The sequence below is a fragment of the Pristiophorus japonicus genome, unplaced genomic scaffold (assembly GCF_044704955.1).
Source record: "Pristiophorus japonicus isolate sPriJap1 unplaced genomic scaffold, sPriJap1.hap1 HAP1_SCAFFOLD_331, whole genome shotgun sequence".
Taxonomy (NCBI): Eukaryota; Metazoa; Chordata; class Chondrichthyes; family Pristiophoridae; genus Pristiophorus; species Pristiophorus japonicus.
In genome coordinates, this window is record NW_027253117.1 from 697345 (window position 1) to 769104 (window position 71760).

A 71760-nucleotide genomic window follows, 5' to 3' on the forward strand; every position below is an offset into this window, starting at 1 on the left:
TTCCCCCATCACCCCCTGTGCTCACTGACTGTGTCCTAACTCACACCCAGTCCCACTGACCCATCACCCCCTGTGCTCACTGACCGTGTCCTAACTCACACCCAGTCAGATTGACCCATCACCCCTTGTGCTCGCTGACCGTGTCCTAACTCACACCCAGTCAGATTGACCCATCACCCCTTGTGCTCACTGACCGTGTCCTAACTCACACCCAGTCAGATTGACCCATCACCCCCTGTGCTCACTGACCGTGTCCTAACTCACACCCAGTCAGATTGACCCATCACCCCCTGTGCTCATTGACCGTGTCCTAACTCACACCCAGTCAGATTGACCCATCACACCCTGTGCTCACTGACCATGTCCTAACTTACACCCATCCCGTTCACCCATCACCCCCTGTGCTCACTGACCGTGTCCTAACTCACACCCAGTCCCATTGACCCATCACCCCACGTGCTTACTGACCATGTCCTAACTCACACCGAGTCCCATTGACCCATCACCCCCTGTGCTCACTGACCGTGTCCTAACTCACACACAGGCCCACTGACCCATCACCCCCTGTGCTCACTGACCGTGTCCTAACTCACACCCAGTCCCATTGTCCCATCACCCCCTATGCTCACTGACCGTGTCCTAACTCACACCCAGTTCCGTTTCCCCATCACCCTCTGTGCTCACTGACTGTGTCCTAACTCACACCCAGTCCCACTGACCCATCACCCCCTGTGCTCACTGACCGTGTCCTAACTCACACCCAGTCAGATTGACCCATCACCCCTTGTGCTCGCTGACCGTGTCCTAACTCACACCCAGTCAGATTGACCCATCACCCCTTGTGCTCACTGACCGTGTCCTAACTCACACTCAGTCAGATTGACCCATCACCCCCTGTGCTCACTGACCGTGTCCTAACTCACACCCAGTCCCATTGACCCATCACCCCCTGTGCTCACGAACCGTGTCCTAACTCACACCCAGTCCCGTTCACCCATCACCCCTTGTGCTCACTGACCGTGTCCTAACTCACACCCGGTCCCGTTCACCCATCACCCCTTGTGCTGACTGACCGTGTCCTAACTCACACCCAGTCCCATTGACACATCACCCCCTGTGCTCACTGACCGTGTCCTAACTCACACCCAGTCAGATTGACCCATCACCCCCTATGCTCACTGACCGTGTCCTAACTCACACCCAGTCCCATTGACCCATCACCCCCTGTGCTCACTGACCGTGTCCTAACTCACACCCAGTCTCACTGAACCATCACCCCCTGTGCTCACTGACCGTATCTTAACTCACACGCAGTCAGATTGACCCATCACCCCCTGTGCTCACTGACCGTGTCCTAACTCACACCCAGTCCCATTGACCCATCACCCCCTGTGCTCACTGACCGTGTCCTAACTCACACCCAGTCAGATTGATCCATCACCCCTTGTGCTCACTAACCGTGTCCTAACTCACACCCAGTCCCATTGACCCATCACCCACTGTGCTCACTGACCGTGTCCTAACTCACACCCAGTCCCATTGACCCATCCGCCCCCTGTGTTCACTGACCATGTCCTAACTCACACCCAGTCCCATTGACCCATCACCCCCTGTGCTCACTGACCGTGTCCTAACTCACACCCAGTCCCGTTCCCCCATCACCCCCTGTGCTCACTGACGGTGTCCTAACTCACACCCAGTCCCATTGACCCATCACCCCTTGTGCCCGCTGACCTACACTGTCTCCTGGTTCAGCAGCACCTTGATTTTAAAATTCTCATCCTTGGTTTCACATCCACCCATGGCCTTGCCCCTCCCTATCCCTGTAACCTCCTCCAACCCCACGAGATATCTGTGCTCCCCCAATTCTGTCCTCTTGAGCATCCCCTGATTATAATCGCTCCACCATCGGTGGCCGTGCCTTCTGTTGCCTGGGCCCCAAGCTCTGGAACTCCCTCCCTAAACCTCTCCGCATCTCTCACCTCCTTTAATACACTCCCTAAAACCTACCTCATTGACCAAGGTTTTGGTCATCTGTCCTAATAATTCCTTATGAGACTCGGTGTGAAATGTTATCTTACTTATGCTCGTGTGAGGCACCCTGGGTCGTTTTACTACATTAAAGGTGCTATATAAATGGAAGGTGTTGTTAGAAAGCCAGAGTTGCACCCAATCCATCCTTCTCCCGACAGGCAAGTTTGGTTAGAATTACCCCCTTCTATAAGTTAGGGTAAAAATAGAGACTGACTCTACCCACAAACTACCATTTTCTCTATGAAAAGAATGCTTGCTATTTCTGAATTTGTTGTGGAATATCGCAGTCGCTGGAACATTTAGACAATAATATAAACTCTCCACCTCGATGGAGGTTAAGGACACGTTACAGAAATGTGAGTTGAGTTGGAGCGGGAGAGGTGGAGGCATGGAATGGGTTTCTTTCGCACGTTTATATATAAGATATATATACAGAGTCTGAAGCACTCTGGGCTGAGCGAGAGTCTGGAGCCGTGACACAGTTCAGCAACACTCACCTCATACACAGACCCTTTGTACTTGGAAGTAGTGACATACAGTTAGTGTCTGTGTAGGACTTTCTGCAGCGCGAAGAATGGTCGATTTATTTCATGAAAAGGGGCCCCCTGATTCTCTCTTTTTTCTGGTTTCTGTTGAAAAATAGCTGGAACGTTAGTCTCGTTTCATGTTAACTTGCTTTGCAATGACCCAGGGTAGGGAATTTATTCCCCCAATATCCAAACTTGCATTCGTGAACTGAGTAGTCAATTTCATTGCTCAGAACATCTAGCCACATAAACATTGACATAAGATGCCAGACAGGCAAGGGACAAAGACTGCATGGATTTCAGGCAATTTGCAAAGTTTACATTTTGTTTCCATTGCGAAGAATGTCAAGGTCTTGGAGAGTGTGCAGAGGAGATTTACTTCTCTTCATCCCCATAACCCGACATTTTTTCCTTTTCAAGTATTTATCTAACTGACGTTTAAAAGTTACTATTCAATCTGCTCCCACCGCCCTTTCAGGCAGCGCGTTCCCGATCACAACAACTTACTGTGGATACAAAAGAGCAGGGCAGTTCTCCTCGGTGTCCTGGCCCAATACTTGTCCCTCCAGCAACATCACTAAATTACAGATGATCTGGTCATTGTCACATGGCTGTTTGTGGGAGCTTGCTGTGCGCAGGTTGGTTGCCGCATTTCCCACATTGCAATAGTGACCACACTTCAAAAAGAAAAGTACTTTTTTGACTGTAAAACGCTTTGGGATGTCTTTAGGTGGTGAAAGGCGCTATAGAAATGCAACTCTTTTCTTCTAAGTTTTGACAGAAGTGAAAGATGCGATGGGAACATTTACATTCCTTCTGTCTCTGTAAAAGCAAAGAGAAACGCGATTTATAATTTGAATTCTGGAATCACTTTGTGTCAACAGATCCCAAACATTAGACTACAGAACAAATGATTAGGATTTGTATTACTATAGAATGAATACATTAGACTACAGAATGCAACTGTACAGGGTATTGGTGAGGCCGCACCTGGAGTACTGCGTGCAGTTTTGGTCACCTTACTTAAGGAAGGATATACTAGCTTTGGAGGGAGTACAGAGACGATTCACTAGGCTGATTCCGGAGATGAGGGGGTTACCTTATGATGATAGATTGAGTAGACTGGGTCTTTACTCGTTAGAGGAGTTCAGAAGGATGAGGGGTGATCTTATAGAAACATTTAAAATAATGAAAGGGATAGACAAGATAGAGGCAGAGAGGTTGTTTCCACTGGTCGGGGAGACTAGAACTAGGGGGCACAGCCTCAAAATATGGGGGAGCCAATTTAAAACCGAGTTGAGAAGGAATTTCTTCTCCCAGAGGGTTGTGAATCTGTGGAATTCTCTGCCCAAGGAAGCAGTTGAGGCTAGCTCATTGAATGTATTCAAATCACAGATAGATAGATTTTTAACCAATAAGAGAATTAAGGGTTACGGGGAGCGGGCAGGTAAGTGGAGCTGAGTCCATGGCCAGATCGGCCATGATCTTGTTGAGTGGCGGAGCAGGCTCGAGGGGCTAGATGGCCTACTCCTGTTCCTAATTCTTATATTGTTATGTTCTGATGTACTTATCAATGTTGGGGAAGTCCAGAACCAGGGGTCACAGTCTAAGGATAAGGGGTAAGCCATTTAGGGCCGAGATGAGGAGAAACTTCTTCACCCAGAGAGTGGTGAACCTGTGGAATTCTCTACCACAGAAAGTTGTTGAGGCCAATTCACTAAATATATTCAAAAAGGAGTTAGATGAATTCCTTACTACTAGGGGGATCAAGGGGTATGGCGAGAAAGCAGGAATGAGGTACTGAAGTTGCATGTTCAGCCATGAACTCATTGAATGGCGGTGCAGGCTAGAAGGGCCGAATGGCCTACTCCTGCACCTATTTTCTATGTTTCTATGTTTCTATGTCGAACAAATGATTAGGATATGAATTAAAAACATGTATTACTGTCGAATGAATATTGGCACCCATTACTCATGGTAGGAATCTTGCAAATTAGTATTCAAGCACATATGGCTTGTCAGACCTGTCAAATATGGGCTTCGGAGACAGGCCAAAGTGCTAATGCATCCAACATGCATTCGCGTGTTCCAGCAGGCAGGGCTGGGATTGCAATCAGATATCTGGGACCATACCTCCAACTATTGGAGATGCAACAGATACTTCATTCCCACTGCACACTGGGTAAATCGCAAATTAAACAATGACAAGTCAGACAGGAAATTATTCCAATATGCAATTATTCCATTACATTTATTCTAACAGGCCTTAAATCAGAGAAGTCAAGTTAGAAGCCTCTTGATTGTGACACACAACCTTTGATTGTGACCCACACAACCTTTGATTGTGACCCACACAACCGTTGATTGTGACACAACCTCTGATTGTGACTCACACAACCTTTGATTGTGACACACACTACCCCTGATATTTTCCCTTGCAAGCCTAAAACAGCTACCCTGCCTGGGGATAGGACCTGAGGTTGAGTCTTCAGAAGGTCTGAGACAGAGACTAAATACTGAAACTATATTTAGTCTGCTAATCACAATGTAAAGATCAGTTAATTGTGCTCATTTGGGTAGATTAGACCTTTGTGTCAGATTATATTGTGGGTTTACCATTGCTAAGTGATATGGGTAATTACTATTTTAGGTTTTCGATATGGCTGTAAGTGTATTGTGGTCACCAGTTCAGCAAGTACTGGAGGAGATGCCCTTGGCAGCCTTCAGACGTGACCTGCGAGATACTGGATTCTTCACCGCAGTGACATGATACATTGCCTAACTACACACATAGAGAGACTGGAACAGGAGGAGGCCAGTCAGCCCCTCGAGCCTGTTACACAGGAACAGGAGGAGGCCATTCAGCCCCTCGAGCCTGTTACACAGGAACAGGAGGAGGCCATTCAGCCCCTCGAGCCTGTTACACAGGAACAGGAGGAGGCCATTCAGCCCCTCGAGTCTGTTACACAGGAACAGGAGGAGGCCATTCAGTCCCTCGAGCCTGTTACACAGGAACAGGAAGAAGCCATTCAGCCCCTCGAGCCTGTTACACAGGAACAGGAGGAGGCCATTCAGCCCCTCGAGCTGTTACACAGGAACAGGAGGAGGCCATTCAGCCCCTCGAGCCTGTTACATAGGAACAGGAGGAGGCCATTCAGCCCCTCGAGCTTGTTACACAGGAACAGGAGGAGGCCCATTCAGCCCCTCGAGCCTGTTACACAGGAACAGGAGGAGGCCATTCAGCCCCTCGAGCTTGTTACACAGGAACAGGAGGAGGCCCATTCAGCCCCTCGAGCCTGTTACACAGAAACAGGAGGAGACCATTCAGCCCCTCGAGCCTGTTACACAGGAACAGGAGGAGGCCATTCAGCCCCTCGAGCCTGTTACACAGGAACAGGAGGAGACCATTCAGCCCCTCGAGCCTGTTACACAGGAACAGGTGGAGGCCATTCAGCCCCTCGAGCCTGTTACACAGGAACAGGAGGAGGCCATTCAGCCCCTCGAACCTGTTACACAGGAACAGGAGGAGGCCATTCAGCCCCTCGAGCCTGTTACACAGGAACAGGAGGAGGCCATTCAGCCCTTCGAGTCTGTTACACAGGGACAGGAGGCCATTCAGCCCCTCGTGCCTGTTGCACAGGAACAGGAGCAGGCCATTCGGCCCCTCGAGCCTGTTAGACAGGAACAGGAGGAGACCATTCAGCCCCTCGAGCCTGTTACACAGGAACAGGAGGAGGCCATTTAGCCCCTCGAGCCTGTTACACAGGAACAGGAGGAGACCATTCAGCCCCTCGAGCCTGTTACACAGGAACAGGAGGAGGCCATTCAGCCCCTCGAGTCTGTTACACAGGAACAGGAGGAGGCGATTCAGCCCCTCGAGCCTGTTACACAGGAACAGGAAGAAGCCATTCAGCCCCTCGAGCCTGTTACACAGGAACAGGAGGAGGCCATTCAGCCCCTCGAGCTGTTACACAGGAACAGGAGGAGGCCATTCAGCCCCTCGAACCTGTTACACAGGAACAGGAGGAGGCCATTCAGCCCCTCGAGCTTGTTACACAGGAACAGGAGGAGGCCCATTCAGCCCCTCGAACCTGTTACACAGGAACAGGAGGAGGCCATTCAGCCCCTCGAGCCTGTTACACAGGAACAGGAGGAGGCCATTCAGCCCCTCGAGCTGTTACACAGGCCCATTCAGCCCCTCGAGCCTGTTACACAGGAACAGGAGGAGGCCATTCAGTCCCTCGAACCTGTTACACAGGAACAGGAGGAGGCCATTCAGCCCCTCGAGCTTGTTACACAGGAACAGGAGGAGGCCCATTCAGCCCCTCGAACCTGTTACACAGGAACAGGAGGAGGCCATTCAGCCCCTCGAGCCTGTTACACAGGAACAGGTGGAGGTCCATTCAGCCCCTCGAGCCTGTTACACAGGGACAGGAGGCCATTCAGCCCCTCGAGCCTGTTGCACAGGAACAGGAGGAGGCCATTCAGCCCCTCGAGCCTGTTACACAGGAACAGGAGGAGGCCATTCACCTCTCGACCTTGTTACACAGGAACAGGAGGAGGCCCATTCAGCCCCTCGAACCTATTACACAGGAACAGGAGGAGGCCATTCAGCCCCTCGAGCCTGTTACACAGGAACAGGAGGAGGCCATTCAGCCCCTCGAGCTGTTACACAGGAACAGGAGGAGGCCATTCAGCCCCTCAAGCCTGTTACACAGGAACAGGAGTGGGCCATATGGCCCCTCGAGCCTGCTCTGCCATTCAATAAGATCATGACTGATCTGATCATGGACTCAGCTCCACTTCCCCGCCCGCTCCCCATAACCCCTCACTCCCTTATCGCTCAAAAATCTGTCTATCTCCGCCTTAAATTTATTCAATGTCTATCCCAGCCCAACTATATTCAATGACCCAGCCTCCACAGCTCTCTGAGGCAGCGAATTCCACAGATTTACAACCCTCTGAGAGAAGAAATTTCTCCTCATCTCAGTTTTAAATGGGCGGCCCCTTATTCTAAGATCATGCCCTCTAGTTCTAGTCTCCCCCATCAGTGGAAACATCCTCTCTGCATCCACCTTGTCAAGCCCCCTCATAATCTTATACGTTTCGATAAGATCGCCTCTCATTCTTCTGAACTCCAATGAGTAGAGGCCCAACCTACTCAACCTTTCCTCATAAGTCAACCCCCTCATCTCCGGAATCAACCGAGTGAACCTTCTCTGAACTGCCTCCAAAGCAAGTATATCCTTTCGTAAATATGGAAACCAAAACTGCACGCAGTACTCCAGGTGTGGCCTCACCAATACCTTATATAGTTGTATTGTTGTATATTAAACCCCTCAATTAGATCACTCCTTAATCTTCTAAACTCGAGGGAATACATACCCAGTCCATAGTATCTCTCCTCATAATTTAACCCTTCCAGCCCCGGTATCATTCTGGTGAACCTGCACTGTCCCCTCCGAGACCAGTATACCAATCCTGAGGACCGAGGCCCAGGACTGGACACAGTGTCCACATTAGGTCTGACCAGAACTCCTGGGAGAATTGTAAAACGTACAGAGGATATTCTTCATTTTACAGTATCGCTCAAAGTCAAAATGGTGCCCTCTCCTAATCCATCGTGAACCCAGAGATAAGATAGCTCCACAAACTGGCACAGGACCCTCTGTGCTGGAACCATTCTATATTTCTAAATCAGGAGAAATTGATTGACAATTTAAGCAAAGGTACCGTCTCTTGTGTCGAATTACAGATGTCAGCTATGGGAGTGACACCTTGTAGCTCTGTCACTGGACAACATGTGCACTCGAATCTGTTAATAGGGATGGAAAACACGGCAGCCAATTAACGCAAAGCAAGCTCTCACAAACAGGATTGAGAGAAAGGAACATTGAAGTTGACGTTGTGCGATGGACAGATGGGCGAACATTGGGGGTACTCCAGTTCGAGTATCATCGGACCTTGCATGCAGACGTGAGAGGGCTGACACTTAGCAAGCAAACGGGCATCACCTTCACCAGTGCAGCACTCACTCAGCATGGATTATATGCTCAAACTGAGGTCGGGACTTCAAGTCCCACTCCAGAAGCTGCAGCCCATTATCCTGACGAGCACTCCGGGTGCAGTACTGAGGGAGTGCCGCACTGTCGGAGGGACAGTACTGAGGGAGTGCCACACTGTCGGAGCGGCAGTACTGAGGGAGTGCTGCACTGTCGGAGGGACAGTACTGAGGGAGTGCCACACTGTCGGAGCGGCAGTACTGAGGGAGTGCTGCACTGTCGGAGGGGCAGTACTGAGGGAGCGCCACACTGTCGGAGCGGCAGTACTGAGGGAGTGCCGCACTGTCGGAGGGACAGTACTGAGGGAGTGCCGCACTGTCGGAGGAACAGTACTGATGGAGTGCTGCACTGTCGGAGGGGCAGTATTGAGGGAGTGCTGCACTATCGGAGGGGCAGTACTGAGGGAGAGCCGTACTGTCGAAGGGGCAGTACTGAGGGAGTGCTGCACTGTCGGAGGGGCAGTACTGAGTGAGTGCCGCACTGTCGGAGGGACAGTACTGAGGGAGTGCTGCACTGTCGGAGGGGCAGTACTGAGGGAGTGCCGCACTGTCGGAGGGACAGTACTGAGGGAGTGCCGTACTGTCGAAGGGGCAGTACTGAGGGAGTGCTGCACTGTCGGAGGGACAGTACTGAGGGAGTGCCGCACTGTCGGAGGGACAGTACTGAGGGAGTGCCGTACTGTCGAAGGGGCAGTACTGAGGGAGTGCCGCATTGTCAGAGGGTCAGTACTGAGTGAGTGCCGCACTGTCGGAGGGACGGTACTGAGGGAGTGCTGCACTGTCGGAGGGGAAGTACTGAGGGAGTGCCGCACTGTCGGAGGGTCAGTACTGAGTGAGTGCCGCACTGTCGGAGGGACAGTACTGAGGGAGTGCTGCACTGTCGGAGGGGCAGTACTGAGGGAGTGCCGCACTGTCGGAGGGTCAGTACTGAGGGAGTGCCGCACTGTCGGAGGGGCAGTACTGAGGGAGTGCCGCACTGTCGGAGGGTCAGTACTGAGGGAGTGCCGCACTGTCGGAGGGGCAGTACTGAGGGAGTGCCGCACTGTCGGAGGGTCAGTACTGAGGGAGTGCCGCACTGTCGGAGGGGCAGTACTGAGGGAGTGCCGCACTGTCGGAGGGTCAGTACTGAGGGAGGGATGCACAGTCGGAGGGGCAGTACTGAGGGAGTGCTGCACTGTCGGAGGGGACAGTACTGAGGGAGTGCCGCACTGTTGGAGAGTCAGAACTGAGGGAGTGCTGCACTGTCGGAGGGTCAGTATTGAGGGAGTGCTGCACTGTCGGAGGGACAGTACTGAGGGAGTGCTGCACTGTCGGAGGGGCAGTACTGAGGGAGCGCCGTACTGTCGGAGTGGAGGTACTGAGGGAGCGCTGCACTGTCGGAGGGGCAGTACTGAGGGAGCGTTGCACTGTTGGAGGGGCAGTGCTGAGGGAGTGCTGCACTGTCGGAGGGGCAGTACTGAGGGAGAGCTGCACTGTCGGAGGGGCATTACTGAGGGAGCGTTGCACTGTCGGAGGGGCAGTACTGAGGGAGCGTTGCACTGTCGGAGGGGCAGTACTGAGGGAGTGCCACACTGTTGGATGCGCAGTATTGAGGGAGCACTGCACTGTCGGAGGGGCAGTACTGAGGGAGCGCTGCACTGTCGGAGGGTCAGTACTGAGGGAGTGCTGCGCTGTCGGAGGGGCAGTACTGAGTGAGTGCCGCACTGTCGGAGGGGCAGTACTGAGGGAGTGCCGCACTGTCGGAGGGTCAGTACTGAGGGAGTGCCGCACTGTCGGAGGGGCAGTACTGAGGGAGTGCCGCACTGTCGGAGGGTCAGTACTGAGGGAGTGATGCACAGTCGGAGTGGCAGTACTGAGGGAGTGCTGCACTGTCGGAGGGGACAGTACTGAGGGAGTGCCGCACTGTTGGAGAGTCAGAACTGAGGGAGTGCTGCACTGTCGGAGGGTCAGTACTGAGGGAGTGCTGCACTGTCGGAGGGGCAGTACTGAGGGAGTGCTGCACTGTCGGAGGGACAGTACTGAGGGAGTGCTGCACTGTCGGAGGGTCAGTACTGAGGGAGTGCTGCACTGTCGGAGGGTCAGTACTGAGGGAGTGCTGCACTGTCGGAGGGGCAGTACTGAGGGAGCGCCGTACTGACGGAGTGGAGGTACTGAGGGAGCGCTGCACTGTCGGAGGGGCAGTACTGAGGGAGCGTTGCACTGTTGGAGGGGCAGTGCTGAGGGAGTGCTGCACTGTCGGAGGGGCAGTACTGAGGGAGAGCTGCATTGTCGGAGGGGCAGTACTGAGGGAGCGCCGCACTGTCGGAGGGGCAGTACTGAGGGAGTGCCACACTGTTGGATGCGCAGTATTGAGGGAGCACTGCACTGTCGGAGGGGCAGTACTGAGGGAGCGCTGCACTGTCGGAGGGGCAGTACTGAGGGAGCACTGCACTGTCGGAGGGGCAGTACTGAGGGAGTGCTGCACTGTCGGAGGGGCAGTATTGAAGGAGCGCTGCACTGTCGGAGGGGCAGTACTGAGGGAGTGCTGCACTGTCGGAGGGGCAGTATTGAAGGAGCGCTGTACTGTCGGAGGGGCAGTACTGAGGGAGCGCTGCAGTGTCGGAGGGGCAGTATTGAAGGAGCGCTGCACTGTCGGAAGGGCAGTACTGAGGGAGCGCTGCACTGTCGGAGGGGCAGTACTGAGGGAGGGCTGCACTGTCGGAGTGGCAGTATTGAAGGAGCGCTGCACTGTCGGAGGGGCAGTACTGAGGGAGCACTGCACTGTCGGAGGGGCAGTACTGAGGGAGCACTGCACTGTTGGAGGGGCAGTACTGAGGGAGTGCTGCACTGTCGGAGGGGCAGTACTGAGGGAGCGTTGCACTGTCGGAGGGGCAGTACTGAGGGAGGGCCGCACTGTCGGAGGGGCAGTACTGAGGGAGTGCCACACTGTTGGATGCGCAGTATTGAGGGAGCACTGCACTGTCGGAGGGGCAGTATTGAAGGAGGGCTGCACTGTAGGAGGGGCAGTACTGAGGGAGCACTGCACTGTCGGAGGGGCAGTACTGAGGGAGTGCTGCACTGTCGGAGGGGCAGTACTGAGGGAGTGCTGCACTGTCGGAGGGGCAGTATTGAAGGAGCGCTGCACTGTCGGAGGGGCAGTACTGAGGGAGTGCTGCACTGTCGGAGGGGCAGTACTGAGGGAGCACTGCACTGTCGGAGGGGCAGTATTGAAGGAGCGCTGCACTGTCGGAGGGTCAGTACTGAGGGAGTGCTGCACTGTCGGAGGGGCAGTACTGAGGGAGCGCCGTACTGACGGAGTGGAGGTACTGAGGGAGCGCTGCACTGTCGGAGGGGCAGTACTGAGGGAGCGTTGCACTGTTGGAGGGGCAGTGCTGAGGGAGTGCTGCACTGTCGGAGGGGCAGTACTGAGGGAGAGCTGCACTGTCGGAGGGGCAGTACTGAGGGAGCGCCGCACTGTCGGAGGGGCAGTACTGAGGGAGTGCCACACTGTTGGATGCGCAGTATTGAGGGAGCACTGCACTGTCGGAGGGGCAGTACTGAGGGAGCGCTGCACTGTCGGAGGGGCAGTACTGAGGGAGCACTGCACTGTCGGAGGGGCAGTACTGAGGGAGTGCTGCACTGTCGGAGGGGCAGTATTGAAGGAGCGCTGCACTGTCGGAGGGGCAGTACTGAGGGAGTGCTGCACTGTCGGAGGGGCAGTATTGAAGGAGCGCTGTACTGTCGGAGGGGCAGTACTGAGGGAGCGCTGCAGTGTCGGAGGGGCAGTATTGAAGGAGCGCTGCACTGTCGGAAGGGCAGTACTGAGGGAGCGCTGCACTGTCGGAGGGGCAGTACTGAGGGAGGGCTGCACTGTCGGAGTGGCAGTATTGAAGGAGCGCTGCACTGTCGGAGGGGCAGTACTGAGGGAGCACTGCACTGTCGGAGGGGCAGTACTGAGGGAGCACTGCACTGTTGGAGGGGCAGTACTGAGGGAGTGCTGCACTGTCGGAGGGGCAGTACTGAGGGAGCGTTGCACTGTCGGAGGGGCAGTACTGAGGGAGGGCCGCACTGTCGGAGGGGCAGTACTGAGGGAGTGCCACACTGTTGGATGCGCAGTATTGAGGGAGCACTGCACTGTCGGAGGGGCAGTATTGAAGGAGGGCTGCACTGTCGGAGGGGCAGTACTGAGGGAGCACTGCACTGTCGGAGGGGCAGTACTGAGGGAGTGCTGCACTGTCGGAGGGGCAGTACTGAGGGAGTGCTGCACTGTCGGAGGGGCAGTATTGAAGGAGCGCTGCACTGTCGGAGGGGCAGTACTGAGGGAGTGCTGCACTGTCGGAGGGGCAGTACTGAGGGAGCACTGCACTGTCGGAGGGGCAGTACTGAGGGAGCACTGCACTGTCGGAGGGGCAGTACTGAGGGAGCACTGCACTGTCGGAGGGGCAGTACTGAGGGAGCACTGCATAGACATTGTTAACCGTTCTCTCTCCTCAGGTTCTGTTCCCCTTTCCCTCAAATCTGCCGTCATCACTTCTCTACTCAAATAACAACCCTTGACCCCACTATGCTTGCTAGCTATCACCCCATCTCCAACCTCCCTTTCATCTCCAAATCCCTGAACTTATTGTCACCTCCAAAATCTGTGCCTAGCTTTCCCACAATTCCATTTTTGAATCCCTCCAATCCGGTTTCCCCCTGCCACAGGACCGAAACAGCTCTCATCAAAGTCATAAGTGACATCCTGCATGAGTGTGACAAAGGCAAACTATTCCTCCTCGTCCTCCTGGACCTGTCCGCAGCCTGTGACACGGTTGACCACTCCATCCTCCTCCAACCTCTCCACCCTCGTCCAGCTGGGTGGGACTGCACTTGCCTGGTTCCATCCTCCTCCAACACCTCTCCACCCTCGTCCAGCTGGGTGGGACTGCACTCGCCTGGTTCCATCCTCCAACACCTCTCCACCCTCGTCCAGCTGGGTGGGACTGCACTCGCCTGGTTCCATCCTCCATCACCTCTCCACCATGGTCCAGCTGGGTGGGACTGCACTCGCCTGGTTCCATCCTCCTCCAACCTCTCCACCATGGTCCAGCTGGGTGGGATTGCACTTGTCTGGTTCCATTCTTATCCATCTCATCGTAGTCAGAGAATCCCCTGCAACAGCTTCTCTTCCCGCCCCCCCCCCATCGTTACCTCTGGTGTCCCCCAAGGGTCTATCCTGGGCCCCCTTCTATTTCCCATCTACATGCAGCCCCTTGGCGATATCTTCCGCAAACACAGCGTCAGTTTCCACATGTACACTGAGACACACCCAGCTCTACCTCACCCCCACTTCTCTCCACCCCTCGCGGTCTCTAAACTGTCAGGCTGCTTGGCCGACACCCAGTACTGGATGAACAGAAATTTTCTCCAATTGAATATTGGGAAGGCTGAAGCCAGTGTCTTTGATCCCCACCACAAACTCTGTTCCCTAACCACCGACTCCATCCCTCTCCCCAGCATCTGCCTGAGGCTGAACCAGACTGTTCGCAACCTGGGTGTCATATTTGACCCTAAAATGACCTTCCGACCACTTACCCGCAGTATAACTAAGACCGCCTATTTCCACCTCTGTAATCGCCCGTCTCTGCCCCCTGCCTCAGCTCATCCGCTGCTGAAACCCTCATCCATGCCTTTGTTGCCTCTAGACCTGACTATTCCAACGCACTTTTGGCTGGCCTCCCACATTCTACCCGTGTCCTAACTCGCACCCAGTCCCGCTCACCCATCACCCCCTGTGCCCACTGCCCCGTGTCCTCACTCGCACCCAGTCCCGCTCACCCATCACCCCCTGTGCTCACTGCCCTGTGTCCTAACTCGCACCCAGTCCCGCTCACCCATCACCCCCTGTGCTCACTGCCCTGTGTCCTAACTCGCACCCAGTCCCGCTCACCCATCACCCCCTGTGCTCACTGCCCCGTGTCCTAACTCACACCCAGTCCCGCTCACCCATCACCCCCTGTGCTCACTGCCCCGTGTCCTAACTCGCACCCAGTCCCGCTCACCCTTCACCCGCTGTGCTCACTGCCCTGTGTCCTAACTCGCACCCAGTCCCGCTCACCCATCACCCCCTGTGCTCACTGCCCCGTGTCCTAACTCGCACCAAGTCCCGCTCACCCATCACCCCATGTGCTCACTGCCCCGTGTCCTAACTCGCACCCAGTCCCGCTCACCCATCACCCCCTGTGCTCACTGCCCCGTGTCCTAACTTGCACCGAGTCCCGCTCACCCATCACCCCCTGTGCTCACTGCCCTGTGTCCTAACTCACACCCAGTCCCGCTCACCCATCACCCCCTGTGCTCACTGCCCCGTGTCCTAACTCGCACCCAGTCCCGCTCACCCATCACCCCCTGTGCTCACTGCCCTGTGTCCTAACTCGCACCCAGTCCCGCTCACCCATCACCCCTGCGCTCACTGCCCTGTGTCCTAACTCGCACCGAGTCCCGCTCACCCATCACACCCTGTGCTCACTGCCCCGTGTCCTAACTCGCACCCAGTCCCGCTCACCCATCACCCCCTGTGCTCACTGCCCTGTGTCCTAACTCGCACCCAGTCCCGCTCACCCATCACCCCTGCGCTCACTGCCCTGTGTCCTAACTCGCACCCAGTCCCGCTCACCCATCACCCCCTGTGCTCACTGCCCTGTGTCCGAACTCGCACCGAGTCCCGCTCACCCATCACCCCCTATGCCCACTGCCCCGTGTCCTAACTCACACCAAGTCCCGTTCACCCATCACCCCCTGTGCCCACTGCCCCGTGTCCTAACTCACACCAAGTCCCGTTCACCCATCACCCCCTGTGCTCACTGACCCGTATCCTAACTCGCACCGAGTCCCGCTCACCCATCACCCCCTGTGCTCACTGTCCCGTGTCCTAACTCGCACCCAGTCCCACCCACCCATCACCCCCTGTGCTCACTGCCCCGTGTCCTAACTCACACCCAGACCCGCTCACCCATCACCCCCTGTGCCCACTGCCCCGTGTCCTCACTCGCACCAAGTCCCGCTCACCCATCACCTCCTGTGCTCACTGCCCTGTGTCCTAACTCACACCCAGTCCCGCTCACCCATCACCCCCTGTGCTCACTGCCCTGTGTCCTAACTCGCACCAAGTCCCACTCACCCATCACCCCCTGTGCTCACTGACCCGTGTCCTAACTCGCACCCAGTCCCGCTCACCCATCACCCCCTGTGCTCACTGACCCGTGTCCTAACTCGCACCCAGTCCCGCTCACCCATCACCCCCTGTGCCCACTGCCCCGTGTCCTCACTCGCACCGAGTCCCGCTCACCCATCACCCCCTGTGCTCGCTGACCTACATTGGCTTCCGGTTAAGCAACGACTCGATTTCAAAATTCTCATCCTTGTTTACAAATCCCTCCATGGCTCGCCCCTCCCTATCTCTGTAATCTCCTCCAGCTTCACAACCCTCCTCTAATTCTGCCCTCTTCAGCATCCCTGATTATAATTGCTCAAACTTTGGCGGCCGTGCCTTCAGCTACCTGGGCCCCAACCTCGGGAATTCCCTCCCTAAACCTCTCCACCTCTCTCTCCTCCTTTAAGACCCTCCTTAAAACCTAGCTCTTTGACCAGCTTTTGTTCATTTGCCGTCCTTTCTTCTTATGTGGCTCCATGTCAAATGTATTTGTTTTGTCTTAAAACACTCCTCGGGAGTTTTACTACGTTAAAGGTGCTATATAAATACAGTTGTTGTTGTTGTTGTTGGAGGGGCAGCACTGAGGGAGTGCCTCACTGTCGGAGGGTCAGTACTGAGGGAGTGCCGCACTGTCGGAGGGTCAGTACTGAGGGAGTGCCGCACTGTCGGAGGGGCAGTACTTAGAGAGTGCTGCACTGTCGGAGGGGCAGTACTGAGGGAGTGCCGCACTGTCAGAGGGGCAGTACTGAGGGAGTGCTGCACTGTCGGAGGGGCAGTATTGACGGAGTGCTGCACTGTCGGAGGGGCAGTACTGAGGGAGTGCTGCACTGTCGGAGGGGCAGTATTGACGGAATGCTGCACTGTCGGAGGGGCAGTACTGAGGGAGTGCTGTACTGTCGGAGGGGCAGTACTGAGGGAGTGCCACACTGTCGGAGGGGCAGTAATGAGGGAGCGCCGCACGGTCGGAGGGGCAGTACTGAGGAAGTGCCGCACTGTCAGAGGGGCAGTACTGAGGGAGTGCCGCACTGTCGGAGGGGCAATACTGAGGTGTGCTGCGCTGTCGGAGGGGCAGTACTGAGGGTGGGCTGCAGTGTTGGAGGGTGTAATGTATATGCTTCATGGGTTCTTTGCTTAAGAATTCATAGCAACACATTGCTATTGAAAACTAATTGGTTTATTAACAAAGGTTTAACAATCAAACTACACATTACCCATTCATCCACCAGGCTCACAGCCACCTGCCTCATCGTGGATCTCCTGAACTTGACTGGCTGGGGTTTTATTGAGTCTTGTAGACATCACATGATTGGCTAAGCCACTCCCAACTCAACAGCTCCACAACTATTGTTGTAAAACAATAAATCAAGTGTCCCCTGATTAAACTGACAAACTTAAACAAATTAAACTTTAGACAATAAAATTTGGTTGCCGGGGGTGATGATGCACTCCAGTCCCTCCGGTGCCCACCTCTCGCGGAAGGCCGCGAGCGTACCGGTGGACACCGCGTGCTCCATCTCCAAGGACACCCTGGACCGGATGTAAGAGCGGAAGAGAGGCAGGCAGTCAGGTTGAACGACCCCCTCAACCGCCCGCTGCCTGGACCGGCTGATGGCACCCTTGGCCGTGCCCAAGAGCAGTCCTACGATGAGGCCCTCGGACCTACCCACTCCCCTCCGCACAGGATGCCCAAAGATCAAGAGAGTGGGACTGAAGTGCAGCCAGAATTTCAGGAGCAGCCCTTTAAATATTGGAACAGGGGCTGCAACCTCGTGCATTCAATAAAAACATGGAACACGGACTCCTCCAGACCGCAGAAATTGCAGGCGGCCTGGGAGCCTGTGAACCGGCTTAAAAATTTATTGCACGGCACTGCTCCGTGCACCACCCTCCAGGCCAAGTCCCCGACAAATACTGGGAGGACTCCCGCGTAGAGTGCCCTCCATCGGGGACCCCCGCCTCCTCCGGACGGCAAGATGGTACGCCATGGCGTGTCCGGACGGCAGACGAGGATGGCAAAGTTGAGAGTGTGCAGGAGCAGCCCGTACAGGAAACCCCTCCGCGCGGAACTGAAAGGCACGGAGACTCCACATCACTACACACCTGTCAGCATATTCACAGGTGCATACACTATGGAGGGTCAGAACAGAGGGACTATTCTAAAGAAGAGCAGGGGAGTTTGCCTCGGGGTCGTGGCTAATACTTATTCCTCTGCCAACATCACTGAAACAGATTATCTGGTCAATAACAGAATGCTATTCGTGGGAGCTTGCTGTGCGCAAATTGGCTGCCGCGTTTCCTACATTTCAACAGTGACTGCACTCCAAAATTATTTCATTCACTGTAAGGCACTTTGGGATTTCCTGAGGTGCTGAAAGGTTTTATAGAAATTGTTTTAAATCTGGTGTCTGGGTCTTGCACACGTGAGCTTCTATCAGGTGAGGGAGTTGCCACCAAGACAACATTAAAATTCAACTCGGACATATTTGGGCATTCTACGAATGAACCTTCACTTATCCAAATCTCTGTTGCCCGTCACCTAACTCACATCGTGTCCCGCTCACCCATCACCCACTGTGCTCGCGGTCCGGCAACGCCTCGATTCAAAAATTGTCACCCTTGTGTCAAATCCCTCCATAGCCTCACCCCTCCCTCTCTCTCTAACCTCCACCAGCCTCCCAACGTTCTGAGATCTCTCAGCACCTCCAATCCTGGCCTCTTGCTCATCCTCAATTGTAATCGCTCCACCATTGATGGCCGTGCCTTCAGCTGCCTGGGCCCCAGGCTCTGGAAATCCCTCCCTAAACCCCTCCACCTATCGTTCCTTTTGATGAGGCCGTTGCCAGGACTGGAGAATTTTAGTGATGAGGAAAGATTGGATAGGCTGGGGTTGTTTGCTTTGGAACAGAGGAGGCCGAGGGGAGACCTGATTGAGGTGTATAAAATTATGAGGGGCCTGGATAGAGTGGATAGGAAGGACCTGTTTCCCTTAGCAGGGGGGTCAACAACCAGGGGGCATAGATTTAAATAATTGGTAGAAGGTTTAGAGGGGATTTGAGGAGAACATATTTCACGCAGAAGGTGGTGGGGGTCTGGAACGCACTGCCTTAAACGGTGGTAGAGACAGAAACCCTCATCACATTTAAAAAGTACTTGGATGTGCACTTGAAGTGCCGTAACCTACAGGGCTACAGACCCAGAGAAAGAAAGACTTGCATTTATATAGCCCCTTTCATGACCACTGATGTCTTAAAGTGCTTTACAGTCAATGCAATACTTTTGGATTCTCGTCATGTGGGATGTGGGAAATGTGGGAAAGAGCTGGAAAGTGGGATTGGGCTGGGTGGCTCTTTGTCGGCCGGACACGATGGGCCAAAATGACCTCCTTCTGCGCTGTGAACTTCTATGATTCTGTGATTCCTCCTTTAAGACGGTCCTTATAACCTGCCTCTTTGACCAAGCTTTTGGTCACATGTCCCAATATCTCCTTATGTGGCTCGGTGTCAAATTTTGTTTGTAACGTATCACTACGTTAAAGGCACTATATAAATGCAGGTTGTTGGTGGCCCTCAGCAGTACGCCAAGCGAGGGTTCTTGTGCTGTTACATACCAGGGAATGGAAGTCAGTGCCTCGGGGCATTTCCAGAGACACAAAGACGGGAAGAAGGACTGACTGCGTGTTTTCACCATTCCAGCTCCCACATTCAATTGAGAACAAATGTGACTTTAAATATTAATTTAAAAAATGAATTGACTGGAAAAGTGAATTTTGCATACTCACGAACACAGTGGGTTAGAATCATTGAATCATAGAATCGGCCCGTGCTGGCTCTGTGACAGAGCGATCCAATTAGTCCCACTCCCCGCTCTTGCCCACAGCCCGGAAAATTTCTCCCCTTCCAGTATTTATCCAATTCCTGTTTGAAATTTACTGTTGACTCTGCTCCCACCGCCCTTTATAAATAAATATATACAAATAAAAAGAACAGGAAGGCCGTGTCTGACTAACTTGATTGAATTTTTCGAGGAGGTAACCAGGAGGGTCGATGAGGGCAGTGTGTACGATGTAGTGTATATGGATTTTAGCAAAGTTTTTGATAAGGTCCCACATGGCAGACTGGTCACGAAGGTTAAAGTCCATGGGATACAGGGCAAAGTGGCAAATTGTCTCAGAGGCAGGAAGCAAAGGGTAATGGTTGATGGGTGTTTTTGTGACTGGAAGGATGTTTCCAGCGGGCTTCTGCAGGGCTCAGTGCTGGGTCCCTTGCTTTTTGTGGTACATATCAATGATCTGGACTTAAATGTTGGGGGTATGATTAAGAAGTTTGCAGATGATACTAAAATCGGCCGTGTGGTTGATAATGATGAAGAAAGCTGTGGACTGCAGGAAGATATTGATGAACTGGTCAGGTGGGCAGAACAGGGGCAAATGGAATTCAATCTGGAGAAGTGTGAGGTAATGCACTTGGGGAGGGGCTAACAAGGCAAGGGATACACATTAAATGGTAGGACACTGAGAAGTGTAGATGAACAGAGGGACCTTGGAGTGCAGGTCCACAGATCCCTGAAGGTAGCAGGCCAGGTGGATAAGGTGGTTAAGAAGGCATACGGAATACTTGCCTTTATTAGTCGAGGCATAGAATACAAGAGCAGGGGGGTTATGCTTGAACTGTATAAAACACTGGTTAGGCCACAGCTGGAGTACTGCATGCAGTTCTGGTCACCACATTACAGGAAAGATGTGATTGAACTGGAGAGGGTGCAGAGGAGATTTACGAGGATGTTGCGTGGACTGGAGAGTTTAAGCGATGAGGAAAGATTGGATCGGCTGGGGTTGTTTTCCTTAGAACAGAGGGGGTTGAGGGGAGACCTGATTGAGGTGTATAAAATGATGAGGGGCCTGGATAGAGTGGATAAGAAGGACCTGTTTCCCTTGGCAGAGGGGTCAACAACCAGGGGACATAGATTTAAAGTAATTGGTAGAATGTTTCGAGGGGATTTGAGGGGAAATTTCTTCACCCAGAGGGAGGTGGGGGTCTGGAAACCACATTTAAAAAGTACCTGGATGTGCACCTGAAGTGCCGTAACCTACAGGGCTACGGACCCAGAGCTGGAAAGTGGGATTAGGCTGGGTAGCTCTTGGTCGGCCGGCGTGGACACGATGGGCCGAATGGCCTCCTTCCGTGATGTAAATTTCTATGATTCTATGATTCTATGAAGTTGCATTCCCACAGTCCCTTTCTCCATCTCAGGATGTCCCAGAATGCTTTACAGTCCAATTAGTCATTTTTGAAGTGGTCACTGTTGTAATGTGGGAAACGCAGCAGCCAACTTCCGCACAGCAAGCTCCCACAAACAGCAATGTGATAAGAGCAGAGAATCTGTTTTTAATGGAGTTCATTTCCTCCCTGTGCTTTGGTAGTGCAGCAGTTTAACGTTAACTTTCAGTCTCTATGAGCTCGGTGGGTAACATGCACACTGAAATAACTGAGAGCAGAAGAGGCAAACACTAACCATGGCACTAAAGTAGTGCACGGGGCGGTGGACGGGGGAACCCTGAGTGATCGTCACACGATGTAACTCAGTCAGTGCGCGAGTTCCTCAATCCTGCACAACCGCTAGTCGGCAAATGGAGCAAAGGCGGGAAATAGGAGTAAAGTGGGTGAGTGGGCAGCTCTCCCGCCTGAGTCACAAAGTCAAGAGTTCGAGTCCGACAGACCTCAGCATAGAATTCATCCTGGCATTCCCAGTGCAGTAATGAGGGAACACCGCACTGTCAGAGGGGCAGGAATGAGGGAACAATGCACTGTCGGAGGGGCAGTACTGAGGGGGTGCCGCACTGTCGGAGGGGCAGTACTGACGGAACACCGCACTGTCGGAGGGGCAATACTGAGGGAGCGCCGCACTGTTGGAGGGGCAGTACTGAGGGAGTGCTGCACTATCGGAGGGGCAGTACTGAGGGAGTGCCGCACTGTCGGAGAGGCAGTACTGAGGGAGTGCCGCACTGTCGGAGGGGCAGTACTGACGGAACACCGCACTGTCGGAGAGGCAGTACTGAGGGAGCGCCGCACTGTCGGAGAGGCAATACTGAGGGAGCGGGCACTGTCGGAGGGGCAGTTCTGAGGGAGTGCTGCACTGTCGGAGAGGCAGTACTGAGGGACTGCCGCACTGTCGGAGAGGCAGTACTGAGGGAGCGCCGCTCTGTCGGAGGGGCAGTACTGAGGGAGCGCTGCACTGTCAGAGGGGCAGTACTGAGGGAGCGCCGCACTGTCGGAGGGGCAGTACTGAGGGAGTGCCGCACTGTCGGAGGGGCAGTACTGAGGGAGTACTGCACTGTCGGAGGGGCAGTACTGAGGGAGTGCTGTATTGTTAATGTTGCCATCTTTCAGATGGGACTGTAAATCGAAGCTCCATCAGGTAATTCCTTCCGGTGGATATAAAGGATCGCATGGACAATATTTCGAAGAAGAGCAGGGGATTCCTCACCGATATTAACCCCTCAACCAACAGAAAACTGATGATCTAGTGAATACTGTTTGTGGGGGCTTGCTGTGCACAAATTAGCTACGAGGTTTCCTACATTACAACAGTCCCTACACTCCAGCTTTGGGACTTCCTGACGCCACGAAATCCAAGCTCCTTCTTGAACACGCTTGATGGAGATCTTCGAACCTTCCTTGAAAATCCATCGCTTAAAATTAATCGTAGATTGCTGTAATGTGGCATCAATGACTTGGCCCAGTGTGGTTCAGGACCCTGTTACATTTCAGCCGCCCCTGCTACTGGTGTGTGGTGGCCTGGCCACTGGGTGACCTCAGAGAGCCACAAGGTTTGGGAGTGTTGGACAAAGAGGCAGAGAAAGGACGGCAGTGAGGGTGAGAACCAGCGAGGGTTCAATCAGCAACGTTCGATATTTCATCCAGAATACATCTTGGTGGCAATTAACTCACTGAGAGGAACTTGCTTACCTTTTAACTATTCGGCTCGCCAACTGCCCAGGATTGCCCCGGAGTCTCTCGGACCCTGCGGCGAACAACACCTTGACATAGTGGTTCTGTCACTGCACCAGAAATCCCTGGGCTTGAACTCATGATCCCCAGACGCGACTTCAAGTCCCACCCACGCAGCTGGGGGATTTAAATTCAGTCAGTTAAATAAATCTGGAATTAAGAAGCTCGTGTCAGTTGTGGTGAGCATGAAACTACTGGAGCTTAGGGAAGGAAATCTGCCGTCCTTACCCGGCCTCGCCTATACGTGACTCCAGACCCACAGCAATATGACTGAACTGCCCTCTGCGGTTCAAGAAGGCGGCTCACCAATAAATGCCATCCTTGCCAGCGTCATACACATCCCAGGAACAAATGAAAAAACTGGGACGGAAATCACACCAACATCAAAAAAGGAATCCTGTATTTCAAGACTTTTGTCTATTGGTTAAAAAGATTGAAAGAAAGAGCGTACCAAGATACGTTACGTGTAGTCACTGCAATGTAGGAAACAAGGGAGCCAAGTGTTGCACCGCGATATTCCACAAACAGCAGTGTGATAAATGACCAGATCATCTATTTTACAGATGTTGATTGAGGGATAAATATTGGCCAGGACACTGGGGGAACTCCCTTGCTCTTATTCCAACAATAGCTGTGGGATCTTTTACATTCACCTCAGAGGGCAGATGGGGCCTCAGTTTATCATCTAAAAAATGGCACCTCCGACAGTGCGGCACTCCCTCAATACTGCCCCTCCAACAGTGCGGCACTCCCTCAGTGCTGCCCCTCCGACTGTGTGGCACTCCCTCAGTACTGCCCCTCCAACAGTGCAGCGCTCCCTCAGTACTGCCCCTCCGACAGTGCAGCGCTCCCTCAGTACTGCCCCTCCGACAGTGCAGCGCTCCCTCAGTACTGCCCCTCCGACAGTGCAGCACTCCCTCAGTACTGCCCCTCCGACAGTGCAGCACTCCCTCAGTACTGCCCCTCCGACAGTGCAGCACTCACTCAGTACTTCACTGGGAGTGTCATCCTGGATTGTGTGCTCTGGAGTGGGACTTGAACCCACAACCTTGTGACTCGGAGGCGAGAGTGCTGCCCACTGAGCCACACTGACACCGGGAGAGGGGAAGGAAGGCTGTCTGACTGGGCGGGTGGTTGGACGCAAGATGTCATGTGATGAAATCTCGAGGAATACGCCCAACCAGATTTGGCAGTTTAGTTACCATCAAGTCTGTAATTTAGAAGTAAATCCTGGTATTTAAAGCTCATTCAGTTAATCAGCTCCGATTTTTGGTCAGAGCTGTTTCTATTTGCATTTATTCAGATAATTCAGAGAGGCGGAAATACCACGAATGAGTTGCGACCTGAAAACCCACGAAGTTTGTTGCTAAATATTTAACGCTAACGTTATTTCACACTATTTAAAGAGAAACTGATATTTTTAGCTTCATATAAGTAGTAAGAGAAGGAAAAGTTTATTCATTCCTGGGATGTGGGCGTCGCTGGCAAGGCCGGCATTTATTGCCCGTCCCTAATTGCCCCTTGAGAAGGTGGTGGTGAGCCGCCTTCTTGAACCGCTGCAGTCCGTGTGGTGAAGGTGCTCCCACAGTGCTGTTAGGGAGGGAGTTCCAGGAAATGGGTTAATCATGGAGGGTTTTGAGAGCATATAAAATGAGCAACTGTTCCCCGGGGCAGGAGGGCCGGTAACCAGAGGGACACAGATTGACGATAATCGGCGATGGAACCAGAGGGGGAGATGGGGAGAATGTGTTTACGCAGCGAGTTGTTGTGATCGGGAACGCGCTGCCTGAAAGGGCGGTGGGAGCAGATTCAATAGTAACTTTCAAAAGGGAATTGGGTAAAGACTGGAAGGGGGAAGTTAGTAGGGCCATGGGGCAAAGAGTGGGAAGTGGGACTGATTGGATCGCTCTGTCACAGAGCCGGCACAGACTCGATGGGCCCAATGGCCTCCTGGTGGGCTGCTTGATTCTCTGATTTTAAAGTAACTCAGCGACGATGAAGGAAGGGCCTTGCAGGAGAGCTTGGTGCAGGTGGAGTACTGATGGCCTGCTCCTGCCCGAGGCTGTGGGAGCAGCAGGCACTGCCAAATTGCAGCTGGAATTCTCATACTAAGAGTGGCCAGCTGTGGTTGGACCAATTCCTGGAGGTTTCATCACATGACCACGCACCTCCCTCTGGTCAAACAGCTTCTGTTTCCTATTCGCCAACATTTCTACAACTAATAAACAAAAGAAACTTCGCACGTCTCCTCCCCTGCCTCAGCTCATCCGCTGCAGCAACCCTCATCCGGGCCTTTTGTTACCTCCAGACTGAACTGTTCCAATACTCTCCTGGCCGGCATCCCACATTCTATCCTCCATAACCATCAGCTCAACCAAAACTCTGCTGTCCATGTCCCAGCTCACAGCCAGTCCCGTTCCCCCATCACCCCCTGTGCTCACTGACCATGTCCCAGCTCACAGCCAGTCCCATTGACCCATCACCCCTTGTGCTCACTGACCGTGTCCCAGCTCACAGCCAGTCCCATTGACCCATCACCCACTGTGCTCACTGACCGTGTCCTAACTCACACCCAGTCCCGTTCTCCCATCACCCCCTGTGCTCACTGACCGTATGCTAACTCACACCCAGTCCCGTTCCCCCATCACCCCCTGTGCTCACTGACCGTATCCTAACTCACACCCAGTCCCATTGACCTATCACCCCCTGTGCTCACTGACTGTGTCCTAACTCACACCCAGTCCCATTGACCCATCACCCCCTGTGCTCACTGACCATGTCCTAACTCACACCCAGTCCCGTTCTCCCATCACCCCCTGTGCTCATTGACCGTGTCCTAACTCACACCCAGTCCCGTTCCCCCATCACCCCCTGTGCTCACTGACCGTGACCTAACTCACACCCAGTCCCGTTCACCCATCACCCCCTGTGCTCACTGACCATGTCCTAACTCACACCCAGTCACACTGACCCATCACCCCCTGTGCTCACTGACCGTGTCCTAACTCACATCAAGTCCCATTGACCCATTACACCCTGTGCTCACTTACCGTGTCCTAACTCACACCCAGTCCCATTGACCCATCACCCCCTGTGCTCACTGGCTCCCGGTCCTAACTCACACCCAGTCCCGTTCTCCCATCACCCCCTGTGCTCACTGACCGTGTCCTAACTCACACCCAGTCCCATTCCCCCATCACCACCTGTGCTCACTGACCGTGTCCTAACTCACACCCAGTCCCGTTCACCCATCACCCCCTGTGCTCACTGACCGTGTCCTAACTCACACCCAGTCCCACTGACCCATCACCCTCTGTGCTCACTGACCATGTCCTAACTCACACCAAGTCCCATTGACCCATCACCCCCTGTGCTCACTGACCGTGTCCTAACTCACACCCAGTCCCATTGACCCATCACCCCCTGTGCTCACTGACCATGTCCTAACTCACACCCAGTCCCGTTCTCCCATCACCCCCTGTGCTCACTGACCGTGTCCTAACTCACACCCAGTCCTGTTCACCCATCACCCCCTGTGCTCACTGACCGTGTCCTAACTCACACCCAGTCCCACTGACCCATCACCCCCTGTGCTCACTGACCGTGTCCTAACTCACACCAAGTCCCATTGACCCATTACACCCTGTGCTCACTGACCGTGTCCTAACTCACACCCAGTCCCGCTCACCCATCACCCCCTGTGCTCACTGACCGTGTCCTAACTCACACCCAGTCCCGTTCCCCCATCACCCCCTGTGTTCACTGACCGTGTCCTAACTCACACCCAGTCCCATTGACCCATCAGCCCCTGTGCTCACTGACCATGTCCTAATTCACACCCAGTCCCATTGACCCATCACCCCCTGTGCTCACTGACCATGTCCTAACTCACACCAAGTCCCATTGACCCATCACTCCCTGTGCTCACTGACCGTGTCCTAACTCACACCCAGTCCCATTGACCCATCACCCCCTGTGCTCACTGGCTCCCGGTCCGGCAATGCATCAATTTCAAAATTCTCATCCTTGTTTTCATATCCCTCCATTCCCCTCATCCCTCCCTATCTCTGTAACCTCCTCCGCCCCCTGCACCCCTCCCTATCTCTGTAACCCCCTCCCAGCTATACCCTTCCCAATCTCTGTAACCCCCTCCAGCCCTATACCCCTCCCAATCTCTGTAACCTCCGCCAGCCATGCACCCCTCCCTATCCCTGTAACCCCTTCCAGCCCCTACACCCATCCAGATCGCTGTAATAGCCCTCCAGCCCGACACCCCTACCTCTCCCTGTAACCCCCTACAGCCCTACATCCCTCCCTATTTCGGTAAGCTCCTCCAGCCCCTTTACCCCTCCCTATCTCTGTAACCTCATCCAGCTCGACACCCCTCCCTATCTCTGTAACCCCCTCCAGCCCCTACACCCCACTCTATCTCTGTAATCCCCTGCAGCCTTACACCCCTCCCTATCTCTGTAACCCCCTCCAGCCCCTACACCCCACTCTATCTCTGTAATCCCCTGCAGCCTTACACCCCTCCCTATCTCTGTAACCCCCTCCAGCCCCGCAGCTCTCCCTATCTCTGTAACCCCCTCCAGCTCGACACCCCTCCCTATCTCTGTAACCCCCTCCAGCCCCTACACCCCTCCCTATCTCTGTAACCCCCTCCAGCCCCACAGCCCTCCCTATCTCTGTAACCTCCTCCAGCCCTACACCCCTCCCTATCTCTGTAACCCCCTCCAGCCCCTACACCCCTCCCTATCTCTGTAACCCCCTCCAGCCCCTACAGCCCTCCCTATCTCTGTAACCCCCTCCAGCCCTACACCCCTCCCTATCTCTATTACTCCCTCCAGCCCCTACACCCCTCCCTATCTCTGTAACCCCCTCCAGCCCTACACCCCTCCCTATCTCTGTAACCCCCTCCAGCCCCTACACCCCTCCCTATCTCTGTAACCCCCTCCAGCCCCTACACCCCTCCCTATCTCTGTAACTCCCTCCAGCCCCACAGCCCTCCGAGACCTCTGTGATCCCACAATTCTGGCCCCTTACAGGTCCCAGATTTTAATCAATCTACCATCGGTGGCCGTGCGTTCAGTTGCCTGGGTCTTAAGCTTCAAAAATTACCTCCGTAAACTTCTCCACCTCGCTCTCTTCTTTTAAGATGCCCCATTTAAACCTCCCTCTGTGACCAAGCTTTTCATCACCTGTCCCAATATCTCATGTGGCTCTGGTCAAATTTTGTCTCATTCACGCTCCTGTGAAGCGCCTGTCACTGTCTTTTGGATCATAGAATCACAGAATTTCTCAGCACAGGAGGCCATTGGGCCCATCGAGCCTGTGCCGGCTCTGTGACAGAGCGATCCCATCAGTCCCACTCCCCGCTCTTTCCCCACAGCCCGGCAAATCTTTCCCCTTCCAGTATTTACCCAATTCCCGGTTTGAAAGTTACTATTGAATCTGCTCCCACCGCCCTTTCAGGCAGCGCGTTCCCGATCACAACAACTCGCTGCGTAAACACATTCTCCCCATCTCCCCCTCTGGTTCCATCGCCGATTATCGTCAATCTGTGTCCCTCTGGTTACCGGCCATCCTGCCCCGGGGAACATTCTCCCTATTTACTCTCCAAAACCCCAATGATTTTGAACCCCTCTATTAAATCTCCCGTTAACCCTCTCTGCTCCAAGGAGAACAACCCCAGCTTCTCCAGTCTCTCCCCGTCACTGAAGGCCCTCATCCCTGGAACCATTCTGGTCAATCCCCTCTGCACCCTCTCCAGGGCCGTGACACCCTCCCTACAGTGCGGGGCCCAGAATTGGACACAATACTCCAGCTGGGGCCTAACCTGTGATTTATAAAGGTTCACCATAACTTCCTTCCTTTTGTACTCTATGCCTCTATGCCTCCAGTAATAAAGCCAAGAATCCTATCTACTTTTCTAACATCCTTCTGAACCCGTCCTGCGACAATCAAAGAATTATAAGAACGTAAGAAATAGGAGCAGGAGTAGGCCATACGGCCCCTCGAGCCTGCTCCGCCATTCAATACGATCATGGCTGATCTGATCATGGACTCAGCTCCACTTCCCCGCCCGCTCCCCATAACCCCTTATTCTTTAAGAAACTGTCTATTTCTGTCTTAAATTTATTCAATATCCCAGCTTTCACAGCTCTCTGGGGCAGCGAATTCCACAGATCCACAACCCTCTGAGAGAAGAAATTTCTCCTCATCTCCATTCTAAATGGGCGGCCCCTTATTCTAAGACCATGCCCCCTAGTTCTAGTCTCCCCCATCAGTGGAAACATCCTCTCTGCATCCACCTTGTCAAGCCCCCTCATAATCTTATACGTTTCAATAAGGTCACCTCTCATTCTTCTGAATTCCAACCTACTCAACCTTTCCTCATAAGTCAACCCCCTCATCCCCGGAATCAACCGAGTGAACCTTCTCTGAACTGCCTCCAAAGCAAGTATATCCTTCCTTAAATATGGAAACTAAAACTACACGCAGTATTCCAGGTGTGGCCTCACCAATACCCTGTATAGCTGTAGCAAGACTTCCCTGCTTTTATACTCCATCCCCTTTGCAATAAAGGCCATGATACCATTTGCCTTCCTGATCACTTGCTGTACCTGCATACTAACCTTTTGTGTTTCATGCACAAGGACCCCCAGGTCCCGCTGTACTGCGCACTTTGCAATCTTTCTCCATTTAAATAATAACTTGCTCTTTGATTTTTTTTCTGCCAAAGAGCATAACCTCACACTTTCCCATATTATACTCCATCTGCCAAATTTTTGCCCACTCACTTAGCCTGTCTATGTCCTTTTGCAGATTTTGTGTGTCCTCCTCACACATTGCTTTTCCTCCCCTCTGTGTACATATCCCCAGGCCTCCCTGCTCCTGCTCCCCTTTGTGAATTGTGCCATTTCGTTTATTTTGCCTCTCATTCTTCCGACCAAAATGCATCTCTTCATATTTCTCCGCATTAAGTTCCATCTGCAATATGTCTGTCCATTTCATTAGTCTGTCTGTTTCCACCTGAAATCTGTTACTGCAGTTCTGAATTTCGGGGCAAGTTTTGAAATGATGCCCTGTACATCCAAGTCCAGCTCATTAATATATATCAAAAGGAGCAGTGATCCTCATACCGACCCCCGGGGGAACACCCCTGTACACTTCCCTCCCGTCTGAGAAACTACTACTCTCTGCTTGCTGTCCCTTCGACAATGAGACCTAAACCTATGGCCCCTTCTGCCCTCTCAGCTGGGCGCAAATGATCCCATGCCACTATTTTGAAGATGAACAGGGGTCCGGGCCAATATTTATCCCTGTAATGTATGTGGGATAAAGGGTTATGGGGAGCGGGCAGGGAAGTGGAGCTGAGTCCATGATCAGATCAGCCATGATCTTATTGAATGGTGGAGCAGACTCGAGGGGCCGTATGGCCCACTCCTGCTCCTATTTCTTATGTATGCACTGTGAGAATGCCCACAGGTTTGTAGAGCTGTTGTCTTTGGGCACCCTGTGCGGAGGAGAGCGGGCAGGTCCAAGGGCCTCCTCGTGGGACTGCTCCTGGGCACGGCCAATGGGCACCATTAACCGGTTCAAGCAGCGGGCGGTTGAGGGGGTTGTTCGGCCCGACTGCCTGCCTCTGTCCTGTGTTTACATTGGAGCCAGGGTGTCCCTGGAGATGGAGCACGCGGTGTCCACCGGTACGCTCGCGGCCTTCCGTGAGAGGTGGGCGCTGGAGGGACTGGACTGCATCATCACCCCGGCAACCAAATTTTAATTTGATTGGTTAAAGTTCCATTTAAAGTTTCATTTGTTAATTTGTGTGTTCTACTGTTCCTTTAATATGGGGGCACTCGGCTTTATCTGTTTATTTAAAATAGTTGTGGAGCTGTTGCATTGTGTGTGGCTTAGCCAGTCACGTGATGTTCACAAGACTCAATAAAACCCCAGCCAGTTCGTTTCAGGTCATCCACGATGAGGTATGCAGTTGTGAGCCTAGTGGATAAACTAGTAATGTGTAGTGTGATTGTTAAACCTTTGCAAATAAACCAACTAGTTTTTAATATCAATGTGTTGTTATGAATTATTAAGCAAAGAACCCATGAAGCAAATACATTGCAATCACTAAAACAGTTAATCTGGTGATTATCACCATGCTGTGTGTGGGAGCTTGCTGGGCGCAAATTGGCTGCTGCATTTCCTACTGTACAACAGTGACTGCATTTCAAAAGTACCTCATTGGCTGAGATGCGCTTTGGGGCGTGCTGAGGTTGTGAAAGACACTATAGAAATGTAAGTTCTTGTTCCTTTACCATCCCCCACGCGTTTGATTAATATCGGTGTGTTGTTGCTTCCTCGATTCACAGCTGATCCTGTTGACGTTCTACAAGCGTTAGGCCTTCAGAATTTGCCAGAGGGAATTGTCAAAACGCCCGGGTACTGCAAGAACCGAAGGAACACGCAGGGGCCGGATGTGGCATACAGAGTGACCAAGACTGCCCAACTCAGCGCTCCCACCAAGCAATTATATCCAGGTACGTCACCGCAGACAGCAGCCGAGACTCGGGAGTGAGCAGCGGTGGGCAAGGGACAACAAGGGGGCAAAGCGGGTTTGGTACCATCGCTGTGTGCAGCTACTCAGAAAGAGAGGCCTCGCTCTTTCAGGGGAGGCGGGGGGGGAGATGGTGGGTTGAATTGATCGGGGAGGGTGTCCGATTGCGGTGGGGGGAAAGCGGGTTAGCTTGGGGGCCGGGGGAGGAATCACTCCTGCTCCTCCTAGCCCACAGGAATGTACCTGCCGTGGTCAACCCTGCACCAACTCTGGGAGACACGGCCACAGACATTAAATCCACAAGGCTACCCGAGTCTGAGGCACGCGGCCTCATTAAAATATTATAATTACCGACACACTGACTGGCAGCACAAGTTCGTCGCCCGATTCCCAACCCGTCCCGTTAAACCGGAGAGTTCTTTGTGTGAAGAAGTGCTCCTGACATCACCCTGAACGGCCGGGCTCTCATTGTAAGGTCCTGCCCCTTGTTCTGGACTCCCCCACCCGAGGGAATAGTTTCTCTCGCTCTCCCCTATCGAGTCCTTTAATGATCTTCACCACCTCGATCAGATCGCCCGTAATCTTCTAAACTCGAGGGAACACAAGCTCAGTCTGTGCAGCCTGCCCTCGGGATTTAACCCTTCCAGCCCCGGTATGATTGTGGTGAATCTGCACTGCTCCCTCTCCGAGGCCGATATACCCTCCCCGAGGGGCAGGGCCCAGGGCTGGACACAGGGTCCACACGGGGTGTGACCCGAGCTTTATACGGGCACAGGACTTAGAAAGGATATATTGGCCGAGGAAGGAGTGCAGTACAGATGCACCAGAAGGTAACCAAAGGTTGGATTATGAGGAGACATTACATAAACTAGCTATTCATTGGAATATAGAAGGGTAAGGGGTGATGCGATTGAGGGTTTTAGCATTTTGAAAGGAACTGATAGGGTTGTTAGAGAAAAACTTTTTCTGCTGGTGGGCAAACTAGGGTCGGGCAAGAACCAGGCCATTCAGGAGAGACGTTAGCAAACACTTCTTCACACAGGGGGTGGTAGAAATGTGGAACTCTTTCCCACAAACAGCAGTAGTTCCTAACCCAAATCATGATTTTAAGTCTGAGAGTCGAATTGTTTTGCGAGCCAAATGTATAAAGGGATATGGAGCCAAAATGGGTGTATCGAGTTACAATATAGACCAGCTATGATCTCATTCAATGGGGGAACAGGCTCGAGGGGCTGAATGGGCTTCCTCCTTTTCCTGTATAACAGGTTCGAGGGGCTGAATGGCCTCCTCCTGTTCCTGTATAACAGGCTCGAGGGGCTGAATGGCCTCCTCCTGTTCCTGTATAACAGGCTCGAGGGGCTGAATGGGCCTCTTCCTGTTCCTGTGTAACAGGCATGAGGGGCTGAATGGCCTACTCCTTTTCCTGTGTAACAAGCTTGAGGGGCTGAAGGGGCCTCCTCCTGTTCCTGTATAACAGGCTCGAGGGGGTTAAGGAGCCTCCTCCTGTACCTGTGCAACAGGCTCGAGGGGCTGAATGGGCCTCCTCCTGTACCTGTGCAACAGGCTCGAGGGGCTGAATGGGCCTCCTCCTGTTCCTGTGTAACAGGCTTGACGGGCTGAATGGCCTCCTCCTGTTCCTGTGTAACAGGCTCGAGGGGCTGAATGGCCTCCTCCTGTTCCTGTGTAATAGGCTCGAGGGGTTGAATGGCCTCCTCCTGTTCCTGTGTAACAGGCTCAAGGGGCTGAAGGTCTCCTCCTGTTTCTGTGTAACAGGCTCGAGGAGCTGAATGGCCTCCTCCTGTTCCTGTGTAACAGGCTCGAGGGGCTGAATGGCCTCCTCCTGTTCCTGTGTAATAGGCTCGAGGGGTTGAATGGCCTCCTCCTGTTCCTGTGTAACAGGCTCGAGGGGCTGAATGGCCTCCTCCTGTTCCTGTGTAATAGGCTCGAGGGGTTGAATGGCCTCCTCCTGTTCCTGTGTAACAGGCTCGAGGGGTTGAATGGTCTCCTCCTGTTCCTGTGTAACAGGCTCAAGGGGCTGAAGGTCTCCTCCTGTTCCTGTGTAATAGGCTTGAGGGGTTGAATGGCCTTCTCCTGTTCCTGTGTAACAGGCTCGAGGGGCTGAATGTGCCTCCTGTTCCTGTGTAACAGGCTCGAGGGGCTGAATGGGCCTCCTCCTGTTCCAGTATAAAAGGCTCGGGGGGCTGAATGGCCTCCTCCTGTTCCTGTGTAACAGGCTCGAGGGGCTGAATGGCCTCCTCCTGTTCCTGTGTAACAGGCTCGAGGGGCTGAATGGGCCTCCTCCTGTTCCTGTGTAACAGGCTCGAGGGACTGAATGGCCTCCTCCTGTTCCTGTGTAACAGGCTCGAGGGGCTGAATGTGCCTCCTGTGCCTGTGTAACAGGCTCGAGGGGCTGAATGGCCTCCTCCTGTTCCTGTGTAATAGGCTCGAGGGATTGAATGGCCTCCTCCTGTTCCTGTGTAACAGGCTCGAGTGGCTGAATGGGCTTCCTGTTCCTGTGTAACAGGCTCGAGGGGCTGAATGGCCTCCTCCTGTTCCTGTGTAACAGGCTCGAGGGGCAGAATGGGCCTCCTCCTGTTCCTCTGTAACAGGCTCGAGGGGCTGAATGGGCCTCCTGTTCCTGTGTAACAGGCTCAAAGGGCTGAATGGGCCTCCTCCTGTTCCTGTGTAACAGGCTCGAGGGGCTAAATGGGCCTCCTCCTGTTCCTGTATAAAAGGCTCGAGGAGCTGAATGGGCCTCCTCCTGTTCCTGTGTAACATGCTCGAGGAGCTGAATGGGTCCCTTGCTGTTCCTGTGTTACCGGCTCGAGGGGCTGAATGGCCTCCTCCACTTCCGGTGTAAAAGCCTCGAGTGGCTGAATGGCCCCTCCTGTGTCTGTGTAACAGGCTCGAGGGGCTGAATGGCCTCCTCCTGTTCCTGTGTAACAGGCTTGAGGGGCTGAATGGCCTCCTCCTTTTCCTGTGTAACAGGCTCGAGGGGCTGAATGGGTCTCCTCCTGTTCCTGTGTCACAGGCTCGAGTGGCTGAATGGGCTTCCTCCTGTTCCTGTGTAACAGGCTTGAGGGGCTGAATGGCCTCCTCCTGTTTCTGTGTAACAGGCGTGAGGGGCTGAATGGCCTCCTCCTGTTTCTGTGTAACAGGCTCGAGGGGCTTAATCGGCCTCCTCCTGTTCCTGTGTAACAGGCTCGAGGGGCTGAATGGCCTCCTCCTGTTCCTGTGTAACAGGCTTGAGGGGCTGAATGGTCTCCTCCTGTTCTTGTGTAACAGGCTCGAGGGGCTGAATGGCCTCCTCCTGTTCCTGTGTAACAGGCTCGAGGGGCTGAATGGTCTCCTCCTGTTCCCAATGTAACAGGCTCGAGGGGCTGAATGGCCTCCTCCTGTTCCTGTGTAACAGGCTCGAGGGGCTGAATGGGCCTACTCCTTTTCCTCGAGGGGCTGAATGGCCTCCTCCTGTTTCTGTGTAACAGGCTCGAGGGGCTGAATGGCCTCCTCCTGTTCCTGTGTAACAGGCTCGAGGGGCTGAATGGCCTCCTCCTGTTCCTGTGTAACAGGCTCGAGGGGCTGAATGGCCTCCTCCTGTTCCTGTGTAACAGGCTCGAGGGGCTGAATGGTCTCCTCCTGTTCCCAATGTAACAGGCTCGAGGGGCTGAATGGCCTCCTCCTGTTCCTGTGTAACAGGCTCGAGGGGCTGAATGGGCATACTCCTTTTCCTCGAGGGGCTGAATGGGCATACTCCTTTTCCTCGAGGGGCTGAATGGGCCTCGTCTTTTTCCTCGCGGGGCTGAAAGATCTCCTTTTCCAAGATTTCTGTCCTATTTTCTCATTGTGCTGGTGTCAAGAAGGGAGCATAAAACTGTTCAGTGCGGGAAACTATTCTCAATAAAGTCAATAGCTGCAGCCTTTATTACTCCCAGAGCATCCTTTGATGTGAAAATCATAAAAGTGTTTTGAAGCTGTTCCGGCGATTATTGGCAGGATACGGGCCGAACACAGACACGAGCTGCTCTCCAGCCAAGGAAGCTACACAACAGAAGTAAGCCTGCGGACAGGGATAAAAGAAAATAACTGGACGACAGGTCACAATAAACCAGTTTTAATGTCGGCCATAGACTGTACAATATTGTATTAAAATCCCCACAGCTTTAACCAGCTCCAAAAAATAGGAACAGCCCATAGGAACAAGCTTGTTCCACCATTCAATGAGATCACAGCTGATCGGTATTTTAACTCCATTTACCCGCCTTTGAACATAAGAAATAGGAGCAGGAGTTGGCCATTTGACCCCTCGAGCCTGCTCCGCCATTCAATAAGATCATGACTGATCTGATCATGGACTCAGCTCCACTTCCCCGCCCGCTCCCCATAACCCTTCACTCCCTTATCGCTCAAAAATCTGTCTATCGCCACCTTAAATATATTCAATGTCCCAGCCCCAACAGCTCTCTGGGGCAGAGAATTCCACAGATTTACAACCCCCTGAGAGAAGAAATTCCTCCTCGTCTCAGTTTTAAATGGGTCGCCCCTTATTCTGAGACTGTCCCCTTGTTCTAGATTCCCCCACAAGGGGAAATATCCTCTCTGCATCCACCTTGTCGAGCCCCCTCATAATCTTATGTTTCAATAAGATCACCTCTCTTTCTTCCAAACTGCAATGAGTATAGGCCCAACCTACTCAACCTTTCCTCATAAGACAACCCCCTCATCTCTGGAATCAACCGAGTGAACCTTCTCTGAACAGTCTCCAATGCAAGTATATCTTTCCTTCAATACAGAGACCAAAACTGCACGCAGTACTCCAGGTGTAACCTCACCAATACCCTGTATAGTTGTAGCAGGACTTCTCTGCTTTTATACTCTATCCCCCTTGCAATAAAGGCCAACATTCCATTTGTCTTCCTGATCACTTGCTGTACCTGCATACTAACTTTTTGTGTTTCGTGTACAAGGACCCCCAGGTCCCTCTGTACTGCAGCATTCTGTAGTCGCTCTCCAGTTAAACAATATTCTGCTTTTCGAATCTTCCTACCAAAGTGGATAACCTGACATTTTCCCACATTATACTCCATCTGCCAAATTTTTACCCTCAGTACTTTTACCCACCAAAAATCGATGAATCTCAGTTTTGAAATTTTGCAATTGACCCCCAGCTCCCACAGCCTGTTGGGGGGAGCGAGTTCCCGATTCCCACCGCCCGCTGTGTGACAAAGTGCTCCCTGACATCACCCTGAACGGCCGGGCTCTCATTGTAAGGTCCTGCCCCTTGTTCTGGACTCCCCCCACCCGAGGGAATGGTTGCTTTGTATCTGCCCTATTGAACACTTTTGATCATCTTAAAATCCCCAATTAGATCATCCCTTAATCTTCTAAACTAAAGGCAACACAAGCTCAGTCTGTGCAGCCTGTCCTCATCATTTAAAACCCTTTCAGCCCCGGTATGATTGTGGTGAATCTGGGCTGCTCCCTCTCCGAGGCCGATATACCCTCCCCGAGGGGCGGGGCCCAGGACTGGACACAGGGTCCACACGGGGTCTGACCCGAGCTTCATATAAACGGCAACATAGCTTCCAGCCCTTTGTATAACAGTTCCCACTGTGGTTGTGCTTTCACTCGGTGAGTAACATTTTCAGAGGCAAAACAGTTGTATTTTATTTATTCTGGTGATGTGGGCGTCGCTGGCAAGGCCGGCATTTATTGCCCATCCCTAATTGCCCCTTGAGAAGGTGGTGGTGAGCCGCCTTCTTGAACCGCTGCAGTCCGTGTGGTGAAGGTGCTCCCACAGTGCTGTTAGGGAGGGAGTTCCAGGATTGTGACCCAGCGACGATGAAGGAACGGCCGATATATTTCCCAGTCAGGATGGTGTGTGACTGGGAGGGGAACGTGGAGGTGGTGGTGTTCCCATGCACCTGCTGCCCTTGTCCTTCTAGGTGGTAGAGGTCGCGGGTTTGGGAGGTGCTGTTTCCTTCACAGGGATTGGTGGCATCCTTGATGCTCGCAGACTCACCTGAACACAGGAAGGTTTGATCCTCGAATCAGACAGCACAGAAAGAGGCCATTCAGCCCATCGTGCCAATGCCGGCTCTGTGACAAAGCGATCCAATTATTAAGAACATAAGAAATAGGAGCAGGAATCGGCCATTCGGCCCCTCGAGCCTGCTCCGCCGTTCTATATGATCATGGCTGATCTGATCATGGACTCAGCTCCACTTCCCCGCCCGCTCCCCATAACCCTTCACTCCCTTATCGCTCAAAAATCTGTCTATCTCCGCCTTAAATATATTCAATGACCCAGCCTCCACAGCTCTCTGGGGCAGAGAATTCACAGATTTACAACCCTCTGAGAGAAGAAATTCCTCCTCAACTCAGTTTTAAATGTGCGGCCCCTTATTCTGAGACTATGCCCCCTAGTTTTAGATTCTCCCACGAGGGGAAACATCCTCTCTGCATCCACCTTGTCGAGCCCCCTCATAATCTTATGTTTCAGTAAGATCACCCTTCATTCTTCTAAACTCCAATGAGTAGAGACCCAACCTGCTCAACCTTTCCTCATAAGTCAACCCCCTCATCTCCGGAATCAACCGAGTGAACCTTCTCTGAACAGCCTCCAATGCAAGTATATCCTTCTTTAAATACGGAGACCAAAACTGCACGCAGTACTCCAGGTGTGGCCTCACCAATATCCTGTACAGTTGTAGCAGGACTTCTCTGCTTTTATACTCTATCCCCCTTGCAATAAAGGCCAACATTCCCTTGGCCTTCCTGAACAACTTGCTGTACCTGTATACTAACCTTTTGTGTTTCATGTACAAGGACCCCCAGGTCCCTCTGTAATACAGCATTTTGTAATCTCTCTCCATTTAAATTATAATTTGCTTTTCTATTATTCTAATCAAAGTGGATAACCTCACATGCCCCACATTATACTCTGTCAAATTTTTGCTCACTCACCTGTTTATATTCCTTTGCAGATTTTTTGTGTCCTCCTCACAATTTGATTTCCCACCCATCTTTGTATCATCAGCAAACTTGTCTACATTACACTCGGTCCCTTCATCCAGGTCATTAATATAGATTGTAAATAGTTGAGGCCCCAGCACCGACCCCTGCAGCACCCCACTAGTTACCATTTTCCAACCAGAAAATGACCCGTTTATCCCGACTCTGTTTTCTGTTAGTTAGCTAATCCTCCATCCATGCTGTCCACCTGGGGCTCGCTTGCCGTGTAGGAGATCCGAGTAGAGCGCTTGCTTTTGGAGTCTTGTGTCAGGCATGTGGACAATGTGGCCCTGCCCAGCGGAGCTGGTCGAGTGTGGTCAGTGCTTCGATGCTGGGGATGTTGGCCTGGTCGAGGACGCTAACGTTGGTGCGTCTGTCCTCCCAGGGGATTTGTAGGATCTTGTGGAGACATCGTTGGTGGTATTTCTCCAGCGACTTGAGGTGTCTACTGTACATGGTCATGTCTCTGAGCAATACAGGAGGGTGGGTATTACTACAGACCTGTAGACCATGAGCTTGGTGGCAGATTTGAGGCCTGGTCTTTGAACACTATTTTCCTCAGTGACCGAACGTTGCACTGGAGGCGTAGTTGAAATTCATCGTTCATGTCTGCCCTTGCTGATAGTAGGCTCCCGAGGTATGGGAAATGGCCCACGTTGTCCAGGGCCGCGCCGTGGATCTTGATGACTGGGGAACAGTGCTGTACGGCGAGGACAGGCTGGTGGAGGACCTTTGTCTTACTGATGTTTAGTGTAAGGCCCATGCTTTCGTACGCCTCGGTGAAGATGTTGACTATGTCCTGGAGTTCAGCCTCTGTATGTGCGCAGACGCAGGCATCGTCCGCGTACTGTAACTCGACGACAGAGGTTGGGACGGTCTTGGACCTGGCCTGGAGACGGGCGTAGGTTAAACAGCTTCCCACTGGTTCTGTAGTTTAGTTCCACTCCAGCGGGGAACTTGTTGACTGTGAGGTGGAGCATGGCAGTGAGATAGATTGAGAAGAGGGTTGGTGCGATGATGCAGCCCTGTTTGACCCCGGTCCGGATGTGGATTGGGTCTGTGATGGATCCGTTGGTAAGGATCATGGCCTGCATGTTGTCATGGAACAGGCGGAGAATGGTGACAAACTTTTGGGGGCAGCTGAAACAGAGGAGGACGCTCCATAGACAGTGTCAAAGGCCTTTGTAAGGTCAAAGAAGGCCATGTATAAGGGTTGGCGCTGTAAAAATCATGTCCGGTGTGCCCCGTAGGGGATGAAATCCGCATTGTGACTCCGGGAGGAGCTCCTCAGCCACAGGGAGAAGATGTTTGAGGAGGACTCGAGCGACAACTTTCCCAGTGGCTGATAGCAGGGAGATTCCTCTGTAGTTGCCGCAGTTGGATTTGTCCCTTTTTAAAGATGGTCACGATCACTGCATCTCTGAGATCTCCCGGCATGCTCTCCTCCCTCCAGATGAGAGAGATGAGGTCATGTATCTGTGTCAACAGTGCCTCTCCGCCATACTTTAGTGCCACAGCAGGGATTCCATCCGCTCCCGATGCCTTGTTGTTCTTCAGCTGACGGATGGCCTTTTCTACCTCGTGCAGTGCTGGGGTTTTACTGAGGTGGTGGTGGGTCGCATGCTGCGGGATGGAGTCGAGAACACTCGAGTCAAAGGCAGAGTCTCAATTGAGGAGATCTTCAAAGTGCTCCTTCCAGCGGGCCCTGACAGCCTCGGTGTCCTTGATGAGTGTTTCCCCGTTCTTGGCCAGCATTGGGGTGGGGCCTTGGGTGCTTGGGCTATAGGTGGCCTTGACTGCGATGAAGAATCCTCACACATCATGGCTGTCGGCCAGTTGCTGGATCTCCTGGGCTTTCTCCACCCACCACCTGTTCTTTAGGTCCCGGGTTTTTTGTTGGACCTCAGCCTTGAGCCATCTGTAAAGCTGCTTTGCTGCTCCCGAGTTGGGTTGTTGCTTTAGGTTCAGAAATGTCCTGCGCTTGCGATCTATTAGCTCCTGGATCTCCTGATCATTCTCATCAAACCAGTCCTGGTGTTTCCTGGTTGTGTGACCAAGTGTCTCTTCACAGACACTGGTTATAGAGGCCTGGAGGGCAGACCAAGCGCTGTGGTCATTCAGCATCTCAGGGTCATCAAGGGTCGCCAGGTTAGCTGTGAGGTGCTGGGCTGTAAAGGGCTCTCTTAGCTGGGTCTTGGAGTGCCCCGGCATTGACTTTTTTTGCGGTACTGCTTCTGCTGTCCCCTCTGCTTTGGGGCTTTTTAATGTCGATGATGGATCGGATTAGGCGATGGTCTGTCCAGCAGTCGTCAGCTCCTGTCATGGCGCGGGTGATGCGCACATCCTTGCGATCCCTGGCTCGGAAGATGACAGTCGAGCAGGTGTCAGTGTTTGGAGCGAGGGTGTTGCCACGATGCCTTGTACTTGTCCCTCTGGTGGAACAAGGTGTTGGTGATGACAAGGTCGTGCTCTGGACAGTTTGTCAGGAGTAGGGTATCGCTGGGGTTGGCTTTCCCTACCCCCTCTCTGCCAATCACACCTCCCCAGAGGGCTGTGTCCTTGCCGACCCTGGCGTTGAAGTCACCGAGGAGGATCAGCTTGTCGCCCGTGGGGACGCGGGACAAGGATTTTTCGAAGCTGGAGTAAAAACCCTCTTTAGCCTCACCTGTTGCATCGAGTGTTGGGACATAAGCACTGATGACTGTGGTGCACTGGTTCCGGGATAGGGTGAGTCAGAGAGTCATGAGACGTTCGCTAACCCCACAGGGGGAGTCTCTGAGGTGGTCGACCAACTCATTCATGATGGCGAAGCTGACTTCATGGAGATGGCATTGTGCCTCTGGTTTCCCTTTCCAGAAGAAGGTGTAACCTCCACCTTGTTCCTTGAGCTGGCCTTCCCCTGCTCGCCGGGTCTCGCTTCGGGCGGCAATGTCAACATCGAAGTGTCTGTGTTCCCGGGCAACTATGGCGGTGCAACGTTCCGGCCTGTCACTGTTGGGGTTGTCCATGAGGGTCCCGACGTTCCAGGTCCTGAACTTCATGTTAACGGATTGGAAGATGCCTGTGTGTGAGTTCTTTTAACATGGGGTGGTCGTTGCACACCAGCTACACACGGGCTTAGCTGAGCGAGGTCTTGGTCCAGTGGCAAGGGGGTCCAAGACGACTGGAGACCAGGCACTGCTGTATGGGCCTAGTTGCCTACGGCGAAATGTGGCCCGTAAGCTCGGCTCTGAGCAGCGCCCTTCAGTGAGATGGTAAGTGATCCGAGGCTTGGCTTGAGGCAGGCATTGGGAAGGTCAGAGGTCCATTTTGTGGAAGGAGGAAGAGGTCAGAGAGGTCAGAGCCATTGTGCTCAGCGTGTGCTGGAGAAGGAGGGGCCAGGTCGCCGCAACCAATCAGCTACCTGCCCCCTTCTGACCTCACTGTTTAATTTTTTTTTATTTCGCCGTGATCTTTCCAAACCGCCCTTACCCCGTTCCCCTATTTGTAAACCGCCCTTACCTTAAACCTGGTCACCGACCCCCTTGCCTGCGGTATAGTTTCTCCTGATTTACTCGATAAAATCCGTCAAAACATTCAGTGTTTTTCGTTTGCAATATTCAAAGGAACGAATGAAGAGGGAACTTTCGTAGCCAACTCCGCGCTGCTTCACATCTCAGTCACATGAGGTCCAGAGAGCCCTTCAAATCCATCCATGTCTCCACCAATCAATGAGATATCGATCCATGTCTCCACCAATCAATGAGATATCGATCCATCTCTCCACCAATCAATGAGATATCGATCCATGTCTCCACCAATCAATGAGATATCGATCCATCTCTCGAACAATCAATGAGATATCGATCCATCTCTCCACCAATCAATGAGATATCGATCCATCTCTCCACCAATCAATGAGATATCGATCCATCTCTCCACCAATCAATGAGATATCGATCCATCTCTCCACCAATCAATGAGATATCGATCCATGTCTCCACCAATCAATGAGATATCGATCCATCTCTCCACCAATCAATGAAATATCGATCCATCTCTCCACCAATCAATGAGATATCGATCCATCTCTCCACCAATCAATGAGATATCGATCCATCTCTCGAACAATCAATGAGATATCGATCCATCTCTCCACCAATCAATGAGATATCGATCTATCTCTCCACCAATCAATGAGATATCGATCCATGTCTCCACCAATCAATGAAACCACTGCAATATTAATTGATCGATTTGACTAGTCTCTCCCCTGCTCGCACTCCCCGCAGTCTGGCAAACATTGGCCGCTGATCCTCCAGACCCAGCAGCAGTGGGACAGCCTCTCCGCCGTCTGCTCACACCCTGCTGCTTTCATCTTTCCCGTTCAATAGGACACACTGCCGAGTGTTCACATCACCCCAGCAATTCTAACACAATCCCAGCTCAGCATGGTTTTATCCACCCAATCTCACCACACACAGGCTTCAGCAGGGAATTACTGCTCTTCAGGGCAATACTGAGGGAGTGCTGCACTGTCGGAGGGGCAGTACTGACGGAGCGGCAGTACTGAGTGAGTGCCGCACTGTCGGAGGGGCAGTACTGAGGGAGCGCCGCACTGTCGGAGGGGCAGTACTGACGGAGCGGCAGTACTGAGTGAGTGCAGCACTGTTGGAGGGGCAGTACTGAGGGAGCGCCACACTGTCGGAGGGGCAGTACTGAGGGAGTGCTGCACTGTCGGACGGGCAGTACTGAGGGAGCGCCGCACTGTCGGAGAAGCAGTGCTGAGGGAGTGCTGCACTGTCGGAGGGGCAGTACTGAGGGAGTGCTGCACTGTCGGAGGGGCAGTACTGAGGTAGTGCCGCACTGTCGGAGGGGCAGTACTGAGGGAGCGCCGCACTGTCGGAGGGGCAGTACTGAGGGAGCGGCAGTACTGAGTGAGTGCAGCATTGTTGGAGGGTCAGTACTGAGGGAGTGCCGCACTGTCGGAGGGGCAGTACTGAGGGAGTGCTGCACTGTCAGAGGGTCAGTACTGAGCGAGCGCTGCACTGTCGGAGGGGCAGTACTGAGGGAGTGCCGCACTGTCGGAGGGGCAGTACTGAGGGAGTGCTGCACTGTCGGAGGGACAGTACTGAGGGAGTGCCGCACTGTCGGAGGGGCAGTACTGAGGGAGTGCTGCACTGTCGGAGGGGCAGTACTGAGGGAGCGCCGCACTGTCGGAGGGGCAGTACTGAGGGAGGGGCAGTACTGAGGGAGTGCTGCACTGTCGGACGGGCTGTACTGAGGGAGCGCCGCACTGTCGGAGGGGCAGTACTGAGGGGCAGTATTTCGCCGTGATCTTTCCAAACCGCCCTTACCCCGTTCCCCTATTTGTAAACCGCCCTTACCTTAAACCTGGTCACCGACCCCCTTGCCTGCGGTATAGTTTCTCCTGATTTACTCGATAAAATCCGTCAAAACATTCAGTGTTTTTCGTTTGCAATATTCAAAGGAACGAATGAAGAGGGAACTTTCGCAGCCAACTCCGCGCTGCTTCACATCTCAGTCACATGAGGTCCAGAGAGCCCGTCAAATCCATCCATGTCTCCACCAATCAATGAGATATCGATCCATGTCTCCACCAATCAATGAGATATCGATCCATGTCTCCACCAATCAATGAGATATCCATCCATGTCTCCACCAATCAATGAGATATCGATCCATGTCTCCACCAATCAATGAGATATCGATCCATCTCTCCACCAATCAATGAGATATCGATCCATCTCTCCACCAATCAATGAAATATCGATCCATCTCTCGATCAATCAATGAGATATCGATCCATCTCTCCACCAATCAATGAGATATCGATCCATGTCTCCACCAATCAATGAAATATCGATCCATCTCTCCACCAATCAATGAGATATCGATCCATGTCTCCACCAATCAATGAGATATCGATCCATGTCTCCACCAATCAATGAGATATCGATCCATGTCTCCACCAATCAATGAGATATCGATCCATGTCTCCACCAATCAATGAGATATCGATCCATGTCTCCACCAATCAATGAGATATCGATCCATCTCTCGAACAATCAATGAGATATCGATCCATGTCTCCACCAATCAATGAGATATCGATCCATGTCTCCACCAATCAATGAGATATCGATCCATGTCTCCACCAATCAATGAGATATCGATCCATGTCTTCACCAATCAATGAAACCACTGCAATATTAATTGATCGATTTGACTAGTCTCTCCCCTGCTCGCACTCCCCGCAGTCTGGCAAACAGTGGCCGCTGATCCTCCAGACCCAGCAGCAGTGGGACAGCCTCTCCGCCGTCTGCTCACACCCTGCTGCTTTCATCTTTCCCGTTCAATAGGACACACTGCCGAGTGTTCACATCACCCCAGCAATTCCAACACAATCCCAGCTCAGCATGGTTTTATCCACCCAATCTCACCACACACAGGCTTCAGCAGGGAATTACTGCTCTTCAGGGCAATACTGAGGGAGTGCTGCACTGTCGGAGGGGCAGTACTGAGGGAGCGCTGCACTGTCGGAGGGGCAGTACTGAGGGAGCGCTGCACTGTCGGAGGGGCAGTACTGAGGGAGCGCTGCACTGTCAGAGGGTCAGTACTGAGCGAGCGCTGCACTGTCGGAGGGGCAGTACTGAGGGAGTGCCGCACTGTCGGAGGGGCAGTACTGAGGGAGTACCGCACTGTCGGAGCGGCAGTACTGAGGGAGCGCTGCACTGTCGGAGAGGCAGTACTGAGGCAGTGCCGCACTGTCGGAGGGGCAGTACTGAGGGAGCGCTGCACTGTCGGAGGGGCAGTACTGAGGAAGTGCCGCACTGTCGGAGGGGCAGTACTGAGGGAGTGCCGCACTGTCGGAGGGGCAGTACTGAGGGAGCGCCGCACTGTCGGAGGGGCAGTACTGAGGGAGGGGCAGTACTGAGTGAGTGCAGCACTGTTGGAGGGGCAGTACTGAGGGAGCGCCACACTGTCGGAGGGGCAGTACTGAAGGAGTGCCGCACTGTCGGAGGGGCAGTACTGAGAAAGTGCCGCACTGTCGGAGGGGCAGTACTGAGGGAGTGCTGCACTGTCGGAGGGGCAGTACTGAGTGAGTGCAGCACTGTCGAAGGGGCAGTACTGAGGGAGCGCCGCACTGACGGAGGGGCAGTACTGAGGGAGCGCCGCACTGTCGGAGGGGCAGTACTGAGGGAGCGCCACACTGTAGGAGGGGCAGTACTGAGGGAGCGCCGCACTGTCGGAGGGGCAGTACTGTGGGGGCTCTGCACTGTCGGAGGGGCAGTACCGTGGGGGCTCTGCACTGTCGGAGGGGCCATCATTCCGATAAGACATTAAACCAAGGGCCTGTGCTTTTTTTAGCTGGATGCAAAAGATCCCATGGCACTATTTCGAAGACAAGCAGGGAAGTTCTGCCTGGTGGCCTGGTCAATATTTATCCCTCAATCAACATCACTAACACGGATGTTCTGGTCATTAGCACATTGCTGTTTGTGGGATCTTGCTGTGTGTAAATTCAGGTCTCCTAGACTACAACAGTGACTGCACTTCAAAACATTGTCGCTCATTGGCTGTGAAGTGCTTTGGGACTTCCTGTGGTGGGTAAAGGTGCTGGGGAAATGCACCTCCATGCTTTGAGTTACCGAACCTTCTGTTTGTTTCTCTCTTCCCCCAGATGGCCGATTCCCCAGTGATTTCTCCATCTTAGTGACCTTAAAACCCAAGAGGAATACTCAGGCCTTCCTGCTGTCCATCTATAATGAGCAAGGCGTGCAGCAGTTGGGGATGGAGGTTGGACGATCTCCCGTCTTCCTGTACGAGGACCAGAATGGTCGACCAGCTCCTGAAGACTATCCCATATTCGGCACCACCAATCTCGCCGATAACAAGTGAGTGAGTCGCGGGTCACACATCCCCAAGGTCCATGTCTGACACTATGTTTAATGTTCACTTGCTGCCCTGGAGAGGGTGCAGAGGGGGTTGACCAGAATGGTCCCAGTGATGAGGGCCTTCAGTGACGGGGAGAGACTGGAGAAGCTGGGGTTGTTCTCCATGGAGCAGAGAGGGTTAACGGGAGATTTAATCGAGGGGTTCAAAATCGTGGGTTTTGATCGAGTAAATCAGGAGAACCTGTTCCCCGGGGCAGGAGGGCCGGTAACCAGAGGGACACAGATTGACGATAATCGGCGATGGAACCAGAGGGGGAGATGGGGAGAATGTGTTTTCGCAGCGAGTTGTTGTGATCGGGAACGCGCTGCCTGAAAGGGCGGTGGGAGCAGATTCAATAGTGACTTTCAAACCGGGAATTGGGTAAATACTGGAAGGGGAAAGATTTGCCGGGCTGTGGGGAAAGAGCGGGGAGTGGGACTGATGGGATCGCTCTGTCAGTGTAAACAATTTCTCCCTAATTACTATATCAAACCGCTTATCATTTTGCACATGCCCATTAAATCGTAGAAATGTACAGCACGGACGGAGGCCATTCGGCCCATCGTGTCCGTGCCGGCCGACCAAGAGCTACCCAGCCTCATCCCACTTTCCAGCTCTCGGTCCGTAGCCCTGCAGGTTACAGCACTTCAGGTGCACATCCAGGTACTGTTTAAATGTGGTGAGGGTTTCTGCCTCTACCACCCTTTCAGGCCGTGAGTTCCAGACCCCCACCACCCTCTGGGTGAAGACGTTTCACCTCAAATCCCCTCTAAACATTCTACCAATTACATTAAATCTATGCCCCCTGGTTGTTGACCCCTCTGTTAAGGGAAATAGATCCTTCCTATCCACTCTATCCAGGCCCCTCATAATTTTATACACCTCAGCATTTTCCGGTTCAAAGAAAACAGACCCAGCCTATCCAATCTTTCCTCTTGATTTAAAATTCTCCAGTCCAGGCAACATTCTTGTAAATCTCCTCTGTACCCTCTCCAGTTCAATCACATCTTTCCTGTAATGTGGTGACCAGAACTGCACGCAGTACTCCAGCTGTGGCCTAACCAGTGTTTTATACAGTTCAAGCATAACCTCCCTGCTCTTGTATTCCATGCCTCGACTAACAAAAGGCAAGTATTCTGTATGCCTTCTTCACCACCTTATCTACCTGGCCTGCTACCTTCAGGGATCTGTGGACCTGCACTCCAAGGTCCCTTTGTTCATCTACACTTCTCAGTGTCCTACCATTTAATGTGCATTCCCTTGCCTTGTTAGCCCCTCCTCAAATGCATTACCTCACACTTCTCCAGATTGAATTCCATTTGCCACTGTTCTGCCCACCTGACCAGTTCATTGATATCTTCCTGCAGTCCACAGCTTTCTTCATCATTATCAACCACACGGCCGATTTTAGTATCATCTGCAAACTTCTTAATCATACCCCCAACATTTAAGTCCAGGTCATTGATATGTACCACAAAAAGCAAGGGACCCAGCACTGAGCCCTGCAGAACCCCACTGGAAACATCCTTCCAGTCACAAAAACACCCATCGACCATTACCCTTTGCTTCCTGCCTCTGAGACAACTTGCCACTTTGCCCTGTATCCCATGGGCTTTAACCTTCGTGACCAGTCTGCCATGTGGGACCTTATCAAAAGCTTTGCTAAAATCCATATACACTACATCGTACACACTGCCCTCATCGACCCTCCTGGTTACCTCCTCGAAAAATTCAATCAAGTTAGTCAGACACGGCCTTCCTGTTCTTTTTATTTGTATATATTTATTTATAAAGGGCGGTGGGAGCAGAGTCAACAGTAAATTTCAAACAGGAATTGGATAAATACTGGAAGGGGAGAAATTTTCCGGGCTGTGGGAAAGAGCGGGGAGTGGGACTAATTGGATCGCTCTGTCACAGAGCCAGCACGGGCCGATTCTATGATTCAATGATTCTAACCCACTGTGTTCGTGAGTATGCAAAATTCACTTTTCCAGTCAATTCATTTTTTAAATTAATATTTAAAGTCACATTTGTTCTCAATTGAATGTGGGAGCTGGAATGGTGAAAACACGCAGTCAGTCCTTCTTCCCGTCTTTGTGTCTCTGGAAATGCCCCGAGGCACTGACTTCCATTCCCTGGTATGTAACAGCACAAGAACCCTCGCTCGGCGTACTGCTGAGGGCCACCAACAACCTGCATTTATATAGTGCCTTTAACGTAGTGATACGTTGCAAACAAAATTTGACACCGAGCCACATAAGGAGATATTGGGACATGTGACCAAAAGCTTGGTCAAAGAGACAGGTTATAAGGACCGTCTTAAAGGAGGAATCACAGAATCATAGAAGTTCACAGCGCAGAAGGAGGCCATTTTGGCCCATCGTGTCCGGCCGACAAAGAGCCACCCAGCCCAATCCCACTTTCCAGCTCTTTCCCACATTAACGCATTGCCCTCATTGATCCTCCTGGTTACCGCTTCAAAAAATCTCTTAACCATCTCTGCTCTAAGGAGAACAACCCCAGCTTCTCCAGTCTATCCACGTGACTGAAGTCTCTCATCCCTGGAACCATTTTACATAAGACCATAAGAAATAGGAGCAGGATTAGACTATTCGGCCCCTCGAGCCTGCTCCGCCATTCAATAAGATAATGACTGATCTGCAATCCACTTTCCCACCCAATTCCTATATCCCTTGATTCCCTTAGAGTCCAAAAATCTATCGATCTCAGCCTTGAATATACTCAGAGACTCAGCCTTCACAGCTCTCTTGGGCAGAGAATTGCAAAGATTCACCACCCTCTGAGTGAAGAAATTCCTCCTCATCTCAGTCCTAAATGGCTGGCCCCTGATCCTGAGACTAAGTCCCCTAGATCTAGACTTTCCAGAGAGGGGAAACAACCTCTCAGCATCTACCCTGTCGAGCCCTCTCAGAATCCTGTATGTTTCAATGAGATCACCTCTCATTCTTCTCAAGTCCAATGAGTTTAGGCCCAACTGTGCACAGTACTCCAGGTGTGGCCCCACGAAGGGCCTGTACAATTGTAGCAAGACTTCCCTACTCTTGTACTCCAACCCCCCCTTGTAATAAAGGCCAACATGCCATTTGCCTTTCGAATTGCGTTCCTGTACAAGTTGACCAAAATATCCTTGAACGTCAACATTTACGTTTCTCGCAATTTAAAAAATATTCTGTTTTTCTATTCTGCCTAACAAAGTGAATAACCTCACATTTCCCCACATTATACTCCATCTGCCACCTTACTACCCACTCATGTAACCTGTCGATACCCCTTTGCAGACTTTGTGTTCTCCTCACAGCTTACTGTCCCACCTCACTTTGTATCATCAGCAAACTTGGATACATTACACTCAGTCCCTTCATTTAGGTCATCAATATAGATTGTAAATAGCTGGGGCCCCAGCACTGATCCCTGTGGCATCCCACTAGTTACAGCCTGCCAACCTGAAAAAGAGCCGTTTATCCCTACTCTCTGTTTTCTGTCCATTGACCAATCCTCTTTCCATGCTAATGCATTACCTCCAATCCCATGAACCCTTATATTTTGTAATAACCTTGTGTGTCATCTTTTCAAATGCCTTTTTGAAATCCAAATATACCATATCCACTGGCTCCCCTTTACCCTGCTTGTTACATCCTCAAAACACTATAATAAATTTGTCAAACACGATTTCCCTTTAATAAAACCATGTTGACTCTCCCTAATCATGTTATGATTATCTAAGTGCCCTGATACCACTTCCTTAACAATGAATTCCAGCATTTTCCCGATGACTGATGTCAGCCTAACTGGCCTGTCGTTCCGGTTTTCTCTCTCCCTCCTTTCTTGAGTAGCGGTGTCACATTTACCTTTCAATCCACTGGGACCATTCTAGAATCGAGGGAATTTCTGAAGATCACAACTATCTCTATCACAACTATCAACTTTCACATGCATCCACTATCTCTGCAACCACCTTGTTCAGAACCCGGGATGTAGGCCGTCAGGCCCAGGAGATTTGTTGGCTTTCAGTCCCAATAGTTTTCCAAATACCTTTTCTCTACTGACATTAATTACTTTAAGTTCCTCGCTCTCACTAGACCCTTGGTTCCTCACTATTTTTGCTATGCGAGTAAATCATCTTCACCCTCTGCATGCCTGGACATCCTCACACGGGGGAGCCAATTTAAAACCGAGTTGAGAAGGAATTTCTTCTCCCAGAGGGTTGTGAATCTGTGGAATTCTCTGCCCAAGGAAGCAGTTGAGGCTAGCTCATTGAATGTTTTCAAGTCACAGATAGATATATTTTTAACCTAAAGGGAATTAAGGGTTACGGGGAGCGGGCGGGTAAGTGGAGCTGAGTCCACGGCCAGATCAGCCATGATCTTGTTGAATTGCGGAGCAGGCTCGAGGGGCTAGATGGCCTGCTCCAGTTCCTAATTCTTATGTTCTTATGTACTTTTGTTCTTAAAGTGTGGTGCCCACAATTGGACACTTGTCTCCAGCTGGGGCCAAGCCAATGTTTTATAAAGAACATAATAAGAACATAAGAAATAGGAGCAGGAATCGGCCATACGGCCCCTCGAGCCTGCTCCGCCATTTAATACGATCATGGCTGATCTGATCATGGACTCAGCTCCACTTCCCTGCCCGCTCCCCATAACCCCTTATCCCCTTATCGTTTAAGAAACTGTCTATTTCTGTCTTAAATTTATTCAATGTCCCAGCTTCCATAGCTCTCTAAGGCAGCTAATTCCACATATTTACAACCCTCTGAGAGAAGAAATTTCTCCTATCTCAGTTTTAAATGGGTGGCCCCTTATTCTAAAATCATGCCCTCTAGTTCTAGTCTCCCCCATCAGTGGAAACATCCTCTCTGCATTCCCCTTGTCAAGCCCCCTCATAACCTTATACATTTCGCTAAGATCACCTTTCATTCTTCTGAACTTCTATGAGTAGAGGCCCAACCTACTCAACCTTTCCTCATAAGTCAACCCCTTCATCTCCGGAACCAACTGAATGAACCTTCTCTGAACTGCCTCCAAAGCAACTATATCCTTTCGTAAATATGGAAACCAAAACTACACGCAGTACTCCAGGTGTGGCCTCATCAATACCCTGTACAACTGTAGCAAGACTTCCCTGTTTTTATACTCCATCCCCTTTGCAATAAAGGCCAACATTCCATTGGTCTTCCTGATCACTTGCTGTACCTGCATACTATCCTTTTGTGTTTCATGCACAAGTACCCCCAGCTCCCGCTGTACTGCAGCACTTTGCAATCTTTCTCCATTTAAATAATAACTGCTCTTTGATTTTTTTCTGCCAAAGTGCATAACCTCACACTTTCCCACATTATACTCCATCCGCCAAATTTTTGCCCACTCACTGAGCCTGTCTATGTCCTTCTGCAGATTTTTTGTGTCCTCCTCACACATTGCTTTTCCTTCCATCTTTGTATCATTCATCATAACTTCCTGAATCAAGTGCAAGTAAAGTGTAGACATCACAACAAATGAATGTGGCTTTGCTTTTCCCAGGTGGCATCGTGTGGCCATCAGTGTACAGAAGAAGAATGTCACGATGATCGTGGACTGTAAAAAGAAAACCACAAAAGGCCTGCCGCGGAGTAACAATGCCGTGCTGGATACGAACGGTATCGTGGTGTTTGGTACCAGGATCCTGGATGAAGAAGTGTATGAGGTAACAGCTGTTAAAATCACCGACTGGCAAAACCTTACCTAATCACACCAAATTACATTTATATAGCATCTTTAGGATAGTCATACCTCCCGAGGCACTTGACAGCAGCGTTAACCAGACAAAGTGTGATACTGAGCCACATTTAGAGATATTAGGGCAGGAGACCAAAAGCTTGGTCAAAGAGGTACATTTTAAGGAGCGTCTTGAAGGAGGAAAGAGAGGTAGAGAGGCGGAGACGTTTAGGGAGGGAGTTCCAGAGCTTGGGGCCCAGGCAACAGAAGGCACGGCCACCGATGGTGGAGCGATTATAATCAGGGATGCTCAGGAGGGCAGAATTAGAGGAGCGCAGACATCTCGGGGGGGTTGTGGGGCTGGAGGAGATTACTGAGATAGGGAGGGGTGAGGTCATGGAGGGACTTGAAAACAAGGATGGGAATTTTGAAATCGAGGCATTGCTTATCCAGGAGCCAATGTAGGTCAGCGAGCACAGGAGTGATGGGTGAGCGGGACTGGGTGTGAGTTAGGACACGGGGCAGCCGAGTTTTGGATCACCTCTAGTTTATGTCGGGTAGAACGTGGGAGGCCAGCCAGGAGTGCGTTGGAATAGTCAGGTCTAGAGGCATGGATGAGGTAAAATGTCCCAGGGGCATAAATCAGACAGAATCTGACACAGAGCCATTGAAGGAGATATTAGGACAGGTGACCAAAAGGTCAAAGAGGTGTTGGGTGAGTTTGGACACGGACAGCAGGGTTTTGGATGAGCTCAAGTTTATACAGCCCAAAATACCAGTACACACCTGAGCAGGTGATGTTCCAGCTCAGTGGTTTTCGCCAATACATTTCAGAGGAGTGGCAAGGAGGAGTTTCTGCTGTTGAATATTCATTTACCAAAGACCATGTTGGGCTGCCAGGAATCTTTGTATCTAACTCTGTCCTTATAATCTGTACTGAAAAGGATTCTCAATTCCTCAGGAAATCCAGCGAAAGGAACGGCAGTTCACCCATCATGCCTTCTCTTATTATCCGACCATGGATTGAGCCATCACTCCCTGTGCTCGCTGACCTACATTGGCTCTCGGTCCGGCAATGCCTCAATTTTAAAATTCTCATCCTTGGGTTCAAATCCCTCCATGGCCTCTCTGATAGTCAACAATTGAGAGCGTACTAAGTCAGTTTGTATCTCTATCTCTAACCTCCTCCAGCTCTACAACTCTTTTGTTGTGAACAAACAAACAATTAAATCAAAGGTCCTCTCATTAAAGGGGGGGTGAGACACTCCAAAACTTTCAAACAAGTGCCCTTTTTTTGTGTTTTTTTGTGTTTTTTTATGTGTTTTTTTTGGGCACCGAGAGACCAATTATACAAGTGCCCCCTGACTCGGGGGGACACTGAGAACCCGGCAATAAAACAATTAGAACTTTAAAACATATAAAATCAAATTAAAATTTGGTTGCCGGGGGTGATGATGCACTCCAATCTCTCCGGTGCCCACCTCTCGCGGAAGACCGCGAGCGTACCGGTGGACACCGCGTGCTCCATCTCCAGGGATATCCTGGCCCGGATGTAACCGCGGAAGAGAGGCAGGCAGTCATAGATAGAAAAAACATAGAAAATAGGTGCAGTGGGCCATTCGGCCCTTCGAGCCTGCACCACCATTCAATAAGATCATGGCTGATCATTCCCTCAGTACCCCTTTCCTGCTTTCTCTCCATACCTCTTGATCCCTTTAGTCGTAAGGGCCATATCTAACTCCCTCTTGAATATATCCAATGATATCACTCTTTAAACTTTAAAGGGAATACAACTCTAATTTGTGCAATCTCACGTTGTAATTCCACCCTTGGCGTCCAGGTATCATCCTGGTAAATCTACACTGCACTTCCTCCAAGGCCAAAATATCATTCTGTAAGTGTGGTGCCCAAAAGTGAACACAATACTCCAGGTGTGATCTAACCAGGGCTTTGTATAGAGGAGGAAGGCCACAGGGTCTGGAAGCATTGGGAGCTGTCTCATTATATTAAAAGGAATTGCAAATGTAGTCGGCAGGTTTGTGAACTTAGAGAGAACATAAGAACATAAGAACATAAGAATTAGGAACAGGAGTAGGCCATCTAGCCCCTCGAGCCTGCTCCGCCATTCAATAAGATCATGGCTGATCTGGCCGTGGACTCAGCTCCACTTACCCGCCCTCTCCCCGTAACCCTTAATTCCCTTATTGGTTAAAAATCTATCTATCTGTGACTTGAATACATTCAATGAGCTAGCCTCAACTGCTTCCTTGGGCAGAGAATTCCACAGATTCACAACCCTCTGGGAGAAGAAACTCCTTCTCAACTCGGTTTTAAATTGGCTCCCCCGTATTTTGAGGCTGTGCCCCCTAGTTCTAGTCTCCCCGATCAGTGGAAACAACCTCTCCGCCTCTATCTTGTCTATCTCTTTCATGATTTTAAATGTTTCTATAAGATCACCCCTCATCCTTCTGAACTCCAACGAGTAAAGACCCAGTCTACTCAATCTATCATCATAAGGTAACCCCCTCATCTCCGGAATCAGCCTAGTGAATCATCTCTGTACCCCCTCCAAAGCCAGTATATCCTTCCTTAAGTAAGGTGACCAAAACTGCACGCAGTACTCCAGGTGCGGCCTCACCAATACCCTATACAATTGCAGCAGGACCTCCCTGCTTTTGTACTCCATCCCTCTCGCAATGAAGGCCAACATTCCATTCGCCTTCCTGATTACCTGCTGCACCTGCAAACTAACTTTTTGGGATTCATGCACAAGGACCCCCAGGTCCCTCTGCACCTCAGCATGTTATAATTTCTCCCCATTCAAATAATATTCCCTTTTACTGTTTTTTTTCCCAAGGTGGATGACCTCACACTTTCTGACATTGTATTCCATCTGCCAAACCTTAGCCCATTCGCTTAACCTATCTAAATCTCTTTGCAGCCTCTCTGTGTCCTCTACACAACCCGCTTTCCCACTAATCTTTGTGTCATCTGCAAATTTTGTTACACTACATTCTGTCCCCTCTTCCAGGTCATCTATGTATATTGTAAACAGTTGTGGTCCCAGCACCGATCCCTGTGGCACACCACTAACCACCGATTTCCAACCCGAAAAGGACGCATTTATCCCGACTCTCTGCTTTCTGTTAGCCAGCCAATTCTCTATCCATGCTAATACATTTCCTCTGACTCCGCGTACCTTTATCTTCTGCAGTAACCTTTTGTGTGGCACCTTATCGATTCCCTTTTGGAAATCTAAATACACCACATCCATCGGTACACCTCTATCCAACATGCTCGTTATATCCTCAAAGAATTCCAGTAAATTAGTTAAACATGATTTCCCCTTCATGAATCCATGCTGCGTCTGCTTGATTGCACTATTCCTATCTAGATGTCCCGCTATTTCTTCCTTAATGATAACTTCAAGCATTTTCCCCACTACAGATGTTAAACTAACCGGCCTATGGTTACCTGCCTTTTGTCTGCCCCCTTTTTTAAACAGAGGCGTTACATTAGCTGGTCTCCAATCCGCTGGTACCTCCCCAGAGTCCAGAGAATTTTGGTAGATTATAACGAATGCATCTGCTATAACTTCCGCCATCTCTTTTAATACCCTGGGATGCATTTCATCAGGACCAGGGGACTTGTCTACCTTGAGTCCCATTAGCCTGTCCAGCACTACCCCCCTAGTGATAGTGATTATCTCAAGGTACTCCCTTCCCACATTCCTGTGACCAGCAATTTTTGGCATGGTTTTTGTGTCTTCCACTGTGAAGACCGAAGCAAAATAATTGTTTAAGGTCTCAGCCATTTCCACATTTCCCATTATTAAATCCCCCTTCTCATCTTCCAAGGGACCAACATTTACTTTAGTCACTCTCTTCCGTTTTATATATCGGTAAAAGCTTTTACTATCTGTCAGGTTGAACGACCCCCTCGACCGCCCGCTGCCTGGACCGGCTGATGGCACCCTTGGCCGTGCCCAGGAGCAGTCCTACGAGGAGGCCCTCCGACCTACCCGCTCCCCTCAGGGTGCCCAAAGATCAGGAGAGTGGGACTGAAGTGCAGCCAGAATTTCAGGAGCAGCCCCTTTAAATAATAAAACAGGCGCTGCAACCTCGTGCACTCAATAAAAACATGGAACACGGACTCCTCCAGACCGCAGAAATTGCAGGCGGCCTGGGAGCCCGTGAACCGACTTAAAAATTTATTGCACGGCACTGCTCCGTGCACCACCCTCCAGGCCAAGTCCCCGACGAATAGTGGGAGGACCCCTGCGTAGAGTGCCCTCCATCGGGGACCCCACCTCCTCCGGACGGCAAGATGGTACGCCATGGCGTGTCCGGACGGCAGGCGAGGATGGCAAAGTTGAGAGTGTGCAGGAGCAGCCCGTACAGGAAACCCCTCCGCGCGGAACTGAAAGGCACGGAGGGGATTTCCCCGAGGCGGCTCAAGTTGTGAGGCGCCGGCCCCCGAGGGAGGTTCCGGGGTTTGGCGCCGATGAGGAATTCCGTCCGGACGGGGGTCAGTTCGGACGGGATCTCCCCACGTGCTTGAGCCTCCTCGATGCACCTAACGGAGTCCGGGCCCAGAGCTGTTTTTAGCGACTCGATGGCATCGACCGTGCGGCGGACGTTGGCAGAATTTAGGCGCCGCGCCAGTGTGTCTGGCACCATCCAGCCCGCTCCTCCGCCATCAAGCAGATCCCTGACCCTTGTCACCTCACCAGCCACAGCCCTCTCGTCCGACCGCCACATAAAATCTCGGTCGTGGAGGTACGGATTCCCGAGCAGCGGCTCCTGCAGGACGGCCGCCACTCCAGCCGGTGGAGAGCTGCGCTTGGTGGAGACTTTGTTCCAGACCCTGATGAGTTCCCTGTAAAAGACAGGCAGCTCCCGGAGGGCGGTCCTGACACCCCCCAAGTTCACAAACAGGAGCTGCGTGTCGTAATTGAGGTCGCGCTGCTGGCGGAAGAAATACGTCGCCAGAGCACATCACCTAGGAGGGGGCTCGACGTAAAGGTATCTCTGCAGGGTCTGAAGACGGAAAGTCGTGAGCTGGGCGCTGACGCACACCAACGACTGACTGCCCTCCTCAAGCGGGAGACTCAAGACCGCGGCAGAGACCCAGTGCTTCCTGTTGTTCCAGAAGAAGTCCACCAGCTTCTTCTGTATCTTGGCGACAAACGCAGGGGGAGGGGTCAAAGTGACCAGCCGGTACCACAACATTGCGGCCACCAGCTGGTTTATGACGAGCGCTCGACCCCTGTAGGACAGCACTCGGAGCAGTCCTGTCCAGCGCCCTAGGCGAGCGGCGACCTTGGCCTCCAGCTCCTGCCAGTTCGCCGGCCAGGCGCCCTCGTCGGGGCTAAGGTAGACTCCCAGATAGAGGAGATGGGTCGTGCTCCAGGCAAAAGGCCTGAGCTCCTCCGGCAGGGAGTCCACCCGCCACTGACCCACCAGGAGTCCGGAACATTTCTCCCAGTTGATCCTGGTGGAGGACGCGGCCGAGTAAATCTCCTGGCACTCACGCATCCTCCGCAGGTCAGCGGGATCCTCTACCGCGAGGAGCACGTCATCGGCGTAAGCCGAGGGGACGACCTCCACGCCCGGTCCTTGCAGAGCCAGTCCCGTCAACCTCGTCCGCAAGAGGCGCAGGAAAGTCTCCACGCAGACGGCGTATAACTGGCCGGACATGGGGCATCCCTGGCGCACCCCTCTCCCAAAGCGAAGGGGCGCCGTCAAGGACCCGTTACCCTTAATCAGACACTCCGCGGCGGCGTACAAAAGTCGGATCCGGGCGACGAAATGCGTCCCGAACCCAAAGCGCGCAGAGTTCCGAGCAGGTAGTCGTGATCCACCCTGTCGAACGCCTTCTCTTGGTCGAGGGATAGGAAGGCGACCGACAGACCAGCCTCCTGGGAACAATGGATGAGGTCCCGGACCAGATGGATGTTGTCGTGGATCGTCCGGCCCGGGACCGTGTAGGACTGGTCGGGGTGGATCATGTGGTCCAGCACGGCACCAAGGCGAGCAGACATTGCCCTGGCGAAGATTTTGTAGTCCGTGCTGAGGAGGGAGACCGGGCGCCAGTTCTTAAGGAGGCGGAGATCGCCCTTCTTAGGCAGCAGGACGATGACTGCCCTGCGCCAAGAGAGGGGCATCTCCCCGGTCGCCAGACTTTCCCCCAGGACCCGCGCGTAGTCGCCCCCCAGGACGTCCCAGAACGCCCTGTGGAACTCCACGGTCAGCCCGTCCAGCCCCGTGGATTTTCCTCCCGAGAGCCGGGCGAGGGCACCGGTCAGCTCCGCCAGGCTTAGCGGAGCTTCCAGATTTTCGGCGCCCTCCGGGCTGACCTTCGGCAGGTCCTCCCACAAAACTCTACGCGCTGCCTCGCTGGATGGATCCGGAGAGAACAGAGCCCCGTAATATTCACGGGCCCTGTTGTTGACGCCCTCCGGATGCGAGACGAGAGAGCCGTCGTCGGCCAGCAGCGTCAAGAGCTGCTTACGGACACTCTGTCTTTTTTCCAGCGAGTAGAAGAAGGGGGAGCCGCGGTCCAGATCCCGCAGGAACCGGATCCGCGACCTCACGAACGCGCCTCGGGACCCGACGAGCTGCAGGTCCTTCAGCGCGGCCTTCTTCGCTTCGTACACCGTCCGCAGGGCCGGGTCCTGGACGACTTGACCGAGACGGGCTTCCAGGTCGAGCACCTCTTTTTCTAGGCGCCCGACTCTGGCCGCCCGCCTCTTGGTCGACCCCCTCGCGTACTCTTGACAGAAGACGCGGACGTGAGCCTTGCCCACGTCCCACCATAGCCTCAAGGAGGGGAAGCCCCCCTGCTTCCTTCTCCAGTCGGACCAGAATCGACGGAACGAGTCCTGGAACCGCACGTCCTCCAGCAGCCGGTTGTTAAAGTGCCAGTACGCGGACCCCGTCCTCGCACGGAGCGAAGCGAGCTCCGCCCACACCAGATGGTGGTCCGAACACGGCACCGGCCGCATGGAGGCCGCCGGGACGCAGGAAACGTACGCCCGAGACACGTAAAGGCGGTCGACTCTAGACCATCCAACTCCAGGCCTCACCCAAGTAAAGGCGCTGGAGTCGGGGTGGAGATTTCGCCAGACGTCCACCAAGTCGAAGGACCCGACCAGGTCCCTCAACTTCTCCATCGCCGTCATGCACTGCGGGGCACCGGAGCGGTCCCTCGCCTCGAGGGTGCAGTTAAAATCCCCCCCGAGGACAATGCAGTCGCCGACGTCGACGGAGCCAAGAAGAGCGGACACCTCTTCAAAGAAGCGCGTTTGCTGCGGGCCGGGATGAGGGGCGTACACGTTCACGAGATGGAGCGGCACGTCCCCCAGGCGAACCGTTACGTGCAGCAAGCGGCCTGGCACGGGCTCCTCGACCCCCAAGATCTCCGGCTGAAAATGCGGGCCCAGCAAGATGGCCACCCCACTAGAAGTGGCGGTGAGGTGGCTCATGCGGACCTCTCCTTGCCATTCCAGGAGCCACGTGGCTTCGTCTCCCGGAACGGTGTGGGTTTCTTGCAGGAAACACACGGCATATTTCCCCTCCCGCAGGAGCGAAAAATTGTCAAATCTACGGCGTGCCCCTCTGCCGCCGTTGATGTTGAGGCTGGCTATGGTTATCTTCATGGCAAAAGCATAGTGCAACCTCTACCTTAACCTATTGTGGGGGAGGGAGCGGAGTCTTTTGTTGACCTCCACTCCCTCCGCAGCCCAGCGAGGAACTTTTTGAGCCGGCGCAGCTCAAGGCCTTGAGCCTTTGATAAGGGCCCGCCCGCGGCCATGGTTTTAACGGCGGCGCGGACGGACGCGACGAGCAGCCCCGGCTCGGACCATCTTTCCAGGGCCAGATGGGCTTGGTCGCGGCGACCCCGGCACTGGACCAAAAAGTCCCGGAGATCCTCTGGGAATGTGGGGGGACTCAGCGGCGGGCACGAGGAGATCCACCGCCTCGCTGGCGATGGACTCTAGATCTTCACCTGCGTCCTCCACCGAGTCCCCGTCCCCCTCCAGGAGGTCGCCGCTCCAACCGGCCCGTCGACCGCACAAGGTACGGCAAACGGCCCGGCCGCTCCAACCGGCCCTGGCTCTGCCCCGATCCCACCCCCAGGATCGTCGGCAGAGGAGTCCCCACTGGGCTCTTTTAAAAGTGGTGCTGGGTCGGGAAGCGACAGCGGAAGGGGTTCCTCCTCCGCCCCAGGAGCCGGAAAATGCGGAGAGACCTGGTCAAAGTAATGTTCCAGTAGTCCCCCAGCTCCAAAGTAGGGGGCGAGGGTTGTTGTTCTTCCCCCTCCCCGCCGCCACCCCCCGGCCCAGCGTGTACAGAATCGTTAAAATTGTTCTTAATTTCATTTTCTGCCGGGTCGAGCGACTCCCGGGGGAAGTTGATTAATAGCTGGGCGGGCTCAGGTTCGGCCTTTTCGGCCCCGCCCGCCTCAGTCCCCGGGACGCCCGGCCCGGCGGCAATGCATTCTTCCGCTGGCCCCACGCCCCCCACGACAGGCAGATCTTCCACTCCATCCCCGGGAGGCAGCGGCTGGGCAGCCTCGACTGTCTCACCCTCCCTGGGGACAGACTCCTCGCGCCTACGGCGCAGCTTGGGGGCGCTGGTGGGGGACGCGGGACACGCGGCGGGCACCGACTCCTCCGCGGAGGGATGTTGTTCCCCCTCCGCCTCATTGGACTGGCGCCTCCTTTTGTTCCTGGGGGGGGGCGGAGGCAGGGAGACCTCCATGTCTGCCGAGGCCTCCCGCTCCACCCCCCCCTTTTTCTTATCTTGCCCGAGCCTGACCGTGGGTGGTCAGCTCTCAGCGGTCAAGGACAAGGGCTCAGGGCACCCCGCGCTCGCCGGTGACAGGGTTGGGCTGAGCGCGGTGATCAGACTGTCCGGCACATTGAGGGGACCCGGCTCTTGATGTTTCGCCTTCCCCCGCGCCTTCCTTCCGGTCGGACGCTCTCCCTCCCCCCCGCCGGAGGCCCTGAAAACAAAGGCCTCCGACGATGCCCGCGCACCTATGGCTCCCGGCACGCGGACGCTACTAGGGGGAGGGGTGGCGGCGGCGCCAGCCTTGGCCGCCTTCGGTGGTTTGGCGGCCTTGGAGGCGGGGCAGTTCTTGCGAACATGCCCCACCTCCCTGCAGGCATGGCACCGCACGCCGTCCGACGTCCAGAAGACGCGGTAGGCAGTCCCCTCGTGCACCACATTAAAATTCCCCTCCGTCGTGTCCTCCCGCGCCAGCCGGACAAAGAGCTGGCGGCGGAAGGAGAACACGTGGCGCAGGCTGTTCTCCCTGAGGCCGAGCGGTATGGGGTTGATCCCCGACCTTACCTCCCCCAGTTGGTGTAGGTGAGGGAGGAGGAGCTCAGCGGGAACAAAGGGCGGGACGTTTGACACGATGACCCTCTGCGCGGTGGCCTCGAGAGGGTCCACCGGCAGGAACGTCCCGCCCACCATGAGCCCCTTTTCAAGGGCCAGGGACACCGCCCGCTCCGACCCCAGGAAGAACACGGCCTTCCCAGACATCTTGGAGGCTGTGACAATGGCCGAGGGGCCGACTACCCCAGCCATCGCCCGCACGCACTCCTCGATGCTCATTGTGGGGTGAGTGTAGCTCTTGACCCCGTGTTTTTTTGTTATAAGTCTAAATGGTGGCAGGGCAGCAAGAGGCGCTGTGGCTACAACGCCGCCTGCACGTAAGTCCTCGCTGACCCTGCCACCGGCGTAAATGGGGTCCCTTTAAGGGCCACACTCATCCCAAAGTCACAGGCCTGATAGTGGCCTCGTTAATGTTGAGCAGAGGGAGCTCTTAATAAGGCAGCTTAACGATTTGGGGAGGGGCCTTTTCCCTCTGCTCCGTTGTCTTAATAAATAAATAATTTTTTAATTAAGAAGAGAAAGGGGCTCCCAGAGAGAGAGGGGAGAGACAGAGAGAGAGAGAGAGAGAGAGAGAGAGAGAGAGAGAAGCGAGCTGGGGGAGGGGGGGTGTGGGAAAGAGGGAAGCTGTGAGGGCAGGTCTCCCCTCACAGTGCTGGGTGGGTGTTGCTGGGGTGCACCCCCCGAATGGTAAACAAAACAGTCTTAAATGATGGTCTTCGGGTGGGGGGAGGAGATGTCTTCACCCAGGATAGCTGGAGCTACCCAGGCACAGCACTCCCAACGATGTTAATTGGTTGTGTTGCGAGTCTTCACCCAGGTAGCTCCAGCTAACCCAGGCCAGGCAATGGGGGAGGGGTGCTTCAGTGGTGTGTGGGGCCTGGTTGTGAGCAAGATCCCCACACACACTTCCACACACCACCCTCCCCCCTCCGTGATGTTCCGGCCCTCCAATATATCTTCTTTCCTCCCCCCACCGATAAAACAAAGACTGATTAGGGAGTGCACCAAAATACACCCACCTGTAGATGCTGATGACTCTCCCTCTTTCCACACGAATGATGTTGTTTTAAAGTTGCTTTTGCTCTTTTTCCCCCCTCTCTCCAACTCTTTGTAGCAGTATAGTAATAGTAGTTTCTGCTCTCCTCCTCTCCCTCTGGATGGTTGGATTCAGCAGGCCCCTTCCTCCTCTTCCTGGGATGTTCTCATGGGCTCCATAGGACCACAGGCAGGGGCAGATGCAGAGAGCTCCTCTCCCCACAAACTCACTGCTCTACAACCCTCTGCGATCTCTACTCGCCTCCAATTCTGGCCTCTTGCATATACGCGATTACCATCACCACACCATCGGTGGCCGTGCCTTCAGCTGCCTGGGCCCCAAGCTCTGGAACTCCCTCCCTAAACCTCTCCGCCTCTCTACCTCTCTCTCTTCCTTTAAGACGCTCCTTAAAACCGACCTCTTTGACCTACTTTTGGTCACTTTAATCCATTTGTTCCAGGTATGTGAGCGTCGCTGGCAAGGCCAGCGTTTATTTATATTTATGTAGCTCGGTCTCTGATTTACACTCCTGTGAAGCGGCTAGGGAGGTTTTACTATGTTAAAGGTGCTATATAAATAGTTGATGTTGTTGTTGTTTGATGGTTCCCCTCCCCCACTTGTTTTAACCCCTCCTTTCACAACACGGAAGACTCGGTGCTTCTCGCTGTGTAAGGATCACACCCGATGCTGAATGTGCATGTGTATCACTCCTGGTGTGCTGAGCCAGAGTGTAACGTACTCCACTTCTCAGACTAACATTCTGTCGTTCATTCTATGCCTCATTTTAATTGTATATTATTGCAAGTTTTGCATCAATATTTACGTCAAGTTGAGTAGAGAAAGCAACTGAAGGAGGTTTGAAGCAGTTGCTACAATTGGCAGGATTATTTTCACTCTGAATCTGGTTGGAGATATGTCAGACATGTCATAAAAAGAGCAGTTAGTTGAGTGAGTGTGGCCACACCGTGTAGTTTCGGAATTCTTCAACACATGTTCCCGATAAAACTGCTAAGGGCTCTGGTATCTGAGTAATTGGGGACGTGCCGTGTGGGGGGTGTCGCGAGCTCAGGGGGAACGGGGACTTTGGGTCTCTGGGTTCACAAAGCTCTCCCCCCATCGGGGGTTTTCCTCACCTCGTGTCTGGGTCTGTGGGAGACTCGTTGATGGAGATCGATCGCCGTGATTGGTCAACCACTCCATTATCGGTGGATCATGTGACTCCCCCAATGGGAGAAGGTTAACTGGATGGATACGAGGTCTTTCCTCATCCGGTAATTCCCATGTTCCTGATTGCTGGAACTCTGCAACGTTGCAAAGTATCTCCTTACCGCAGTCATCTCCTGAAGGAATGAAACAGTGCAAAGGTTAGGAATCGAGAGTTTTCACCCATCTCAGTCACGGGAAATGATCCATCCCAAAACAACAGTCGCCGTTGCTCAGTTTGGCTGAACGCACTGTGGAGACAGACCTGGAACGTTTCAGCACCTGTCCTTGTACCTGGTCCCTAATGTAGAGCATTGCTTCACTCTGTGCTCCATGTCCAACGTTCACACCGTCCAGTCCAGGAATCCAATAATAACAGGAAACACAATGATGCTCAGGAAAAAGTTGAAGGTCAAAGTGTTGGGTACTTGTAGGATCCTGTAGATGTTCTCCATACTGTGAGAAACGCATCACAAATTGAACAAAACAAAACCTTGCAATTCTAAGCGTCTTTCACCATCTCAAGGTGTTCCAAAGTCGTTTAGAGCCAATGGATTATTACTGAAGTATAGTCACTGATGTAAATTAGGAAACATAGCAGCCAATGTGTGCACAGCAAGCTCCCACAAACAGCACTGTGATAATGACCAGATAATCTGTTTTAGTGACGTTGGTTGAGGGATAAATATTGGCCCCAGGACACCGGGGATAACTCCCCTGCTCTTCTTCAAATAGTGACAAAGGATCTTTTACAACCAATGACAGGTCAGATGGGGCCTCGGTTTAACGTCGCAACTGAACGGCTGCCTCTCCGACAGTGCGGCACTCCCTCAGTACTGCCCCTCCGACAGTGCGGGGCTCCCTCAGTACCCCCCATCCAACAGTGCAGCGCTCCCTCAGTCCTGCCCTTCCGACAGTGCGGCGCTCCCTCAGTCCTGCCCTTCCGACAGTGCGGCGCTCCCTCAGTACTGCCTCTCCGACAGTGCGGCGCTCCCTCAGTACTGCCTCTCCGACAGTGCGGCGCTCCCTCAGTACTGCCCCTCCGACAGTGCGGGGCTCCCTCAGTACTGCCCCTCCGACAGTGCGGCACTCCCTCAGTACTGCCCCTCCGACAGTGCGGGGCTCCCTCAGTACTTCCCCTCCGACAGTGCGGCGCTCCCTCAGTACTGCCCCATCCAACAGTGCAGTGCTCCCTCAGTACTGCCCCTCCGACATGCAGCACTCCCTCACTACTGCCCCTCCGACAGTGCGGCACTCCCTCAGTACTCCCGCTCCAACAGTGCGGCGCTCCCTCAGTACTGCCCCTCCGACAGTGCGGCGCTCCCTCAGTACTGCCCCTCCGACAGTGCGGCACTCCCTCAGTACTCCCGCTCCAACAGTGCGGCGCTCCCTCAGTACTGCCCCTCCGACAGTGCGGTGCTCCCTCAGTACTGCCCCTCCGACAGTGCGGCACTCCCTCAGTACTGCCCCTCCGACAGTGCGGCGCTCCCTCACTACTGCCCCTCCGACAGTGCGGCACTCCCTCAGTACTCCCGCTCCGACAGTGCTGCGCTCCCTCAGTACTGCCCCTCCGACAGTGCGGCGCTCCCTCAGTCCTGCCCCTCCGACAGTGCGGCGCTCCCTCAGTACTGCCTCTCCGAGAGTGCGGCGCTCCCTCAGTCCTGTCCCTCCGACAGTGCGGCGCTCCCTCAGTACACCCCCTCCAACAGTGCAGAGCTCCCTTAGTACTGCCTCTCCGAGAGTGCGGCGCTCCCTCAGTACTCCCCCTCCGACAGTGCGGCGCTCCCTCAGTACTCCCCCTCCAACAGTGTGGCGCTCCCTCAGTACTGCCCCTCCGACAGTGCAGCACTCCATCAGTACTGCCCCTCTGACAGTGCGGTGCTCCCTCCGTACTGCCCCTCCGACAGTGCGGCGCTCCCTCAGTACTGCCCCTCCGACAGTGCAGCGCTCCCTCTGTACTGCCCCTCCGACAGTGCGGCACTCCCTCAGTACTGCCCCTCCGACAGTGCGGCGCTCCCTCTGTACTGCCCCTCCGACAGTGCGGCACTCCCTCAGTACTGCCCCTCCGACAGTGCGGCACTTCCTCAGTACTGCCCCTCCGACAGTGCGGCGCTCCCTCTGTACTGCCCCTCCGACAGTGCGGCACTCCCTCAGTACTGCCCCTCCAACAGTGTGGCGCTCTCTCTGTACTGCCAGCTAGAGGTACAACAATTGTTCATTGTGATTGATAGCCATTCGAAGTGGGTAGATGTATTTGAAGCAGGGTGGCATGGTGTGAAACATACCAAGGTTCCACCATACCATCCTGCTTCGAATGGTGCAGCAGAGCGCACTGTACAAATTGTAAAACGTGCCCTCATAAAACAGATGTTGGATCCAAATCCAAAGAAACAGCAGTTGTCGTTGGACCACAAACTAGCAAATGTTCTAATTACTTATTGTAATACTCCTCTTACAACTACTAGTAGAACACCAGCAGAGTTGTTTCTCAAACGACAGCCACGAACCAGCTTCTCGTTGCTAAAGCCAAACTTGTCACAGTCAGTAGACAAGGAACAATTAAGCCAGAAAAAGAATCATGATGGAGGCAGAGTAAAAGAGAGAAGTGTGAAATTAAATCAGAGTGTGAGAGTGAAGAACCATCACCATAAATGGGTAAAGTGGTTACCAGGAAGAGTGGTGAAGATATGTGGTCCTTGCACATATTTGGTCAAGCTGTTTGATCATGGAAAGGTTAGGTTTGTTCACATTGATCATATTTTACCGACAGATGTGGAAGGAGTTGAAAGTTGGAATGATTGGATTATTTTTGATGAGTCAGAGAGTCTTGTTACAAGTCAAGTACCAGTAGCAAATCCTACATCAGATGTACTGGAAACAAGTCCGAGAGAAAGTCAGAATTTAAATCTGAGTGTGAGTCAGGCAGACAAACAGTTTGAAGTTGTGGAGAGTTCAAATGTAGATCAAGGGTTACCCTTGGAGAAAAACTGTCCTCAGGATCAGCCTAGAATGAGTCTAAGATTGACACCAAGTTTAGAAGGTTCTGTTCAAGAATGAAGGTATCCTCTTTGAAACAGAAAACAAGTGGTTAAACTTGATTTTTAAATAAGGCAAAATAAGTCCATATCTTTTGTCGTGTATAAGCATTCAAATTTTGTATACTGATTATTTTGTTCGGATTACTTCTTCATTAAGGAGGGAGAAGTGTAATCGAGAGCTGCTGCTAGTGGATACTGCTCCATCTCGTGGATTACAGTGGTAATGCAACTGCTGATGTAAATGCAATAAAAGCATCATACGCTACGGTCACATGACAAGTTCCTGTGGAATCATCTTGTGTATAGTGTGGTTAGTGATGTTGTGAAGAATATATCACTCTAGCTCCGGTGACATCGTATTCAAGCATTGTCCGAAAGGGGTTTTCAACTCACTGCTTCCGTCCACCCTTCTCGATGTTGAACCCACTTCCTTCCTGGTCTCAGGAGGAGCAGCCATTGTGTACGTAGCAATCTGAGTAATATCCTACTGTGTCCACACTTTGCACATCTTCCAAATCTCACTGTTGGAGGCGCAGTACTGAGAACTTAGGGAGTGCCGCACTGTCGGAGGGGCAGTACAGAGGGAGTGCTGTACTGTTGGAGGGGCAGTACTGAGAGAGCGCCGTACTGTCTGAAGGTCAGTACTGAGGGAGTGCAGCACTGTCAGAAGGGTAGTAATGAGGGAGTTCCGCACTGTCTGAGGGTCAGTACTGAGGGAGTGCAGCACTGTCAGAGGGGTAGTAATGAGGGAGTTCCGCACTGTCTGAGGGTCAGTACTGAGGGAGCGCCGCACTGTCGGAGGGATAGTACTGAGGGAGTGCTGCACTGTTGGAGGGGCAGTACTGAGAGAGTGCTGCACTGTCGGAGGGGCAGCACTGAGGGAGTGCCACACTGTCGGAGGGGCAGTACTGAGGGAGGGCTGAACTGTTAGAGGGGCAGTACTGAGGGAGTGTTGCATTTTTGGAGGGGCAGTACTGAGGGAGTGCCACACTGTCGGAGGGGTAGTACTGAGGCATACGAAAGCACGGGCCTGACCATACGACAAACGTCCTCCACCAGCCTGTCTTCGCCGCACAGCACTGCCCCCTCAGTCATCAAGATCCACGGCGCAGCCCTGTGACATGTATTCAACCAGCATTGTAACCCATGTATAAACTGACCTAAGTTGTACACCGTGAGAACACTGACCACTAGGTGGGAGACACTCCTAACCTGGACCTTCAGGTATAAAAGGGGAAGCTCCACCCACCTTCATCACTTGAGTGCTAAGGAATAAAGGACAGGTCACAGACTGACCTTCTCTCAAGCATGGGCCTTGTGTGCATTTATACTGTATAGTAAGGACGTATCAATGGCGACAAGAAACTGGGATTTAAACCACGCGAGCATGGCCACTAGCAGAACAGACGAGAGGTACTGTGTTAAGGAATGGTTGGGACAGAGATTCAACATTGTTAAAGCAGCACACAGTTCTCCAGGCAGACAAGGGCAGTCGGGCATGCCCCAATATGTAGTCGAACCCAGAGGGGGAGTTCGACAGAGACAATGGCAAGCTGAACAGCGATTCACGCCATTGCAAGGGACAATGCGGCCAGTAATGGGGCCATCAACACCTGTTAATGGCGCATTCAAGGACAGTCACAGGGGCAGTCAGGGACGATCGACTGGCAAGGGATCTTTTGTTTCCAACAACAGCTCATGTTGGAGGTGTGGAGGCACACATTCAGCCGGAGTTTGCAGAGATGAGCAAAATACCTGCAGAAATTGCAGAAATGGACACTGGGGGAAATCGCTGGAAGCTGAAGTTCAGCGAGTTCATGTGGAGCACGTATACAGTTCATACACCAGGACGCCACCGATAATGATGAAAGTGCTCCTCAATGGAATCCCTGTATCAATGGAGTTAGACACGGGGGCCAGCCAGTCCCCGTATCAAACAGTTTGAAAATTTGTGGGCGTCCAAGGCCAGGAGGCCAAAATTATCGCCGATTGACGCACAGCTACGGACTTACACAAAGCAGATTATTCCGGTGCTAGGCAGCGCCACGGTAGTCGTGGTCCACAAAGATTCGGAGAACAGGTTGCCACTCTGGATTGTCCGAGGGTACGGTCTCGCACTACTGGGGAGGAGTTGGCTTGCTGTCATGAACTGGAAATGGGGCGATGTCAATGCAATTTCCTCTGTGGAGCGAGTATCATGCTTACAGGTCCTGGACAAATTTGACTCACTGTTTCAACCCGGCATTGGGACTTTCATGGGAACCAAGGTAGTGATTCACATAAACCCGGACGCCAGGCCAGTACACCACAAGGCCAGAGCGGTGCCGTACGTGATGCGGGAAAAGATAGAAGGTGAATTGGACCGCCTGCTGAGGGAAGGCATCATCTCGCCAGTCGAATTCAGTGACTGGGCGAGCCCGATTGTGCCGGTGCTCAAGGCGGATGGGTCGGTCAGGATATGTGGTGATTACAAGGTCACCATCAATCGGGTGTCACTCCAAGACCAGTACCCGCTACCGAGAGCGGAGGACCTCTTTGCGACGCTATCCGGTGGCAAATTTTTTTCAAAATTGGACCTGACCTCAGCTTACATGACCCAGGAGCTGGCGAGTGAGTCGAAGAAGCTGACCACCATCACGACACACAAGGGGTTGTTTAAGTACAACAGATGTCCGTTCGGGATTCGCTCGGCCGCCGCGATCTTCCAACGAAATATGGAAAGCCTCCTCAAGTCGATTCCAGGGACGGTGGTTTTTCAGGACGACATCCTCATCACGGATTACGATACTGAAGAACACCTCCACAACCTGGAGGAGGTGCTACACAGACTGGACCGGGTAGGTCTGCGACTGAAAAAGGCGAAGTGCGTCTTCCTAGCTCCAGAGGTAGAATTCCTGGGGATGAGGGTAGCAGCAGACGGGATCAGCCCTACTGCGTCCAAGATGGAAGCGATCCAGAGAGCACCCAGACCCCGTAACACGACGGAGCTGCGTTCGTTCCTGGGGCTCCTGAACTATTTTGGTAACTTTCTTCCCAGATTGAGCACGCTGCTAGAGCCGCTACACGTGCTCCTACGCAAAGGTCGCGAATGGGTCTCGGGGGACAGCCAGGAAAGGGCTTTTAATAGAGCACGCAATTTGTTATGCTCCAACAATCTGTTAACACTATACGACTCATGTAAGAAACTTGTGTTAACGTGCGATGCGTCGTCCTATGGTGTCGGGTGTGTGTTGCAGCATGTCAATGCCAAGGGTCAGTTACAGCCGGTAGCTTATGCCTCCAGAAGTCTGTCCCAGGCAGAAAGGGGTTACGGGATGGTAGAAAAGGAGGCGCTCGCATGTGTATATGCAGTAAAGAAAATGCACCAGTACCTGTTTGGCAGGAAATTTGAGCTGGAGACAGATCACAAACCCCTAACGTCCCTTTTGGCCGACAACAAGGCCATAAATGCAAACGCATTGGCCCGCATACAGAGGTGGGCACTCACGTTAGCTGCCTATGACTACACAATTCGGCACAGACCGGGCACCGAAAACTGCGCCGATGCACTCAGCAGGCTCCCACTAGCCACCACTGAGGGAGCTACCGAGCATGCTGCTGAGATGGTCATGGCTGTTGAAGCTTTCGGAAGCGAAGGCTCACCCGTGACAGCCCGTCAGATTAAAGTCTGGACAAATAGAGACCCGCTATTGTCTCTCGTCAAGAAATGTGTCCTGAATGGGGACTGGGCAGCCACGTACAGGGCATGCCCTGAGAAATTTAAACCATTTCACAGGCGCAAGGATGAACTCTCGATTCAGGCCGATTGCCTACTGTGGGGAAACCGCGTAATCATGCCCCAGATGGGCAGAGAAGTGTTCATCAGAGAACTCCACAATGAGCACCCGGGCATTGTCATGATGAAGGCAATTGCCAGGTCACACGTTTGGTGGCCAGGGATAGACGCAGATCTGGAACTTTGTGTTCGCAGGTGCAACACGTGTGCCCAGCTGGGCAATGCACCCAGGGAAGCCCCCCTTAGCCCCTGGTCCTGGCCCGCCAAGCCATGGTCACGCATCCATGTGGTCTACGCAGGTTCTTTCATGGGAAAAATGTTTTTGGTTGTATAAGACGCCTACTCCAAATGGATCGAGTGTGACATTTTAAATTCAAGCACATCCTCTGCCACGGTAGAAAGTCTACGGGCAATGTTCGCCGCCCATGGTCTACCAGATATCTTGGTCAGTGACAATGGCCCGTGCTTCACAAGCACTGAATTCCAGGACTTCATGGCAGGCAATGGAATTAACCATGTCAGAACGGCACCGTTCAAGCCGGCCTCAAACGACCAGGTGAAACGAGCAGTGCAGATAATCAAACAGGGGATGCTCAGAATCCAAGGGGGTTCCCTACAATGCCGCTTATCACGCCTCCTGTTGGCCTATAGATCCCGACCACACTCGCTCACAGGGGTTCCACCCGCAGAGCTACTAATGAAAAGAACGCTCAAAACCAGGTTATCCCTTATACACCCCACCATGAAAGAAATTGTCGAGAGCAGGCGTCGGTCACAATATCACTACCATGACAGGAATGCGAGGGCGCGATGTATTGATGTAAATGATCCTGTTTTTGACCTCAACTACGCTGCAGGGCCCACATGGCTCACAGGCACCGTGATTGCAAAAGAGGAAAATAGGATTCTGGTAGTTAAACTTACCAATGGACAAATCTGCCGCAAACATGTGGATCAAACAAAAAGAAGGTTCAGCAACCCCATAGAAGAAGCAGAGGAAGAACACGATATAGAGTTTACTCCACCACAGGTGACCGAACACCGGAACCAAAGGGAGGAGAGCCCAATCACTGTGGGCAGTCCGGACAGGCCTGAGGCACTGCAAACAGCAGACACTCAGGCCAGCGCCCAACAACCGGAGCCCCAACTCAGGCGCTCTACAAGGGAGTGTAAACCACCAGAGAGACTCAACCTGTGATCCCAATAAGACTTTGGGGGGGAGGTGAAAGCATTGTAACCCATGTATAAACTGACCTCAGTTGTACACCGTGAGAACAATGA

The 71760-nt window shown here is 52.9% G+C and overlaps 1 protein-coding gene across 1 annotated transcript; it reads left to right on the forward strand.

Annotated features, from left to right (window-relative positions):
• The first annotated feature begins 30379 nt into the window (after positions 1 to 30379).
• Positions 30380 to 53047, forward strand: LOC139249762 (collagen alpha-1(XI) chain-like). Its single transcript, XM_070872552.1, has 5 exons — positions 30380 to 30506; positions 31173 to 31340; positions 46053 to 46266; positions 51847 to 52009; positions 52982 to 53047. Exons 1-5 carry the CDS (start codon positions 30380 to 30382, stop codon positions 53045 to 53047), a joined length of 738 nt encoding a protein of 245 aa, XP_070728653.1.
• The last annotated feature ends 18713 nt before the right edge of the window (positions 53048 to 71760 follow it).

Bases quoted from the DNA above. Each gene is read 5' to 3' on its own strand.
- LOC139249762 (XM_070872552.1), top strand. From the start codon at position 30,380: ATGGGCACCATTAACCGGTTCAAGCAGCGGGCGGTTGAGGGGGTTGTT. The intron at 30,507-31,172 runs GTACGCTCGCGG...CTCGATTCACAG, and splicing joins GGAGCACGCGGTGTCCACCG to CTGATCCTGTTGACGTTCTA. The intron at 31,341-46,052 runs GTACGTCACCGC...CTCTTCCCCCAG, and splicing joins CACCAAGCAATTATATCCAG to ATGGCCGATTCCCCAGTGAT.